This window comes from Salminus brasiliensis, chromosome 24, assembly GCF_030463535.1.
Source record: "Salminus brasiliensis chromosome 24, fSalBra1.hap2, whole genome shotgun sequence".
Lineage (NCBI taxonomy): Eukaryota > Metazoa > Chordata > Actinopteri > Characiformes > Bryconidae > Salminus > Salminus brasiliensis.
The window spans coordinates 1763084-1825170 of NC_132901.1; the positions used below are offsets into that span (position 1 = coordinate 1763084).

Below are 62087 nucleotides of genomic sequence, written 5' to 3' on the forward strand. Positions count from 1 at the left end.
GGAGAGTGTTCAGACAAGATAAAAAGCTCTAAGTGACTAAATTAAACAGAACATTTAGGTTCTAGATATTAACTAGAACTACAAAGTTCCACTTAACTTATTATATATGTCATTACCTAATGTAAAATGCCCAAAGGGTTCTAGATATTAACTGAAAAAGTGTGAGGTCCAAAGTACTAGGTCATTTATTTTTGGTAGAAATGATCTGATTCCAAGACAGTGTGACTAAATTACATCGAAATAACAACATACCACTGGTTCTAGGTATTAACTAGGGGACACGCAAGTATGAACTAGAAAGCTCTAGGTCTCTAAATTACACTGAACATTTAGGTTCTAGATATTAACTGGGTAAGTGAGCTGCAAACTACAGCATTCTAGATAATCATTATGGGTTCCAGTACAGCGGAACTAAATTACTTTGAAAAATCTAAAAGGTTCTAGATATTACCTGGGTAGGTGTGAGATACAAACTACAGTACTAGATAATTGTTATGGGTATTTTGGTGTTTTGAAATTCAGCAGGTTCTAGATATTCACTGGTTTGGTTAGGAATAACTTTGTGAGCTACGGAAGTATTAAGGGCGAGTTCCAGTTCCAGTGAAATACCCAACAGGTTCTAGATACTGATACTGCTGTGAGATTTGTGAGATGTTTCCAAAACATTATGAACGCATGTATCAGGAGGGTGTTGGTGCAGCTGTCCGGTCCAGGTGAGGCAGTAACGCAGGCCACTGACCTGATGTGTCTCTAATGAGGTGATGTCCACACTTCTCAAAGATCAGGCAGATACACCGGCAGATTATTAGGAACAGGAACGGCACTAGAACCACCCTGGTGATGACTGAGGTCAAGGGGAAATCTGGAACACAGAAACACAAGGGTTTCAGCCCTAAGCCTGTTTATCCATATGGGGGGACCAACGTCCAGTGAGGATCACTGGAATAAGGCTATAAGGGCATATCTACAAACTACACTGTTTGGACAAAAGTATTGGGACACCTGCTCATTCAGCGTTCCTTCTAAAGTAAAGGGGGTTAAAAAGAGCTGATCCTGCTTCTGTTGGAGTAACTGTCTCTACTGTCCAAGGAAGAAGGCTTTCTCCTAGATTTTGGAGCAGAGCATTGCTGTGAGGATTTGATTGCATTCAGTGAACATGAGCATCAGTGAGGTCTGGATGTTGGATGTTGATCATCACCCCCAACTCATCCTAAAAGTACTGGATGGAGCTCCACCTCCACCATCATTCCAGAGAGCACAGCTCTTCCACTGCTCCACAGCTCCTCAATGCTGGGGGGCTTCATACCCCTCCAGCCCACGCCTTTCATTAGAAGGGGTGTCCATAAGTATTTGGACATCTAGTGTACAGTTGTAATAGCAGATTACCTGCAACCATGATGGACAGAGGCTCACTCTCCGAGGAGGAGAAATTATAGACGAAAGGCCCGGGAGTCCATCCATCAAACCCCCTCGGATCGTAGTCTCGAAACCCCTCTGTCTGAAAGCTCGCTCGGTTCTCATAGACGCAGCTGTAGTTCCCCTGGTTGGAGTCATCTGCCGCGGGAAAGAAGAAGGAGGCTACGTGGTTGACAGCTGGCCGGGTGTGGCTTGCGTTGGTCCGGAGGTGCGTGAGGTGGAAGGAGCCTCCTGGGTACTGCGGCTGAGTTGAGCAGGTGATGGTGAAGCTCTGGCCCCTGTACACCCTTCTGGGAGTAGAGATGGTGGGCTTCACCAAGACCTCTGGGAAGATGCAGAAACAGAGGCAGAATAAAGATAAGATTTGCTAATAGTGTCAGAGAATCCCCTGAAACTGGGGTGGTGTTCTAAGTAACATCTGGCTCCGCCCCTTCATCATTGCTTGCACCTGATTCTAGTTGGGATCTGAATGTAGCAGTAGCTCGGCTAAGTTCTTAGTTCGAACCAAGAAGCTTTAAGGTTATCTGGGTACGGTGGGAGGCGCTCAGCGCTGGAAACGATGCCAGGGAGGGGTCGTGGCTTTTAAGGCATACTAACTGGGTTGGCGAAGAAATTGGGGCGAAAACGGGTAAACAAGGACACTTGGACAGGGGAGCTCTACGCTCACCATTCCAGTTCTGCCCTTGCCTGGGATATGTCCCGAATGAACAGACTGACAGTGGCACGATGTCTACGGCTTAAAGGAGAACGTCCGAAAAGGGGGACCATCATGGTCACCACCCTGGTTCTTCCCTTGCCCGCCAGTTTCTAGGTACATATGGGGTCTCGGTACACATGGATATGTCCCAAATGGACACGCCAACCGATGTAGCCAATTGCGTTCGTAAGGTGGAGCGCAAGGGGGGGAAGCGATGGTGCAACTTTTGAGCTTCAGACCCGACCACCCTCTACCACAAGGCTCCGCCGGTGGATTACCTGAACAGACCAGTTCTGCGTAATATTCGATTTGCCGAATTCTTTGAGGAAACCACTTTATCCTTATCCCCACGTCAAAGAAGAGCAACACGCCAACTTCTGCAACATCTCCACCAGACTTCGTCCTCATAGCTGCCAGAGCAGAGCCGCAGCCCAGCTGGGCGCACACCGCGTTCGCCATGCGCATCGACCATCTCTTTGCCCCCACTTTCCTCCACCGTCCGTTATGAAACATCTCCAGGGTCCCGGCGCAGCGACTGTTCCCGTCCAACAGCCTCGCCTCGGCAGGTTCTACAAAAAAACGGTCCAGACAGAGTAAAGAATGTCACACGCTTCTTTGATTTGAGATGTTGTGTAGTGCCTACCTGAACAGGTGAGTCCCACGGCACGGCGGCCAGGTGCGCAGCTCCGCCCTCGCCTGGCTGAGGCGCTGCAGGTAAGGAGGCTCTTCTCTGAGCCGTTACACTGGAACTCTTTAGTCCCGAATGGGTGCTGCCCTTCTCCAAAGAGCGCCCCCTGTAGAGTCAGTGGAGGTCCACAGCTCAGCTCCCTACAGACGACCTCTGCATCCTGCCGGTCAAAGTCGGCCTCGCACACCGTGGTCCAGGACTGACGGGACTTCACCTCCAGTCTTCCAGAGCAGAGTCCAGCTCCGTCCACAAGCCTCACCGAGTCTGAGAGGACACACACACACACACACACACACACACACTCAGTCAGGTCAGGGTCCGATAAACTGGGAGAACAGCTGGACAAGGTACACCACATGTCCGAAAGTTTGTGGACACTCCTTCTAATGAATGCATTCAGCTGCTTTAAGCTGCACCCATTGCTGCTGACACAGATGTGCAAATGCACACACACAGCTTGTCTAGTCCCTGTAGAGAAGAAGTACTGCCAATAGAATAGGACTATCCGGAGCTGATAAACCTAAAAGAACCTACTGGCACCATGCTGCCTAATGCCCCCCAGCATTGAGGAGCTTCATCCAGAACTTTGGGAACATCCTGACCTCACTTTCACTCTTGTGGCTGAATGCAATCAATTCCTCCCAGCAATGCCCTGCTCCAAATTCTAGTGGAAAGTCTTCTTCTCTGGACAGTAGAGACAGTTACTCCAACAAAAGCAGGATCAGCTCTTTTTAATACTCCTAACTTCAGAAGAAACATTGATTGAGCTTGTGTCCCAATACTTCTGTCCATACAGTGCTTAATATGTTCACTCAAAACCCAAATTTTTTTCTCTTAGAATACCTGAGCAGATGACTCCGACCAAGAATTGGACCTGCCCGCTGTACAGGACTGTGCACTCTCTGACTCTGGACTCTGATCCCACACAGGCGATGTGAAGACCCCAGCCGGCCTCGTCTCTGCTGGACACGGTCACTGTAGAGGCAACAGCAGAGCCACAGTCCAGCTGCCTGCACACCACCGCTGCTTCCCTCATGGACCATCGATCTGCATTCACTCTTCTCCACTGTCCACTATAAATCGTCACTGTCCCAGAACATCGACTTGCCCCAGCCACCAGCCTCAGATCATCAGGACCTGGAAGAAGATGGGACAGTCAGGGCATTTCCCATCACATTTAACTGTCTTGCAATGAAAAAGAAGGGAATTTAAGAATGGTCCAAAAATGCACTCGAAGGTAAGACTATAGCCTTACCTATTTTAGCAATTTTGGTGGAAAAGTTCAAAGTGATTTTTCTGTCTTGTTTTGATGGTAAATACTATAATGAACACCCCAGAGACATTTAATGATAAAAATGTGAATAAAATATGCCTACTTTTGGACAAAAAATTTTTGCTAGTGCTTTTGTTTGGCTGAATGAGTGAAAAGTTCTTTTCAAGACAAAAATGGAAAATACTGGATTCATTAAAGGCATTTTCCATTACATTTAACTGTCTTGCAATGAAAATTATGCGAATTTAAGAATGGTCCAAAAATGCACTCGAAGGTAAGACTATAGCCTTACCTATTTTAGCAATTTTGGTGGAAAAGTTCATGGTGACTTTTATGTCTTGTTTTGATGGTAAATACTATAATAAACACTCCTGATACATGTTATAATAAATATTTGAATAAAAAATGTCTACTTTTTGAGAAAAAAAATGTTGGTAGTGCTTGTTTGGGTGCACAAGGAAAAAAATCTTTTTAAGACAAAAATGGAAAATACTGGATTCATTAAAGGTATTTTCCATCACATTTAACTGTCTTGCAATGAAAAAGAAGGGAATTTAAGAATGGTCCAAAAATGCACTCGAAGGTAAGACTATAGCCTTACCTATTTTAGCAATTTTGGTGGAAAAGTTCAAGGTGTTTTTTATGTCTTGTTTTGATGGTAAATACTATAATAAACACTCCTGATACATGTTATAATAAATATTTGAATAAAAAATGTCTACTTTTTGAGAAAAAAAATGTTGGTAGTTTTTGGTTGTACTAGTGAAAACTTCTTTACAACACAAAAATGGAAAATACTGGATTTAAATCTTCTTTAAAGGCATTTTCCATCACATTTAACTGTCTTGCAATGAAAAAGAAGGGAATTTAAGAATGGTCCAAAAATGCACTCGAAGGTAAGACTATAGCCTTACCTATTTTAGCAATTTTGGTGGAAAAGTTCAAGGTGATTTTTATGTCTTGTTTTGATGGTAAATACTATAATGAACACCCCAGAGACATTTTATTAGAAATATTTGAATAAAAAATGTCTTCTTTTTGAGAAAAAATTTAAGTAGTGGTTGCTTTCGTGAACTAGTAAAAACTTTTTTTTAAAGACAAAAACAGAAAATACTGGATTTAAATCTTCATTAAAGGTATTTTCCTAAACATTTAACTGTCTTGCAATGAAAATTATGCGAATTTAAGAATGGTCCAAAAATGCACTCGAAGGTAAGACTATAGCCTTACCTATTTTAGCAATTTTGGTGGAAAAGTTCAAGGTGATTTTTCTGTCTTGTTTTGATGGTAAATACTATAATAAACACTCCTGAGATATTTTATTAGAAATATTTGAATAAAAAATGTCTACTTTTTGAGAAATAATTTAAGTAGTGGTTGCTTTCGTGAACTAGTAAAAACTTTTTTTTAAAGACAAAAACAGAAAATACTGGATTTAAATCTTCTTTAAAGGTATTTTCCTAAACATTTAACTGTCTTGCAATGAAAAAGAAGGGAATTTAAGAATGGTCCAAAAATGCACTCGAAGGTAAGACTATAGCCTTACCTATTTTAGCAATTTTGGTGGAAAAGTTCATGGTGATTTTTATGTCTTGTTTTGATGGTAAATACTATAATAAACACTCCTGATACATGTTATAATAAAAATGTGAATAATAAATGTCTACTTTTTGAGAAAAAAAATGTTGGTAGTGCTTGTTTGGGTGCACAAGGAAAAAAATCTTTTTAAGACAAAAATGGAAAATACTGGATTCATTAAAGGCATTTCCCATCACATTTAACTCTCTAGCAATGAAAATAAAGGGAATTTAAGAATGGTCCAAAAATGCACTCGAAGGTAAGACTATAGCCTTACCTATTTTAGCAATTTTGGTGGAAAAGTTCATGGTGATTTTTATGTCTTGTTTTGATGGTAAATACTATAATAAACACTCCTAATACATGTTATAATAAATATTTGAATAATAAATGTCCACTTTTTGAGAAAAAATGTCAGAAGTGGTTGCTTTCGTGTATTGGTAAAAACTTCTTTTTGAGAAAAAAACATAAAATACTGGATTTATATCTTCATTAAAAGCATTTCCATCACATTTAACTGTCTTGCAATGAAAATTATGCGAATTTAAGAATGGTCCAAAAATGCACTCGAAGGTAAGACTATAGCCTTACCTATTTTAGCAATTTTGGTGGAAAAGTTCAAGGTGATTTTTATGTCTTGTTTTGATGGTAAATACTATAATGAACATGCCTGAGACATTTAATGATAAAAATGTGAATAAAATATGCCTACTTTTTGATAAAAATTTTTGCTAGTGCTTTTGTTTGGCTGGATGAGTGAAAAGTTATTTTCAAGACAAAAAAGGAAAATACTGGATTCATTAAAGGCATTTTCCATGACATTTAACTGTCTTGCAATGAAAAAGAAGGGAATTTAAGAATGGTCCAAAAATGCACTCGAAGGTAAGACTATAGCCTTACCTATTTTAGCAATTTTGGTGGAAAAGTTCATGGTGATTTTTATGTCTTGTTTTGATGGTAAATACTATAATAAACACTCCTGATACATGTTATAATAAAAATGTGAATAATAAATTTCTACTTTTTGAGAAAAAAAATGTTGGTAGTGCTTGTTTGGGTGCACAAGGAAAAAAATCTTTTTAAGACAAAAATGGAAAATACTGGATTCATTAAAGGCATTTTCCATCACATTTAAATGTCTTGCAAAGAAAATAAAGGGAATTTAAGAATGGTCCAAAAATGCACTCGAAGGTAAGACTATAGCCTTACCTATTTTAGCAATTTTGGTGGAAAAGTTCAAGGTGATTTTTCTGTCTTGTTTTGATGGTAAATACTATAATAAACACTCCTGATACATGTTATAATAAATATTTGAATAATAAATGTCTACTTTTTGACAAAAAAAATGTTGGTAGTTTTTGGTTGTACTAGTGAAAACTTCTTTACAACAGAAAAATGGAAAATATTGGATTTAAATCTTCATTAAAGCCATTTTCCATCACATTTAACTGTCTTGCAATGAAAAAGAAGGGAATTTAAGAATGGTCCAAAAATGCACTCGAAGGTAAGACTATAGCCTTACCTATTTTAGCAATTTTGGTGGAAAAGTTCAAAGTGATTTTTATGTCTTGTTTTGATGGTAAATACTATAATGAACACCCCAGAGACATTTAATGATAAAAATGTGAATAAAATATGCCTACTTTTGGACAAAAAATTTTTGCTAGTGCTTTTGTTTGGCTGGATGAGTGAAAAGTTCTTTTCAAGACAAAAATGGAAAATACTGGATTCATTAAAGGCATTTTCCATCACATTTAACTGTCTTGCAATGAAAATAAAGGGAATTTAAGAATGGTCCAAAAATGCACTCGAAGGTAAGACTATAGCCTTACCTATTTTAGCAATTTTGGTGGAAACGTTCAAGGTGTTTTTACGTGTTGTTTTGATGGTAAATACTATACTAAAATCCCCTAAGACATTTTATTATAAATATGTGAATAATAAATGTCTACTTTTTGAGAAAGAATTTAAATAGTGGTTGCTTTCATGAAGTAGTAAAAACTTTTTTTTAAGACAAAAACAGAAAATACTGGATTTATATCTTCATTAAAGGTATTTTCCATCACATTTAACTGTCTTGCAATGAAAATTATGCGAATTTAAGAATGGTCCAAAAATGCACTCGAAGGTAAGACTATAGCCTTACCTATTTTAGCAATTTTGGTGGAAAAGTTCAAGGTGATTTTTATGTCTTGTTTTGATGGTAAATACTATAATAAACACTCCTAATACATGTTATAATAAATCTTTGAATAATAAATGTCTACTTTTTGACAAAAAAAATGTTGGTAGTGCTTGTTTGGGTGCACAAGGAAAAAAATCTTTTTAAGACAAAAATGGAAAATACTGGATTCATTAAAGGCATTTTCCATCACATTTAACTGTCTTGCAAAGAAAATAAAGGGAATTTAAGAATGGTCCAAAAATGCACTCGAAGGTAAGACTATAGCCTTACCTATTTTAGCAATTTTGGTGGAAAAGTTCAAGGTGATTTTTCTGTCTTGTTTTGATGGTAAATACTGTAATAAACACTCCTGATACATGTTATAATAAATATTTGAATAATAAATGTCTACTTTTTGACAAAAAAAATGTTGGTAGTTTTTGGTTGTACTAGTGAAAACTTCTTTACAACAGAAAAATGGAAAATATTGGATTTAAATCTTCATTAAAGCCATTTTCCATCACATTTAACTGTCTTGCAATGAAAAAGAAGGGAATTTAAGAATGGTCCAAAAATGCACTCGAAGGTAAGACTATAGCCTTACCTATTTTAGCAATTTTGGTGGAAAAGTTCAAAGTGATTTTTATGTCTTGTTTTGATGGTAAATACTATAATGAACACCCCAGAGACATTTAATGATAAAAATGTGAATAAAATATGCCTACTTTTGGACAAAAGATTTTTGCTAGTTCTTTTGTTTGGCTGGATGAGTGAAAAGTTCTTTTCAAGACAAAAATGGAAAATACTGGATTCATTAAAGGCATTTTCCATCACATTTAACTGTCTTGCAATGAAAATAAAGGGAATTTAAGAATGGTCCAAAAATGCACTCGAAGGTAAGACTATAGCCTTACCTATTTTAGCAATTTTGGTGGAAAAGTTCAAGGTGTTTTTTATGTCTTGTTTTGATGGTAAATACTGTAATAAACACTCCTGAGACATTTTATTAGAAATATTTGAATAAAAAATGTCTACTTTTTGAGAAAGAATTTAAGTAGTGGTTGCTTTCGTGAACTAGTAAAAACTTTTTTTTAAAGACAAAAACAGAAAATACTGGATTTAAATCTTCTTTAAAGGCATTTTCCATCACATTTAACTGTCTTGCAATGAAAAAGAAGGGAATTTAAGAATGGTCCAAAAATGCACTCGAAGGTAAGACTATAGCCTTACCTATTTTAGCAATTTTGGTGGAAAAGTTCAAGGTGATTTTTATGTCTTGTTTTGATGGTAAATACTATAATAAACACTCCTGATACATGTTATAATAAAAATGTGAATAATAAATGTCTACTTTTTGAGAAAAAAAATGTTGGTAGTGCTTGTTTGGGTGCACAAGGAAAAAAATCTTTTTAAGACAAAAATGGAAAATACTGGATTCATTAAAGGCATTTCCCATCACATTTAACTCTCTAGCAATGAAAATAAAGGGAATTTAAGAATGGTCCAAAAATGCACTCGAAGGTAAGACTATAGCCTTACCTATTTTAGCAATTTTGGTGGAAAAGTTCAAGGTGATTTTTCTGTCTTGTTTTGATGGTAAATACTATAATAAACACTCCTAATACATGTTATAATAAATATTTGAATAATAAATGTCTACTTTTTGACAAAAAAAATGTTGGTAGTTTTTGGTTGTACTAGTGAAAACTTCTTTACAACAGAAAAATGGAAAATATTGGATTTAAATCTTCATTAAAGCCATTTTCCATCACATTTAACTGTCTGGCAATGAAAAAGAAGGGAATTTAAGAATGGTCCAAAAATGCACTCGAAGGTAAGACTATAGCCTTACCTATTTTAGCAATTTTGGTGGAAAAGTTCAAGGTGATTTTTATGTCTTGTTTTGATGGTAAATACTATAATAAACACTCCTGATACATGTTATAATAAAAATGTGAATAATAAATGTCTACTTTTTGAGAAAAAAAATGTTGGTAGTGCTTGTTTGGGTGCACAAGGAAAAAAATCTTTTTAAGACAAAAATGGAAAATACTGGATTCATTAAAGGCATTTTCCATCACATTTAAATGTCTTGCAAAGAAAATAAAGGGAATTTAAGAATGGTCCAAAAATGCACTCGAAGGTAAGACTATAGCCTTACCTATTTTAGCAATTTTGGTGGAAAAGTTCAAGGTGATTTTTCTGTCTTGTTTTGATGGTAAATACTATAATAAACACTCCTGAGACATTTTATTAGAAATATTTGAATAAAAAATGTCTTCTTTTTGAGAAAAAATTTAAGTAGTGGTTGCTTTCGTGAACTAGTAAAAACTTTTTTTTAAAGACAAAAACAGAAAATACTGGATTTAAATCTTCATTAAAGGTATTTTCCATCACATTTAACTGTCTTGCAATGAAAAAGAAGGGAATTTAAGAATGGTCCAAAAATGCACTCGAAGGTAAGACTATAGCCTTACCTATTTTAGCAATTTTGGTGGAAAAGTTCATGGTGATTTTTATGTCTTGTTTTGATGGTAAATACTATAATAAACACTCCTAATACATGTTATAATAAATATTTGAATAATAAATGTCTACTTTTTGACAAAAAAAATGTTGGTAGTTTTTGGTTGTACTAGTGAAAACTTCTTTACAACAGAAAAATGGAAAATATTGGATTTAAATCTTCATTAAAGCCATTTTTCATCACATTTAACTGTCTTGCAATGAAAAAGAAGGGAATTTAAGAATGGTCCAAAAATGCACTCGAAGGTAAGACTATAGCCTTACCTATTTTAGCAATTTTGGTGGAAAAGTTCAAAGTGATTTTTATGTCTTGTTTTGATGGTAAATACTATAATGAACACCCCAGAGACATTTAATGATAAAAATGTGAATAAAATATGCCTACTTTTGGACAAAAAATTTTTGCTAGTGCTTTTGTTTGGCTGGATGAGTGAAAAGTTCTTTTCAAGACAAAAATGGAAAATACTGGATTCATTAAAGGCATTTTCCATCACATTTAACTGTCTTGCAATGAAAAAGAAGGGAATTTAAGAATGGTCCAAAAATGCACTCGAAGGTAAGACTATAGCCTTACCTATTTTAGCAATTTTGGTGGAAAAGTTCAAGGTGTTTTTTATGTCTTGTTTTGATGGTAAATACTGTAATAAACACTCCTGAGACATTTTATTAGAAATATTTGAATAAAAAATGTCTACTTTTTGAGAAAGAATTTAAGTAGTGGTTGCTTTCGTGAACTAGTAAAAACTTTTTTTTAAAGACAAAAACAGAAAATACTGGATTTAAATCTTCTTTAAAGGCATTTTCCATCACATTTAACTGTCTTGCAATGAAAAAGAAGGGAATTTAAGAATGGTCCAAAAATGCACTCGAAGGTAAGACTATAGCCTTACCTATTTTAGCAATTTTGGTGGAAAAGTTCAAGGTGATTTTTCTGTCTTGTTTTGATGGTAAATACTATAATAAACACTCCTGATACATGTTATAATAAAAATGTGAATAATAAATGTCTACTTTTTGAGAAAAAAAATGTTGGTAGTGCTTGTTTGGGTGCACAAGGAAAAAAATCTTTTTAAGACAAAAATGGAAAATACTGGATTCATTAAAGGCATTTCCCATCACATTTAACTCTCTAGCAATGAAAATAAAGGGAATTTAAGAATGGTCCAAAAATGCACTCGAAGGTAAGACTATAGCCTTACCTATTTTAGCAATTTTGGTGGAAAAGTTCAAGGTGATTTTTCTGTCTTGTTTTGATGGTAAATACTATAATAAACACTCCTAATACATGTTATAATAAATATTTGAATAATAAATGTCTACTTTTTGACAAAAAAAATGTTGGTAGTTTTTGGTTGTACTAGTGAAAACTTCTTTACAACAGAAAAATGGAAAATATTGGATTTAAATCTTCATTAAAGCCATTTTCCATCACATTTAACTGTCTTGCAATGAAAAAGAAGGGAATTTAAGAATGGTCCAAAAATGCACTCGAAGGTAAGACTATAGCCTTACCTATTTTAGCAATTTTGGTGGAAAAGTTCATGGTGATTTTTATGTCTTGTTTTGATGGTAAATACTATAATAAACACTCCTGATACATGTTATAATAAAAATGTGAATAATAAATGTCTACTTTTTGAGAAAAAAAATGTTGGTAGTGCTTGTTTGGGTGCACAAGGAAAAAAATCTTTTTAAGACAAAAATGGAAAATACTGGATTCATTAAAGGCATTTTCCATCACATTTAAATGTCTTGCAAAGAAAATAAAGGGAATTTAAGAATGGTCCAAAAATGCACTCGAAGGTAAGACTATAGCCTTACCTATTTTAGCAATTTTGGTGGAAAAGTTCAAGGTGATTTTTCTGTCTTGTTTTGATGGTAAATACTATAATAAACACTCCTGAGACATTTTATTAGAAATATTTGAATAAAAAATGTCTTCTTTTTGAGAAAAAATTTAAGTAGTGGTTGCTTTCGTGAACTAGTAAAAACTTTTTTTAAAGACAAAAACAGAAAATACTGGATTTAAATCTTCATTAAAGGTATTTTCCATCACATTTAACTGTCTTGCAATGAAAAAGAAGGGAATTTAAGAATGGTCCAAAAATGCACTCGAAGGTAAGACTATAGCCTTACCTATTTTAGCAATTTTGGTGGAAAAGTTCATGGTGATTTTTATGTCTTGTTTTGATGGTAAATACTATAACAAACACTCCTGATACATGTTATAATAAATATTTGAATAATAAATGTCTACTTTTTGACAAAAAAAATGTTGGTAGTTTTTGGTTGTACTAGTGAAAACTTCTTTACAACAGAAAAATGGAAAATATTGGATTTAAATCTTCATTAAAGCCATTTTTCATCACATTTAACTGTCTTGCAATGAAAAAGAAGGGAATTTAAGAATGGTCCAAAAATGCACTCGAAGGTAAGACTATAGCCTTACCTATTTTAGCAATTTTGGTGGAAAAGTTCAAAGTGATTTTTATGTCTTGTTTTGATGGTAAATACTATAATGAACACCCCAGAGACATTTAATGATAAAAATGTGAATAAAATATGCCTACTTTTGGACAAAAAATTTTTGCTAGTGCTTTTGTTTGGCTGGATGAGTGAAAAGTTCTTTTCAAGACAAAAATGGAAAATACTGGATTCATTAAAGGCATTTTCCATCACATTTAACTGTCTTGCAATGAAAAAGAAGGGAATTTAAGAATGGTCCAAAAATGCACTCGAAGGTAAGACTATAGCCTTACCTATTTTAGCAATTTTGGTGGAAAAGTTCAAGGTGTTTTTTATGTCTTGTTTTGATGGTAAATACTGTAATAAACACTCCTGAGACATTTTATTAGAAATATTTGAATAAAAAATGTCTACTTTTTGAGAAAGAATTTAAGTAGTGGTTGCTTTCGTGAACTAGTAAAAACTTTTTTTTAAAGACAAAAACAGAAAATACTGGATTTAAATCTTCTTTAAAGGCATTTTCCATCACATTTAACTGTCTTGCAATGAAAAAGAAGGGAATTTAAGAATGGTCCAAAAATGCACTCGAAGGTAAGACTATAGCCTTACCTATTTTAGCAATTTTGGTGGAAAAGTTCAAGGTGATTTTTATGTCTTGTTTTGATGGTAAATACTATAATAAACACTCCTGATACATGTTATAATAAAAATGTGAATAATAAATGTCTACTTTTTGAGAAAAAAAATGTTGGTAGTGCTTGTTTGGGTGCACAAGGAAAAAAATCTTTTTAAGACAAAAATGGAAAATACTGGATTCATTAAAGGCATTTCCCATCACATTTAACTCTCTAGCAATGAAAATAAAGGGAATTTAAGAATGGTCCAAAAATGCACTCGAAGGTAAGACTATAGCCTTACCTATTTTAGTAATTTTGGTGGAAAAGTTCAAGGTGATTTTTCTGTCTTGTTTTGATGGTAAATACTATAATAAACACTCCTGATACATGTTATAATAAATATTTGAATAATAAATGTCCAGTTTTTGAGAAAAAATGTCAGAAGTGGTTGCTTTCGTGTATTGGTAAAAACTTCTTTTTGAGAAAAAAACATAAAATACTGGATTTATATCTTCATTAAAAGCATTTCCATCACATTTAACTGTCTTGCAATGAAAATTATGCGAATTTAAGAATGGTCCAAAAATGCACTCGAAGGTAAGACTATAGCCTTACCTATTTTAGCAATTTTGGTGGAAACGTTCAAGGTGTTTTTACGTGTTGTTTTGATGGTAAATACTATACTAAAATCCCCTAAGACATTTTATTATAAATATGTGAATAATAAATGTCTACTTTTTGAGAAAGAATTTAAATAGTGGTTGCTTTCATGAAGTAGTAAAAACTTTTTTTTAAGACAAAAACAGAAAATACTGGATTTAAATCTTCATTAAAGGTATTTTCCATCACATTTAACTGTCTTGCAATGAAAATTATGCGAATTTAAGAATGGTCCAAAAATGCACTCGAAGGTAAGACTATAGCCTTACCTATTTTAGCAATTTTGGTGGAAAAGTTCAAGGTGATTTTTATGTCTTGTTTTGATGGTAAATACTATAATAAACACTCCTAATACATGTTATAATAAATCTTTGAATAATAAATGTCTACTTTTTGACAAAAAAAATGTTGGTAGTTTTTGGTTGTACTAGTGAAAACTTCTTTACAACACAAAAATGGAAAATACTGGATTTAAATCTTCTTTAAAGGCATTTTCCATCACATTTAACTGTCTTGCAATGAAAATAAAGGGAATTTAAGAATGGTCCAAAAATGCACTCGAAGGTAAGACTATAGCCTTACCTATTTTAGCAATTTTGGTGGAAAAGTTCAAGGTGATTTTTCTGTCTTGTTTTGATGGTAAATACTGTAATAAACACTCCTGAGACATTTTATTAGAAATATTTGAATAAAAAATGTCTACTTTTTGAGAAAGAATTTAAGTAGTGGTTGCTTTCATGAAGTAGTAAAAACTTTTTTTTAAGACAAAAACAGAAAATACTGGATTTATATCTTCATTAAAGGCATTTTCCATCACATTTAACTGTCTTGCAATGAAAATTATGCGAATTCAAGAATGGTCCAAAAATGCACTCGAAGGTAAGACTATAGCCTTACCTATTTTAGCAATTTTGGTGGAAAAGTTCAAAGTGATTTTTATGTCTTGTTTTGATGGTAAATACTATAATAAACACTCCTGATACATGTTATAATAAATATTTGAATAATAAATGTCTACTTTTTGACAAAACAAATGTTGGTAGTTTTTGGTTGTACTAGTGAAAACTTCTTTACAACAGAAAAATGGAAAATATTGGATTTAAATCTTCATTAAAGCCATTTTCCATCACATTTAACTGTCTTGCAATGAAAAAGAAGGGAATTTAAGAATGGTCCAAAAATGCACTCGAAGGTAAGACTATAGCCTTACCTATTTTAGCAATTTTGGTGGAAAAGTTCAAAGTGATTTTTATGTCTTGTTTTGATGGTAAATACTATAATGAACACCCCAGAGACATTTAATGATAAAAATGTGAATAAAATATGCCTACTTTTGGACAAAAAATTTTTGCTAGTGCTTTTGTTTGGCTGGATGAGTGAAAAGTTCTTTTCAAGACAAAAATGGAAAATACTGGATTCATTAAAGGCATTTTCCATCACATTTAACTGTCTTGCAATGAAAATAAAGGGAATTTAAGAATGGTCCAAAAATGCACTCGAAGGTAAGACTATAGCCTTACCTATTTTAGCAATTTTGGTGGAAAAGTTCAAGGTGATTTTTCTGTCTTGTTTTGATGGTAAATACTATAATAAACACTCCTGATACATGTTATAATAAAAATGTGAATAATAAATGTCTACTTTTTGAGAAAAAAAATGTTGGTAGTGCTTGTTTGGGTGCACAAGGAAAAAAATCTTTTTAAGACAAAAATGGAAAATACTGGATTCATTAAAGGCATTTTCCATCACATTTAACTCTCTAGCAATGAAAATAAAGGGAATTTAAGAATGGTCCAAAAATGCACTCGAAGGTAAGACTATAGCCTTACCTATTTTAGCAATTTTGGTGGAAAAGTTCAAGGTGTTTTTTATGTCTTGTTTTGATGGTAAATACTGTAATAAACACTCCTGAGACATTTTATTAGAAATATTTGAATAAAAAATGTCTACTTTTTGAGAAAGAATTTAAGTAGTGGTTGCTTTCGTGAACTAGTAAAAACTTTTTTTTAAAGACAAAAACAGAAAATACTGGATTTAAATCTTCTTTAAAGGCATTTTCCATCACATTTAACTGTCTTGCAATGAAAAAGAAGGGAATTTAAGAATGGTCCAAAAATGCACTCGAAGGTAAGACTATAGCCTTACCTATTTTAGCAATTTTGGTGGAAAAGTTCAAGGTGATTTTTATGTCTTGTTTTGATGGTAAATACTATAATAAATACTCCTGATACATGTTATAATAAAAATGTGAATAATAAATGTCTACTTTTTGAGAAAAAAAATGTTGGTAGTGCTTGTTTGGGTGCACAAGGAAAAAAATCTTTTTAAGACAAAAATGGAAAATACTGGATTCATTAAAGGCATTTCCCATCACATTTAACTCTCTAGCAATGAAAATAAAGGGAATTTAAGAATGGTCCAAAAATGCACTCGAAGGTAAGACTATAGCCTTACCTATTTTAGCAATTTTGGTGGAAAAGTTCAAGGTGATTTTTCTGTCTTGTTTTGATGGTAAATACTATAACAAACACTCCTGATACATGTTATAATAAATATTTGAATAATAAATGTCTACTTTTTGACAAAAAAAATGTTGGTAGTTTTTGGTTGTACTAGTGAAAACTTCTTTACAACAGAAAAATGGAAAATATTGGATTTAAATCTTCATTAAAGCCATTTTCCATCACATTTAACTGTCTTGCAATGAAAAAGAAGGGAATTTAAAAATGGTCCAAAAATGCACTCGAAGGTAAGACTATAGCCTTACCTATTTTAGCAATTTTGGTGGAAAAGTTCATGGTGATTTTTATGTCTTGTTTTGATGGTAAATACTATAATAAACACTCCTGATACATGTTATAATAAAAATGTGAATAATAAATGTCTACTTTTTGAGAAAAAAAATGTTGGTAGTGCTTGTTTGGGTGCACAAGGAAAAAAATCTTTTTAAGACAAAAATGGAAAATACTGGATTCATTAAAGGCATTTTCCATCACATTTAAATGTCTTGCAAAGAAAATAAAGGGAATTTAAGAATGGTCCAAAAATGCACTCGAAGGTAAGACTATAGCCTTACCTATTTTAGCAATTTTGGTGGAAAAGTTCAAAGTGATTTTTATGTCTTGTTTTGATGGTAAATACTATAATGAACACCCTAGAGACATTTAATGATAAAAATGTGAATAAAATATGCCTACTTTTGGACAAAAAATTTTTGCTAGTGCTTTTGTTTGGCTGGATGAGTGAAAAGTTCTTTTCAAGACAAAAATGGAAAATACTGGATTCATTAAAGGCATTTTCCATCACATTTAACTGTCTTGCAATGAAAATAAAGGGAATTTAAGAATGGTCCAAAAATGCACTCGAAGGTAAGACTATAGCCTTACCTATTTTAGCAATTTTGGTGGAAAAGTTCAAGGTGATTTTTCTGTCTTGTTTTGATGGTAAATACTGTAATAAACACTCCTGAGACATTTTATTAGAAATATTTGAATAAAAAATGTCTACTTTTTGAGAAAGAATTTAAGTAGTGGTTGCTTTCATGAAGTAGTAAAAACTTTTTTTTAAGACAAAAACAGAAAATACTGGATTTATATCTTCATTAAAGGCATTTTCCATCACATTTAACTGTCTTGCAATGAAAATTATGCGAATTCAAGAATGGTCCAAAAATGCACTCGAAGGTAAGACTATAGCCTTACCTATTTTAGCAATTTTGGTGGAAAAGTTCAAAGTGATTTTTATGTCTTGTTTTGATGGTAAATACTATAATAAACACTCCTGATACATGTTATAATAAATATTTGAATAATAAATGTCTACTTTTTGAGAAAAAAAATGTTGGTAGTGCTTGTTTGGGTGCACAAGGAAAAAAATATTTTTAAGACAAAAATGGAAAATACTGGATTCATTAAAGGCATTTTCCATCACATTTAACTGTCTTGCAAAGAAAATAAAGGGAATTTAAGAATGGTCCAAAAATGCACTCGAAGGTAAGACTATAGCCTTACCTATTTTAGCAATTTTGGTGGAAAAGTTCAAAGTGATTTTTATGTCTTGTTTTGATGGTAAATACTATAATAAACACTCCTGATACATGTTATAATAAATATTTGAATAATAAATGTCTACTTTTTGACAAAACAAATGTTGGTAGTTTTTGTTTGTACTAGTGAAAACTTCTTTACAACAGAAAAATGGAAAATATTGGATTTAAATCTTCATTAAAGCCATTTTCCATCACATTTAACTGTCTTGCAATGAAAAAGAAGGGAATTTAAGAATGGTCCAAAAATGCACTCGAAGGTAAGACTATAGCCTTACCTATTTTAGCAATTTTGGTGGAAAAGTTCAAAGTGATTTTTATGTCTTGTTTTGATGGTAAATACTATAATGAACACCCCAGAGACATTTAATGATAAAAATGTGAATAAAATATGCCTACTTTTGGACAAAAAATTTTTGCTAGTGCTTTTGTTTGGCTGGATGAGTGAAAAGTTCTTTTCAAGACAAAAATGGAAAATACTGGATTCATTAAAGGCATTTTCCATCACATTTAACTGTCTTGCAATGAAAATAAAGGGAATTTAAGAATGGTCCAAAAATGCACTCGAAGGTAAGACTATAGCCTTACCTATTTTAGCAATTTTGGTGGAAAAGTTCAAGGTGATTTTTCTGTCTTGTTTTGATGGTAAATACTATAATAAACACTCCTGATACATGTTATAATAAAAATGTGAATAATAAATGTCTACTTTTTGAGAAAAAAAATGTTGGTAGTGCTTGTTTGGGTGCACAAGGAAAAAAATCTTTTTAAGACAAAAATGGAAAATACTGGATTCATTAAAGGCATTTTCCATCACATTTAACTCTCTAGCAATGAAAATAAAGGGAATTTAAGAATGGTCCAAAAATGCACTCGAAGGTAAGACTATAGCCTTACCTATTTTAGCAATTTTGGTGGAAAAGTTCAAGGTGTTTTTTATGTCTTGTTTTGATGGTAAATACTGTAATAAACACTCCTGAGACATTTTATTAGAAATATTTGAATAAAAAATGTCTACTTTTTGAGAAAGAATTTAAGTAGTGGTTGCTTTCGTGAACTAGTAAAAACTTTTTTTTAAAGACAAAAACAGAAAATACTGGATTTAAATCTTCTTTAAAGGCATTTTCCATCACATTTAACTGTCTTGCAATGAAAAAGAAGGGAATTTAAGAATGGTCCAAAAATGCACTCGAAGGTAAGACTATAGCCTTACCTATTTTAGCAATTTTGGTGGAAAAGTTCAAGGTGATTTTTATGTCTTGTTTTGATGGTAAATACTATAATAAACACTCCTGATACATGTTATAATAAAAATGTGAATAATAAATGTCTACTTTTTGAGAAAAAAAATGTTGGTAGTGCTTGTTTGGGTGCACAAGGAAAAAAATCTTTTTAAGACAAAAATGGAAAATACTGGATTCATTAAAGGCATTTCCCATCACATTTAACTCTCTAGCAATGAAAATAAAGGGAATTTAAGAATGGTCCAAAAATGCACTCGAAGGTAAGACTATAGCCTTACCTATTTTAGCAATTTTGGTGGAAAAGTTCAAGGTGATTTTTATGTCTTGTTTTGATGGTAAATACTATAACAAACACTCCTGATACATGTTATAATAAATATTTGAATAATAAATGTCTACTTTTTGACAAAAAAAATGTTGGTAGTTTTTGGTTGTACTAGTGAAAACTTCTTTACAACAGAAAAATGGAAAATATTGGATTTAAATCTTCATTAAAGCCATTTTCCATCACATTTAACTGTCTTGCAATGAAAAAGAAGGGAATTTAAAAATGGTCCAAAAATGCACTCGAAGGTAAGACTATAGCCTTACCTATTTTAGCAATTTTGGTGGAAAAGTTCATGGTGATTTTTATGTCTTGTTTTGATGGTAAATACTATAATAAACACTCCTGATACATGTTATAATAAAAATGTGAATAATAAATGTCTACTTTTTGAGAAAAAAAATGTTGGTAGTGCTTGTTTGGGTGCACAAGGAAAAAAATCTTTTTAAGACAAAAATGGAAAATACTGGATTCATTAAAGGCATTTTCCATCACATTTAAATGTCTTGCAAAGAAAATAAAGGGAATTTAAGAATGGTCCAAAAATGCACTCGAAGGTAAGACTATAGCCTTACCTATTTTAGCAATTTTGGTGGAAAAGTTCAAAGTGATTTTTATGTCTTGTTTTGATGGTAAATACTATAATAAACACTCCTGAGACATTTTATTAGAAATATTTGAATAAAAAATGTCTTCTTTTTGAGAAAAAATTTAAGTAGTGGTTGCTTTCGTGAACTAGTAAAAACTTTTTTTTAAAGACAAAAACAGAAAATACTGGATTTAAATCTTCATTAAAGGTATTTTCCTAAACATTTAACTGTCTTGCAATGAAAAGGAAGGGAATTTAAGAATGGTCCAAAAATGCACTCGAAGGTAAGACTATAGCCTTACCTATTTTAGCAATTTTGGTGGAAAAGTTCAAGGTGATTTTTCTGTCTTGTTTTGATGGTAAATACTATAATAAACACTCCTAATACATGTTATAATAAATATTTGAATAATAAATGTCCAGTTTTTGAGAAAAAATGTCAGAAGTGGTTGCTTTCGTGTATTGGAAAAAACTTCTTTTTGAGAAAAAAACATAAAATACTGGATTTATATCTTCATTAAAAGCATTTCCATCACATTTAACTGTCTTGCAATGAAAATTATGCGAATTTAAGAATGGTCCAAAAATGCACTCGAAGGTAAGACTATAGCCTTACCTATTTTAGCAATTTTGGTGGAAAAGTTCAAGGTGATTTTTATGTCTTGTTTTGATGGTAAATACTGTAATAAACACTCCTGAGACATTTTATTAGAAATATTTGAATAAAAAATGTCTACTTTTTGAGAAAGAATTTAAGTAGTGGTTGCTTTCATGAAGTAGTAAAAACTTTTTTTTAAGACAAAAACAGAAAATACTGGATTTATATCTTCATTAAAAGCATTTCCATCACATTTAACTGTCTTGCAATGAAAATTATGCGAATTTAAGAATGGTCCAAAAATGCACTCGAAGGTAAGCCTTACCTATTTTAGCAATTTTGGTGGAAAAGTTCAAGGTGATTTTTATGTCTTGTTTTGATGGTAAATACTATAATGAACACGCCTGAGACATTTAATGATAAAAATGTGAATAATAAATGTCTACTTTTTGAGAAAAAAAATGTTGGTAGTGCTTGTTTGGGTGCACAAGGAAAAAAATCTTTTTAAGACAAAAATGGAAAATACTGGATTCATTAAAGGCATTTTCCATCACATTTAACTCTCTAGCAATGAAAATAAAGGGAATTTAAGAATGGTCCAAAAATGCACTCGAAGGTAAGACTATAGCCTTACCTATTTTAGCAATTTTGGTGGAAAAGTTCAAGGTGATTTTTATGTCTTGTTTTGATGGTAAATACTATAATGAACACGCCTGAGACATTTAATGATAAAAATGTGAATAAAATATGCCTACTCTTTGATAAAAAATTTTTGCTAGTGCTTTTGTTTGGCTGGATGAGTGAAAAGTTCTTTTCAAGACAAAAATGGAAAATACTGGATTCATTAAAGGCATTTTCCATCACATTTAACTGTCTTGCAATGAAAATAAAGGGAATTTAAGAATGGTCCAAAAATGCACTCGAAGGTAAGACTATAGCCTTACCTATTTTAGCAATTTTGGTGGAAAAGTTCATGGTGATTTTTATGTCTTGTTTTGATGGTAAATACTATAATAAACACTCCTGATACATGTTATAATAAAAATGTGAATAATAAATTTCTACTTTTTGAGAAAAAAAATGTTGGTAGTGCTTGTTTGGGTGCACAAGGAAAAAAATCTTTTTAAGACAAAAATGGAAAATACTGGATTCATTAAAGGCATTTTCCATCACATTTAACTGTCTTGCAATGAAAATAAAGGGAATTTAAGAATGGTCCAAAAATGCACTCGAAGGTAAGACTATAGCCTTACCTATTTTAGCAATTTTGGTGGAAAAGTTCATGGTGATTTTTATGTCTTGTTTTGATGGTAAATACTATAATGAACACCCCTGAGACATTTAATGATAAAAATGTGAATAAAATATGCCTACTTTTTGATATAAAATTTTTGCTAGTGCTTTTGTTTGGCTGTATGAGTGAAAAGTTGTTTTCAAGACAACAATAGAAAATACTGGATTCATTAAAGGCATTTTCCATCACATTTAACTGTCTTGCAATGAAAATAAAGGGAATTTAAGAATGGTCCAAAAATGCACTCGAAGGTAAGACTATAGCCTTACCTATTTTAGCAATTTTGGTGGAAAAGTTCAAGGTGATTTTTCTGTCTTGTTTTGATGGTAAATACTATAATAAACACTCCTGAGACATTTTATTAGAAATATTTGAATAAAAAATGTCTTCTTTTTGAGAAAAAATTTAAGTAGTGGTTGCTTTCGTGAACTAGTAAAAACTTTTTTTTAAAGACAAAAACAGAAAATACTGGATTTAAATCTTCATTAAAGGTATTTTCCTAAACATTTAACTGTCTTGCAATGAAAAGGAAGGGAATTTAAGAATGGTCCAAAAATGCACTCGAAGGTAAGACTATAGCCTTACCTATTTTAGCAATTTTGGTGGAAAAGTTCAAGGTGATTTTTATGTCTTGTTTTGATGGTAAATACTATAATAAACACTCCTGAGACATTTTATTATAAATATGTGAATAATAAATGTCTACTTTTTGAGAAAGAATTTAAGTAGTGGTTGCTTTCATGAACTAGTAAAAACTTTTTTTAAGACAAAAACAGAAAATACTGGATTTATATCTTCATTAAAGGCATTTTTTAACACATTTAACTGTCTATCAATGAAAAAGAAGGGAATTTAAGAATGGTCCAAAAATGCACTCGAAGGTAAGACTATAGCCTTACCTATTTTAGCAATTTTGGTGGAAAAGTTCAAATCGATTTTTATGTCTTGTTTTGATGGTAAATACTATACTAAAATCCCCTGAAACATTTTATAATAAATATGTGAATAATAAATGTCTACTTTTTGACAAAAAATCAACTTGAGGATAGATCAGTTCTTACCTGAACAGGTGATTTCTACTGCATTACCCAGTGAGCTGTTCTGCTCCTTACGGGCTAAGGTGCTACAGGTATGGAGATGCGCCTTCTGTAGAGTCAGTGGAGGTCCACAGCCCAGCTCCCTACAGATGACCTCCGCGCCCTGCCAGTCAAAGTCGGCCTCGCACACCGTGGTCCAGGACTGATTGAGCTTCACCTCCAGTCTTCCAGAGCAGACTCCAGCTCCGTCCACAAGCCTCGCGGAGGCTGAGAAGACGCACATGTAGCATGTTCTAAACAATCACGATCAAACTGGAACAGCATTCGAAATGTAGCAAAGCGAAGCCCTCACCTGAGCAGACGACAGCCACGCTGACGTTGAGATGATCAGGATGACAGGATGTGGTCAGGTTCTTACACTTTGAAAGGCTTGACTCTTTGCCCTCGCATTCCACGTTAAACAGGCGAACGTCCTCAAGCCGTTCTCTAAAATCACTTCCAAACGTAGCACTGACCACATCCCCACAGTCCAGCTCTCGGCACAGCAACTCAACTGTTCTGTAGTCAAAGAAGTAGTTGTTCAGTTTCTTCCACTGTCCACCATCAAAAACTTCAGGCATCCCAGAGCAGCGGCCATCACCCTCCACCATTCTGACCACGGTCGCCTCTAACCAGACAGGAGGAAACACTGGATGACTTTTTACCAAAAGGAGACAGCCGTCCATCCTGATGACCAGAAAGAGCCTAGTGTGCCAATTACCTACAAAGTTATGTACTTTTACATTTACGGAATTTAGCTGATGCTCTTCTCCAGAGCGACTTCCAAGGTTACTCGTATTACAGTGGTTGAGGGCCAATGTAGTGTTAGGAGTCTGGCCCAAGGACTCTTAATGGTGTAGCACAGCATAGCCACCCAGACCGGGAATCGAACCGCAGTCTCCCACATGAGACTGGGGTAGCTTACTGACATACTGACAGGTAGTGGTGCTACCCGTTGCGCCACACCAACCACTGTGCGGTGTCACTGCAATGTAATATGATAATATTTATCATTTTATTTTTTAAACAAATTACACGGATCTACCTTAACATTAGCACCACTGACAGGTCAAGTGAAAAAATTCAGTCCTTCATCTCCAGTGTTTCTTTTATTATTGTTATTTATTTCAGATTTTTTACCCATTTTCTCACCAATTTAGTATGTAAAGTGAGGGCGAGACCAACACACGCCCCCGACACGCCTCAGACGGCCAGCGCCGCACTAGAGTGATATGGGGGAGAGAGAGCGCCATCTACCCACCCTAGAGAGAGCGAGGCCGATTGCCATTGTGCTCTCTCGGGGCCCCGGCTGCCGATGGCTAGCAGCGTGATCGGGATACGAACCAGCGACCCTCTGATCACAGTGCTTTTCCCGCCGTTACCATAGCAAAGACACGCCCACACGCCCCTAAATCAAGCTGCACGGTGCACGGCTTGCCTGAAGGTTGCTAAAATAGGGCCCTGAACCCAACCCTCACAAATTAGTATTGCTAAGGTCCTTAGGCCTCTGTGAAGCCCCGACAGCCACCACGTCCTAACCGTAGTGTGTCCCTGGTCTCCTACTGAATGTGACGGTACCCAAGTTTCAGATGTCCCTTCGAGACTTGAAACCACTCGTCTAAATTCCACCCAGCCCCCCCAGCCCTGAGGCCTACCTGCAGTGGAAGAGATGATAATCAGTATAACGAGGGTAAGCATGGCTGTCCACTGTCCAGCGTCGCCCAAGGTCTTCAATTCGACCGGTCTGTCCGTGTCCTGCCGTGTTGAGGACGCAGAGTTCCGGTGCTTTGGTGTTTTTCAAAAAGGCCATTATCTGATCTCTCTTGCGCAACAGGAGAGCGTCACTGGAGAGTCACGAAGAGATCCTGTACATGCCTCACTTTCACTCACAGCCATTATAAACTGATTAAACCAGGCTGACCGGCTCACACTTTCAGACTTGGGCCAAAGCTTGGACCTCACAGCAAGGCCTCTCCTGCATTGCTGCTTAAACCCAAGACAATCTGAATTGGTTAGACTGGTTTAGAATGAAACCCACACCGGTTGAACCCCATTTCTAATGGCTACATGTCTTTAAAAACCATCAGGATATCTTGGCTGTATCTGTCAACTGAGATTTGCTGCTCAGATAGGAAGTTGCAAACACATTTCCTGTGTCATTGCGCAACCGAAGAAGCCTCCAGCACCTTCCCAAACCAAGGTGCTTAGCATGTGTGCAAACCTGATCAAGGCCATCATGAAGCCTGTTGAGAAAACAGACCCTTCTACCCACAAAGCAGACGAATCCAGGCCAAACATGGCCCACTGAAGGAACCTACGGGTCGGTTATACCAGCGGCAGCCACATTTAGGGTTTCTCGCCGCAGTTGAGCTTGGATTCTCCACAGAAGGTGGGAGGTTCAGATCAGCAGATCAGCAGAACATGGGCAGGTTTTGTTTGAAATTGAGAGGAAAATGTGCTTTGGAAGGTGGACAAAATTTGGGCTAGTTTATTTTATTCATTTAATCATTCTTTCCACTCTTAAATTAGCATCTCTACGTGTCTGGCAGACATTTTATTTCAGGTATTTCATCAAACAGAGCTGAGTTAGCTAAATTTGCAGACCATGAATGACAAAGTTCCAACAGCAATATTAATCATTTGAATTAATTAATGACATTAATGATTTCTTTGCATTATTTGAGCAGCTGTTTTTGAGCAGGTTGTATTTCTGCAAATAAATAAATGCTCCAAAAATGTATATTTTTATTTCCATGATTTATGAAACATACTGCATATACCTAGTGAGCTGTATATATATATATATATATATATATATATATATATATATATATATATACACATACACTTTTAACGTAGCTGAAATTTAAATACGGCAATAATTTAATTCAGTAAATTTAGCTAAAAAAATATATATATATAAATTAATTAAATGTACTCTTGTCCAAATTAGATGTTAGAAATATGCCAAACATTTCCTTGAATGTTAGGAGATTATTATAAAACAATCATGAAAAATTAATTACATGCTCTTGTAGCCCTGAGGAATGTAAAATGCTATGTTCCTCTGATCTCTGGGGAATTTATGGAATTTCTGATCGAGATCTACGTGAAAATTAATAAACAAACAATCAGTGCCGGCCCATGATGTTTCTTTGCTCTGCAACCAAAGCATATTTAACACACAACATTAGAAATACATTCTCAATCATGAGTCCAAAGAGCTGAACTTGAGCAAAAGTGCTTATTAAATTGACTGTGATTCAGTTTCAGTAAGCAAATCACCAAAACTTCCACCAAGACCATTTTGCATCCATCAAAAATGAAACAATTAGAAAAATAAAACAATCAATTTTAAGTGGGATTTTGCTGCTTCTTGAAGAACATAAACCTCGTTTAAACACACAGTATTAGCACCACAATCAGACGCCACGTTCTGCAAGTAGTTTTCAAATACTTTATTTCAAATCATCACATTTATTTTAGGTAAATGAGCCAGTCCACATGGACGACACACTGAAAATCAGCAGCACTTTCAGTAAATATCCACTAGGTGGAGCACTGCGAGGCTTAAACATAAGCATTTCACCACCCTGTTACTTTATTTATGGTTTTATTATTATAGAACAGCAACATTCAGGCCAGTCAACAACAAACAATATCCTTTATGCAAGAGCACTTTGGGAATGGCGTACATTCATGCACCGCGGTACTGTAATGATAACGGCACTGGAGGATCTGAAGGTGTGATCAGCACTGGTCAGATATTTAGATTTAGAGTCGATTGATATTTCAACCCAGAATCTGTTGATGTTGAGAATTAAGGCTAATTAAGGCTAAGCACCCAATCCTCGTTTACGCGAACTCCGTCTAACATTAGCCATCAACAGTGGTCACTCTTCTCCAACTGCCGCTGATGCAGCATCGCTAGGTAGCCAAGACACGGCTTCCCAGTTGTGCTCACTCTGACTCCGGCTGCTGATGGCAAGCAGCGTGACCCGGGATGCCAACCCGTGGTCCAGTCAGAGCCCCGGTGTGCTGCTCTTGTAGCCCTGAGGAATGTAAAATGCTATGATCTCTGAGGAATTTACGGAATTTCTGATCGAAATCTATGTGAAAATTAATAAACAAACAATCAGTGTCGGCCCATGATGTTTTGCTCCTTTGCTCTGTGGCTAACCAATGCAACCAAAGCATATTTAACACACAACATTAGAAAGACATTCTCAATCATGAGTCCAGTGAATGTTCAGAATCACAAGTAAAAAAATAAAAATAAACAAACAAAAGATAAAAAAAAAAAGCTGAACTTTAGCAAAAGTGCTTAATAAATTGTAAGCAAATCACCAAAACTTCCACCAAGATCCATTAAAATCCATTAAAAATGAAACAATTAGACAAATCAAACAATAACCAGAGGGAGACATTTAGCATTTTTAGATTAAAAATAACATTAAAACGCAAAATCTTATTTAATATCGTGTTTAATGAGGCTCGGTTTAATCCAGCTAACTTTATTTACCTTGGTCAGTTTACGACATTTACGATATCGTCAATTTGACAGATACACAGCGTTAGTGTCACATCCAATAATATACACATCGTTGCTGTCCAGTAAAACGAAAATTTTAGATTTTTTAATAGAAGGCAAAAATGCTCTTAACTTTGATTGGAAGTCAATGTAAAATAAGAGTTTACACAACGTCATTTCGAGCGTTCCTATTGGTCTGTTCATCCACGATCATCTACGTAGTGTACAAATGAGGCCACAGGGTTGGAAAAATGGGCGGGTTTTCACTGGACAGCAGCGATATGCTGTACGTATTTTAAACGAATGCTCGAACGCTCACGTCGGTTCAGAGGAATGAGCTCGTAGTCCTAAATCAGCACTAATTAGCCATAATAAGGCAACGGGATTCCAGCATCCGGCTACCAGGGCATGCAGGGGTTGGGACAGTCGCGAATGAACGACTCCAGCTTCCCCTTGGAGACCTCCATAAGCGTAGTGTACGTGGTCAGCTGCGTTAAGGAGAGAAAAATAAAAATAAGGTAACTTAAATTGATCGTGAGATACATCAAAACAATAATAATAATAATAATAATAATAATAATAAAAATAGTACCCACTTTATTCAAGACTGGTTTGGTGGAAAGAACGTCGTAGACAGTCTTCAAGGAGATGCTCTGCAAGAGGAGGATAAGCGGTCAGCCGCGGTTACAGTAAGCCGAGTTTCTAATGGGTCACTTAGACATTCCTAATGCGTCTATGATCAAAGCAAACCAAACGCAGAGGACATGAATGTAATCAGACACCACTGCGGTTACTGCGGTTACTACAGACTCCAGGCCTGCACCCCCCCCCCCAAACCCTCCACAATGCTCTGCAGATATCTGCGGTTTCCCAGCGCCGACCCCTGACCCAGCTCTTAAGGCGCTGATTAGCTGCGGTCAGCCGCCGGGTCTGATAAGAGGAATGTAAACATTTGCAGAGCGAGAGTCCACAGGTCTGAGGCGGGGGGACCACAGCCCGGGAGTTACAGCAGTGGGTCCATGCTCTGGCTTTCTGCCCAATTTGCGATACAGGCGATATCAGAGGACAGCCCAGCCGAGTTGGGTCAGACGGGTCCGGTTCAATCAATATTGACGACATCAGAGATTTTTATTCAAAAAAAAAGAGAGAGACTCACTTCCAGGCAGTTGCTAGGCTGTTGCTATGGTATAACCAGATATACCAGTTGCTTGGAGATTGCTAGGTATGTGCTGTGGTGTTCATAGATACCTGCCATGGTGTTTCTGGGTGGTTGCTAGGTAATAGCTGGGTGGTTGCTATGGTATACCAGATATACCAGTTGCTTGGGGATTGCTAGGTATGTGCTGTGGTGTTCATAGATACCTGCCATGGTGTTTCTGGGTGGTTGCTAGGGTATCCCAGGTGGTTGCTAGGTAGTATCTAGGTGGTTGCTATGGTATACTAGATATACCAGTTGCTTGGGGATTGCTAGATATGTGCTGTGGTGTTCACAGCACATATACTTGCCATGCTGTTTCTGGGTGGTTGCTAGGGTATCCCAGGTGGTTGCTATTAGGTTGCTAGGTAGTAGCTGGGTGGTTGCTGTAGTGTTGCTAAGATGCTATGATGCTGCTAGGTGTATCGGTGGCTGCTAAAGAGCTGCTTAGTGGTTCTAAGGGTGTTGCTAGGTGATTGAATGCAGTTGTTATGGTCACTGGAACAATGTAGGGACAAAATAATTAAGTTCCATAAATGCTGATGGTGATGCTAGGTAAATGTTAAATGGGTTTTGTAGTGTTGCTCAGTAGTTGCTATGGTGCTATGGCTAGATGACTACTCTAGTATTTCTAGGTGGTCGCCATGGTTTCACTACGTTTTGTTGCCATTATGTTGCTTATCTGGCATTTTCAGATGATTACTTGGTGGTTGCCTGGCAGTCGTCATGGTTGCAACATTGTCTAAGGTGGTTGTTGTGGTTCCCCCAGTGTGACTGGTTGGGCTTTCATTCCTATGGGAAAATTCAGCACACTGCTATGCTTGACATCTTGACCGTCACACCAGAGAGTCATGGTAGACCTGATGAAGAGCAGTGTAAACGCTGAAGAGGAAGAGGAGGAGGAAGAGGAGGAGGAGGAGGAGAAGGGGGCACTCACAGCCTGTGTGGTCTGGTTCATGCACTTCATGGCTGGAGTTCTCCGGTCGTCCAGGAACAGAGGCTCCTTCCAGTGGTCATAGTTGGTCTCCAGGACGTACCATCTGCCCTGCTTCAGGTCAAGTCTGGAGGAACACAACCGTCTCACAGATACAGTGTAGACACACCCTCCTTCTATCAACGTGTGTGTGTGTGTGTGTGTGTGTGTGTGTCTGTGTGTGTGTGTACTCACTCTAAGGGTCTGATGCTGTGTGTTCTGGATCTGGTGATGATGCAGGCCTCCCCGGTCTGGTTCCCTCCCAGAATGAAGTAGGCAGGAGCCAAAAGCTTAGTGTCCGACAGCAGCTTCTTAGCTTCTGCATAACTGCACACAACACAAGCCTTCATCACCATCATCATCATCATCATCATCAGCTTCTTAGCTTCACACAACACAAGCCTTCCTCATCATCATCATTATCATCAAGCTTTTTCACTTCTGCATGGCTACAAACAAAAGTCAAGCCTTCATCATCATCATCATCATCATCAGTTTTTTTTTATCTTCGGCATAGCTTTATTTAACAGATTAGCATTCTTCATCATCATCATCATCATCATCTTCATCCAGCAGCTTCTTCTCTTTTCACTGGCTACACAAAAGTCAAAGCCTTTATCATCTTCATCCTCCTCCTCCTCCTCACTGAGCAGCTTCTAAAGTTCTGCATAGCTACACAAGACAAGCCTTCACCATCACTACCTCATCTAGCAGCTTCCTTTGTTCTGCTTAGCTACTATAAACACAAGCCCTCCTCCTCATCATCTTCAAACCCGGGTTCCGAGCCCCGTGCCCTCGGCTTCGCTCTTACCTGGTGGCGTTCTCCAGGACCGAGCGGGTCAGGAAGCTCATCCACATGCCGTCTCTCTTCCCCAAGATCCACTCCAGAATACCTGCAAAGCATCAGCAGGAGGAACCTGAGCCGCTGCGGCCGTCACGACAACAGACCACCACACTGAGCACTCTCGCATCCTGAGGAACCCTGGTCACATGACCTACTAATGCTCCACAAAAACGACAATCCAGGAGAACTGCGGACGTCCAGACAAGATCTGGATAAGAGAAGAACTCTTGGAGAGAACTTCTCATATGCTGGTAAGACAGGCAAAGCAAAACCCTCATATGACTGCCAGGTTTTCAAGTTCAGCCAGGTCAAGAAGGGTGCTGCCCTAAAAACCCTTAGCTGGGACCTCTAGGAGCCCGAAGAGCTACAGTGCAGGTGGGCATTTTTGGCTAAAGAGTTGAGGTAGACGTAATTATGGATATACAAACAGAAACAGTATTCAGGCCATATGTACATAACATTCCCAGATCTGCCATAACATTAGAACCTCTGCCCCGCCAAGACACGACCCCCACAAGACCTCTGAAGGTGTCCCGTTAATGTTAGCAGCAGATTCTTTAAAGCCCTCAGTGAGAGCCTTGGGCGTCCGCGACCCTTCTCAACACTTTCGGTAGGTGCTGACCGCGGCACACCCTGGGAACAACCCAGCAGGACCCGGCGCCTGATGATTTTGGAGATGTTCTGACCCAGTCGTCTAGAACATCACAGCTTGGTTCACTTGCTGACCGATATGCAGATCCCAGCCCTTGATCATGAGTGGTTCTAATGTTGTGGCTGATCTGTGGAGTTAAAAAGAGTATCATGCAAGCTTCCTCCAATCAGGGAGGAGGAGGAGGAGGAGGGGGGAGGTTCGTACTCACCAATGTAGCCTCCGTCCAGACTGAACCGCTCGTTCATCGTGAGGGTGAACACATGCTTCAGTGAGTAGGAGGAAGTGAGCGAGAGAGAGAGAGAGAGAGAGAGAGAGAGAGAGAGAGAGAGAGAGAGAGAGTCACATGTCTTATAATGCAATCTTCTGACAACATAACGTGATTGCAGTACAGCAGCTCTGTGGCTCAGATTCCTCTTTTTTTAGAACAAACTGCAGAAGTGGAAAAAGACAAAAGTTTGTGGACACCCCTTCTAATGAAAGCATTCAGCCCATACAATCAGCAGTTCGTCTAATCCCTGCAGGGAGAAGAAGAAGAAGAAGAAGAAGAAGAAGTACTGCTGGTAAATTAGGACTATCTCTCTGAAGCAGATCAACATCACGAACGTGTTCGTCGGGTGAACGGGTGGCGCTCCATCCGACACCCTGCTCGCTAACGCAGCTCTTGTGGCTGAATGCAGTCAAATCCTCACAGCAAACGCTCTGCTCCAAAAATCTAGTAGAAAGCCTTCTTCTTTTCCCTGGACGGTAGAGACGGCTACTCTAACAAAAGCAGGAGAAACTCTTTGGAAATGTTCAGAAGAAACAAATGTACAAACAGGTGTCCCAATACTTTTGTCTAAATAGCGCATCTACTAAAGGAGCTTTAGATGCTTTAAATGTTAAATGTTGTGAGATCGTTCAGCACACAGTTAAAGATCCAACATCAAGCCTTGTGATTACCAGTGGTGATGCTCTCCAGAGATATTCTCCACTCCATTTTACAGGTCACATAAGAATTCAGCCTAACCCCCACAGGCTGGGAAAGCGGCCATACTTACAGGCCTGATGCCGGTCAGCATGCCCACATATCCGGCGAAGTTGGTGGACTTGAAGACGGTGTGGTTGTTCCGTGTAAAGTCGATGTTCACCACCAGAGGCTTCAGCTTCTCTGTGATCACCCAGGAATGGTTCTTCAGGTCCCAGCTGAAAGACCAGACCAGACCAGACCAGACCAGAGTTAAAAAGACAGGGATCTTTCCTGATCATAGAGCCTCGAGACTGAGAAGCTGGAATTACCCCATGAAAAGGCCGAAGTCCAGGTTCCTGGCGTGGATGAGGTTTCCTGTAACGCACAGTTCATGTCTCAGAGAAGAGCGTAAACCACAACCCACCCCAAACTCTACTCTAGCTGAAAGAGGAGTGCCGGAGAGCATCCGCCTACCGTCAGGGTCTTCTGCGACTAGCGAGGTGCACACTGTGAAGATCTCGTAGAAGATGTTGAAGAGCACAACCTCGCCTTCACAAACCGGGAGAGAAAGACACAAGAGAGAAAACACAATTCAGTCCCTGTAGAGAAGAAGGAATGTCCAATAGACACACCCCTCTCTAGCCCACACCTGGCCTGGCATTGGGCAGCATGGTGCCAATAGCTTCATGATGTTGATTCATCTGCTCCAGAGAGAGAGTACACCTCAGTTAAATGGACTGTCCCAATACTTCTGTCCATTTAACTGCCAATGGCAGTATGCCTTTCTCTACAGGGAACTAGACAAGCACCTGACGTGCACTGTCCCAATACTTCTGTCCATTTAACTGAGGTGTACTGAAACTTAGCTTAAGTGACGTCCTACCTAAAGGAACCCCTGAAGCCGCTGCGATTCCTTTCATCTCCTCGCCGAAAGGATACGGGAGCGTGCCGACCATCAGGGGCTGCAGACCAAACGTACACGTAAGATCCAGTGCTAACACACACTTTTGCACACACACACACACACACACACACTCACCAAATCCCGGTCCACAAGCTCCACGAGCCGCCCGCTGGGGACGAAGGCATCTGCTAGGTCCTTGATGGCCTGCATCATACTGACCAACTACACAAGAAGAAAGGGGTTAAATAGTTACTGGTACACTCCAGGACAAAAGTATTGGGACACCCGCTCATTCCCTGTTTCTTCTCTCTTGCTTGTGTTGGGGTAGCTGGTCTCCACTGCCCAGGGAGGGAGGTCGGATGACCTCAGCATGGCGCCAGTAGGTTTTTTTTTTAATACGTTGCATCTTCATCTAGTCCTACACAAGCATCCGTGACAGCAATGGCTGCACTGTCCCAATACTTTTGTCCATTTCAGGTCAGGAGGTGTACTGAAATTTGCTTACACAGAGACGTCCCGGGCCTACTCAGGACCTCCCGCCCAGGTTCTCCACAGCTGACCTGAACTGACCTCAACCGGAGCGCATGATGACGGTCATGTGATGCAGCACTGTCACATGACGGCAAAGCAGCCACAGTACAGAACAGACGCTGTACACTTACTTCGGCCTTTTTGTCCGTGATGACACCCTTCCACCTCTCTCCGGGGGCCAGGTCCAGGTCTACGGTGTACCAGGTGACGGCCCCTTTGAACCTGCAGCGACAGGAGCAGAGCTCAGCGTTAACTTTCACTTACCTCCGAAACCTCCAGAGGCTCAAAGCCACGAGGAGGGCGAAGATTACAAAACTGGAAGAGCAGGCTGTTACAAAACAGGACACCCAGCCTGTAGAACCTCAGGACCCTCAGGACCCTCAGGAATACATACGTGGGTCCACTTGGTGGGTACATGCCCGCCCGGCAGTCCTCAGTGAACTGTGGATGAGAGAGAGAGTCTGGTCAGCTACTGGCCACAGCTGTAGTGTCTGCTGCCCGCCCTGACCTTTAGGACCTGCTGCCTAACCGCCCCAACGTCACACGGACGTTTCCCCTCATTTCCACCGCAAACACACGTCTGCTCGACCCGAAACCCACCCGACCCGCTGGCGGGGACTCACCGGCGGCACGTACTGCCCTGACACCAGGGTGAGGGCGAGGAGGAGGGACGAGAGAGCGCCGTTCTGCGCCATCGCTGCGGGCCGGACTGGAGCCCCGCCGTCTTCCTCCGCCGACATAAACAAGGAAGCTTCACTTACCGCCCGTATTCCGCAGCGCCCCGCCTCCTCCGCGCTCGGGTTGGTTAGTGCGAAACGCTAAACCAATCACAGCGCGGGAGGGTAGGGGCTGGCAGCCAGTCACAGCGCGGGAGGGGCGGAGTTAGCTAGCTGTGAGAGCTCGCGGGATCAAAACACTTCAAAATGGAGGGAGAGGAGCGAACAAACAAATAAACAAATAAATAAATTCGTGTTTTTTTATTTATAAAGGACAAGTACAAACAATCATTAAATATAACATTTAAAAATACGATCTTTTATTAACCGAAAAAAGGACCGTGTATACGCTATGGAGCGACTCACTGCAACGTCATTTGTGTTTCCATAGAAACAGTAGCCAGCTAATTGCTAATAATACAATTATTTTTATAAATTATTTTAAAGCTTTTCAAAATCAAACACAGACACACACACACCAAAAATATAGATACAGAAAAAGTTATATATTTATATTTATTATATATATTTAAATATATATATATATGTAAATTATGTTAAAGCTTTTCAAAATCATACACAGACACACACACCAAAAATATCTATACAGCAAAAAAAAAAAAAAAAAAAAAAAAAAATATATATATATATATTTATATTTATTATATATATATTTTAAATATATTTTATATATATATTTGCAAATTATTTTAAAGCTTTTCAGAATCAAACACAGACACACACCAATTATATATATACACCAAAAAATATATATATACAGCAAAATTAAAAATATATAAAATTGTGGAAAAGTTTATGGAAGCTTTCTGGAATGGAGCATTGTACAGTAAACTGGTCTGAATGACTTTGTTTACATCATAAAAATAAAATAAATAAATAATTACAAAGACATATTTAATACATCCTTTGCACTTACCATGCTCAAACCTCTTCCGCCATCCTGTGGCCATGTTGGGAAAAGCAGCAGATGTGTCAATAAAATGTTTTAATGGTTTCATTTTTAACTGCACAAACAGGTTGGCTCAACCTAAGCCTCATAAATCTCATGTTTTCAAACCCAGCTGAAGAACTGTGGTAAAGGCAAAGTGAGCCAGAGGGTTCAAAGTCTATATACCAACACCCAGGCCTGCAGTACGCGGGTTTTAGTTCCTGCTGCCTTTCATTATCAGTAAATCCTATGTTGACCCATACAACATGTTCCTCAGTGTTGCTCTATGATATAAACGTGTATATAAATGTTCTAAACATCCATATCTGATATTCCACACTGATGAGATGCTGCTGGATCTATATACACTGAATGTCCAAATGTTTGTGGACACCCCTTCTAACGAATGCATTCAGCTACTTTAAGTTGCACCCACTGCTGAAAGTGATGTCGTCTAGAACCTGTAGAGAAGAAGTACTGCCAATAGAATAAGACTCTCGTGGGCTAGAGGGGTATAAGGCCCTGCACCCTGAGCTTCTATAATGTAGATAAAGGAGCTCTGTGCTGTAATCAGACATAATTAGTACTGTGATGTTGTTGTTTTATTTAACGCTCATACCCTGTTATATTTTAAATATGTTAAAACGAGTGACTTCTCCAATAAATTTGACCATTTCATGCTGAGAAATTCCACTTGTGCTGTTCCTAACCTGGATATTGCGCCCCCTAGTGGTTGCAAATTCCAGCTTTTATTATTATTTAAATTATTATATATATTTTTTTGCTTATTTTATTATTGTTGGAGTTGGGGAAAGAGTGCCTCAAAGACTGGGCACCGTGCTACCCAAAGACCGGTGGTGGTACTGTGGTCCTACAGTGGTCATCCTGCAATGGGAAGGCCATCTGATGCCGTAACTACGTCATAAATAAGAAATGACGGACATGACTGAGGACTGCCTGAGTCACGATGTGGAGGTTTCCTCATGTGAGCTCACTACTAGGCCGTAAACCTGCGTATCAGTGTCTTATCAGAGTCTCATTCCTTACCTGAGTGGACTACAGCAGGACACCAGCAGAATCACACCTGTCTCTACTCACAGCGACAGGTAAGAGCGTTCCTACATAAAAACAACAACAACAATCTTTCGTTTGATCATGAACAGCGTCTAATTTCAGTAAACAACCGCAAAATTCGTCAGAAGTATCAAATATCTATAAACATCACAGTGTCGCTGTACTGAGATCAGCTCCAGTCTGGTCAATGATTGTCATCTTAGACGGCCGATATTCTTCTCATTATTTTATCTCATGTTTGTAAAACATTAAAAAGGATTTATTATTGATATTTAAGCTTTGAAGTCCAGTGACAGTGAAGGTTGTGAGGCCACGTGTGAGGTCAAAGTCCCCTGGTGGTGAGAATAGTAGCATGGCCACTGCCATGGCGTGCTAGGCCAGACCAAGATGGGACGACCACTCAAAGCAAGCAGATTTATTAGCAAAAAACAAGGATAAACAACAAGGCAAAACAAGGCAAACGATGCAGCAGCTAAGTGGGAACAAACACCAACACAACACAAACGTGATAAACAAGAGGGCGGACCAAAAACGAACCAGGGACTGGGGGTTGAGCTGGCGAGAGCGGCTAGCGCTAGGGGGAAAACCAAAAGGGGGAACAGAGCGAAATCCTACAGACGGAGCCTGGGCTAATCAGGGGTTAACGTAAAGTGCGCTCCAACGACGCTATAACGACAAAGGGGAGGGAGCTTCTGGCCATGTGGGTAGCCACTGAATCCAGGGTGACTTGCTCCTGAATGAGGACAGCAAGCAGAAGCTGGCCTCAACACACCTCTACAGTACGGGGAACCTCTCGTGAAACCTCGAGCTCCCAAACGATACAATTCTCGGAGTCGAATGGTAGTGTAGAGGCTTCTTAAATACCCCCAGTCCCAGGTGAAACTCAAACCAAACAAAGAATACGAACAACCAAACCAAAACACACGTGAACGTAAACGAACTGAACCAAGTCACTGAGTCACTGAGTTGACACTCGTAACGTAACGTAAATTAACTGGAAGTCCTTATTTGGGCCTGTGGGCAGCGGCGGGGGAGGGCGCGATAACAAGGGCCTGACAGCCACGACCACTCAGAGTTCACTTATATTAATAAAACAAATAATGTTCTTTATCCAATTTCCAATTTTTTTATCCGATTTCTAAAATGTGGATTACAATATAAATATAAACACTAAAAAACTAAAATGTTTAATTTCTGTTTTTTTTATTTTCTCATGTCATATTAATTTAATAATCTAATATATTTTATATGATAAAGTTTAATGATGTTAATCACAGCAATATTTTGATTCATTTGGATTAATCATGAGTTTAAAAGCTAGCTAGCATGTCATTGAATTTTTGGGCGGGAGGACAAATAAATTCCTAAGAAATTCTGGTATTTTTTCTTGTTTAGAGACTTTTAGCCTGGAACACGACGAAGCTCGAGAGCGAGAATGAGAGTTAGTTATGAGATTATATCCATATTTCTGCGTAAATAAAATGTAATCAACCCTCTGAAAAATCACAGAGGCGAAGCTACAGACGTGGCGTAACTGAATGTGTAACCACTAGGGGGCGCAATAGCCAGGTTAGGAACAGAACAGTGGAATGAGGATGATTTTTTTTTGCTAAAAAAAGCTTAACGTGCTAAAGGTATAGATTGCGTTAATTTGTTAACAGTGACATCACTAATATATATATATATATATATATATATATATATATATATATAGCTGCTGAATGAAAAACATGTATCTCCCAAATGGCGATTTTACAGTAGAAGGCTGAAAAATGCTGACAAATCTGAATGGAAGTCAATGTAAAATAAAAGCTTATTATTATTATTATTATTATTATTACAGGTAATTTGGAGCATTTCTATTGGTCCATTCATCCAGAATGATCTACACAGTGTACAGAAGCAGCTACAGGGTTCAAACCAAGGCGGAAACTAAAAACGGACAATATATATATATATATATACACACACACACATAGGATTATATATATACAGTATTCCACTGCAGAAATATTTGTATAATAAATATTTTTATGTTTTATGATCTGCAGCTATGCTATGGGTATACCTTATCTCAACTCTCGTTTGCTCTGCAGCAGGTAACTACAAATCCACACTCTCATATATATAAATATATATATAGATAGGTATAGCTTTTGCATATATATGTATATGTATATATGTATCATTTAAATATTATTAATAATAACTCAAACATGCATTAGTACTGTATGCCTCTCCGTTCTCCCCCACCCTCAGCGTTCTCCGTATCTGTCCCTAACGGTTTCGTGTCCGAGAGACTGGGGTCATCGGCCATCCTCCCCTGTGCTCTTTCTCCCCCTTCAAATGCCGAAAGCTTTGAGGTTCTGTGGTACGAGACTAAACACAACAACCAGGTTCTGCTGTACAGAGATCTAAGGGTCCAGGAGGACTCTGAAGACCCCCGCTACAGGGGCCGAGCGTCTCTGGTCGGGGATCTGCAGAAGGGGAACGTCTCTCTGAAGCTGGGGAACCTCGTGGTAGCGGACGGAGGGGAGTACGTGTGCCGCGTCCAGAGTGACACTTGGTACGACAAGGCCAGCGTTAATCTCACGGTCAAAGGTGAGGCCTTCACTGAGCTCGAGCATAGCTGTGGCCAAATGTTTGTGGACACCCCTTCTAATGAATGCATTCAGCTCCTTTAAGCTGCACTCATTGCTGCTGACACAGATGTGCAAATGCACACACACAGCTTGTCTAGTCCCTGTAGAGAACCTATTGGCACCATGCTGCCTAATGCCAGGCGTGGGCTAGAGAGGCGGGGTATTGTGGGGTGGTGATCAATCATCTAACATCCTGACTAACGCAGCTCTCGTCGCTGAATGCCATCAAATCCGCGCAGCCATGCTCTGCTCCAAAATCTAGTAGAAAGCCTCCTTCTTCCCTGGACAACAAAAGATTTCAGAAGACACAATGAATTAGCAGGTGTCCCAATACTTTTGTCAGCATACCTGCTTAACAAACTGTCTGTCTGCTCTCCATAGCTCTGGGCTCTCCTCCTCTCTTCTCACTGGCTGATGCTGGGGACCAGGTGTATGTTACCTGTGCATCAGAGGGGTGGTTCCCGAAGCCCACCCTCACCTGGAGAGACGCCGGAGGACGAGAGCTTCCACACAGCCGTATTCAGTACAGTACTGGTACTAGACTTCAGTCCAGAGAACCTCACAGGGCTACTTTTTGTGGAAGTCACCTACTTTAAACATCTTCTACCTCTGTCTCTCAGACTCGGAAGGCTTGGTGGGCGTGAGCTCCTGGCTGTTAGTCCCTCCCTCCGGGTCAGAGTGGATCTCCTGTTCTGTGGGTTTATCCAATCAGGAGATGATCGACGGCAGAGTTCTACCAATCAGAGGCAAGACCATTCTCCTCCCCTACATCTAAACCTGAGACCTTCTGAAATCAAGGGGATTAAAAAGGGTTTCTCCTAGATTTTGGAGCAGAGCATTGCTGTGAGGATTTGATTGCAATCAGCGACCAGAGTACTGGATGGAGCTCCACCACCTCCATCATTCCAGAGAACACAGTTCCTCCACTGCTCCAGAGCTCCTCAATGCTGGGGGGCTTCATACCCCTTTACTAGCCCACGCCTGGCCTGGCATTAGGCAGCATGGAGCCAATAGGGTTAGCCGTCCAGTCAACCAGGCTTGGCTCCCTAATGCTGCCTAATGGCCTGTTCTCTGGAATGATGGTGGAGATGGCTAATCCCCTTGATTTCTGAAGAACCAATGAATGAGGAGGATACAGTAAAATGCTCAGAAATATCAAACATGGAGGAAATTCACTCCGGATATTCTCCAGACTTTAACCCCTGTTCGTGTTTCTGTAGGAATCTGGAAGGAGGCGTTCGTTTTAGCTTTAGCACTTTCGCTAATCGTCACCATCACCCTCACTGTTCTTCTTCTTTTAAGACGAGGTACTGATGAAAACATAAAAACACATATTTCTGCAAAAGTTTTGGATATTAATCCACTTTTGATACATTTTTTTTATCTTTTTAACTAGGTTTACTACCACAGTGTGCATCTCAGAAAAACGCAAAAGCAGCAGGTATCACTTATTATATATAGAATATTATATAATATACCTGTATAATAGTTGGATTTCCCTTATAATCCCAACTAACATTGGAATTAGTATGTTGGTAATTAGCAATTACTAAGGAATTAAGTATACTATCCTTATGTATGTATGTATGTCAACTTTTTTTCATCCCTAATTTATTATTTATTAGGGAAAAAAATTAATTATTTATTTATTTTTTAAATATTTAATATTTATTTATTATCATATTTATTTAACAGCATTTGTGATATAAACTTTCCGTTTTTTTTGCAGTCGGTTCTTATGAATCAGAAACTAATCCTCTAACAGGTAATCCTTTTGTTTCTGCAGATGATTTTTACAGTTAGTTTGGTGTAGAACGTTTAGATGGTTTAGATTTTTTGACTGACTGGATTTCGAAGATTACAAATTTAAGATTTTTGGCTTAAAAACTTGTTAGCGAATCATTTAACCAGGGTTTCATGAGCACTGATGAACTCCTAAGACTGCTAGCACATAATAATGATCATAATCTAACAGAACTAACAGTACTCTTTGTGTACATGGTGAAGTTTCAGACCATAGAAAAGAATGCAGAGTTGTATCCCACAGGGCTCGGTTTTAGGGCCCTTTCTGTTCTCCTTTACTGACGGCCTCTAGTACACTGGTATCACTTTTGTGATGATGTTACGTGTGCCAGCACAGCCAGATTTATTTATATGGTTAAAAGTAATGGAAAAGTGTTGCTGACATAGATAATAATAATAATAATCATAAATAATAAATGATACTTTATGTAAATTATTTGGCAGACAACCCTCATGAATCCAACTCACAGACAACATATTCCTTAACAGGTAACAGTTTTTTTTTTCAATTAAATAGAAGTATGCTTTTAGTATTTTGGAGTAAAACAAATTTGATATGAGATAAAAATACGAGGTTATTTTTTTCGGAAATATTTAATGTGTATATTTATTATACCTATTAATTATACCTATTATTCCAGAGAAAACAACAGTAGATGACGTTTCAGGTAAGTTGACCCCCTCTGATTTTCTGGAAGGTGGGAAAAAGCATAACAACAACTATAGCCATAACTATAAATTCATACAGGTGTGAATTCCGAGTCATCTGTACCTCCAGCTCCAGTGTCTGCTGAAGAACGTCTACAAATGTGGAGGAAATTAAAATATAATAAAGGTATAAAACATTAAATATTAGTCATATTTTTATCCCTTTGCTGAATCTCTGTCATACAAGCTGACCTGTCGAATTTCTCTCACAGAGAAGCTCACGCTAGATCCAGATCCACGTCCACCATCTCTGACCATCACGCAAGAGAAGACTAGTGTGTACTGTGGACAGCTGAACATCTCCAGCACTGAAGACCCGTTTCCTCAGGTTCTGAGCAGAGAGGACTTCTCCTCAGGACGGAAATACTGGGAGGTTCTGGTGGATCAAAAGGAGAGGTGTAAAAAGTCCTGGTGTGTGGGGGTGACTCAAAAGCCCCCCACTAAAGAGACCCTCAGAGCTCTCTGTTATGATGAACAGTCTGGTATTTACATCAGTACTGAGCCTAACACTCGAATACCTGTAGAAGATCACTTCACCACCCTGGGGCTGCTTTTAGACTTCCCCCAGAACACCCTGAGCTTCTATATTGTAGATAAAGGAGCTCATCTTCATACTTTTAGCATCAGAGATATGAGTAAACATAAATACTGTGCTGTGATCAGTCCTGGGGTAAAAGATCAATACCCTGTAAAGTTTTCATAATTAGTACTGAATGTGTATCGTACTCTCCCATACCACACTGACCAACCTACAAACTACTAACACGTCTAACAGCGACGTGTAGGCGGCCATAATTGTTATTGACCCTATTTTTTTTATATAAATTTTTTTTCTTAAAGTCTTTATTCTTATGTGGAATATTTCATTTATGTTTTTAATGGTGATACAAAGCTATACTTTGCAACTCATGACTTTTTTTAATATAATTTGCATTTTATATATATATATATATATATATATAATATTTCTTTCCATTTTATTATTATTTTGTAAAGGTTTTTTTTTTCTTAAAGTCTTTATTCTTATGTAAGACTTAGACTGCAGTCTAAACTGAATAATGTAAATAATATTTTATATCAAAATAATATATTTTTTAATTAAATTAAATTTTGTTATCATTATTTTTATTATTTTGTAAAGTTTTTTTATCTTAAAGTCTTTATTCTTAAGTGGAATATTTCATTTTTTATATTTACATTTTTTAATTTATGGTTTTAATAGTCTTTATTTGCATTATTATATATATATATATATTTTAAATATTATTATTATTTAATTTATTATCGTTATTTTTATTATTTAGTTTAGACTGCAGTCTAAACTGAATAATACATATATAATATTTTATATCAAAATAATATACTTTTAATTTAATCTCATTTTATTATCATTATTTTTATTCTTTTGTAAAGGTTATCATCACCCAAAGCAGCCGTAGAATGTAAACGTTTAGAGTTGTGTAAAGGCAAATATATATATTTTAATAAAGTTACTTATGAGTGTGTTTTATATGAAGTCTTTATCTACAATAAACAAATATAATTGGTCTAATATAGTAAAAGAAACACCACCAGTTTACTAAACTACACCAGTTGGCCTATGCGACTGTTTCTCTTTACTTTCTGTCTTTTATCATCAATAAAATAAACAGTCAACATTATTTCTTAACCGGACGCAGCCTTTTGTTTACGTTTGAAAACATGTATATATGAGTTTCTCTCTGTAACTGCATATCTAGAACTGCTTATCAGGAGCTGCTCGTTCCTTATGACTTACCTGGACACCCTTCCTGTGAGCAGAGTCCAGTACAGCACAAAGGGCAAAAGGGCAAAAAGACAACGCGACGAATCTCAAATGGTTTTCTGTTCACAGAAGCAGGTAAGAACCTGAACTATTCGAGTAAAGAGCAGCAGAAAGCTGTACGCTGTTTATTTACTGTATGTAAAAGCTACGGTAAAGCAGTGAGGCTTAAACTGAGAAGCTAATCAGTAGCGATCGATCATCTTAACGATGGATGTCCTTCACGTTCGCTTCCTTATCATTGTAGTTAATGTTGGATAAAACTTACAGCTGTAAAATACATTTCTAATGTTTATTTATTTATTTATTTAAATGATATTACTATTATTATTAGCTGCTTTGAGTTTATTACACTGTATGGAAAGTAGCAAAGCGCTTCCAGACTTACAGTTGCGACAGTCATGCCTTAGATATGGATTCAAGTTTATTAACAGCACTGTATTGAAAGCTGAGGATGCTGAGAACTGTTATATATACATAAATAAAAAACATGCATATGTTGTTTTTCAAAACAGAGGACACTGGGGACACACTAGAATGGTGTGGACACTTGACTCCACCCAGACAAAACCACAGGATTTTTAAAACTAGGTGTGGCAGTGGGAAGGCGGAGCTTCAGGACGCTTGGTCTAGTATAAAAGCTGTTTTCGAGTCTGGAAGTGGTCCAGAAATGGATGGTCTGGGTTATGCTTAAAGCAGCATCTGATTGGTTCATTTTGTCACGTGACTGCTCACGTGAAATCTCCGTACTTCGCAGCTTGAGTTTTTGTATCCGAAGAAAATAATAATAAGCAATAAATCAGTGTTTATAAACGTACGTCCACCGAAGCAAACCAACGATAACGATCCCTCCAAACTGGCCCAGAATCGGCCCGCGGTACAGACTTGTGGCGACCGTAGAAGCAAACGCTAACGACATCCCAATGCAAAATCTTTTAGATCCCTAAAATTACGCTAATATATGTGAAACTGCTTTTCCTACATCAGTTGTACGATATAGCTATCTGGTAGCTAAAGCTATGCTTGCAAGCTACAGTTGCTGAACGTGAGCTTAGCATGAGGAGATAATGGTTAACATGCTAAGCTGGCTAGCTCAGACTAGCATAAATGTTACCACAAGTGTAGCTAGCTGTATATAAGCGAAGGGCATAAAATGCTATATACTTTATACATTTCTTTCCTTTAGGAATTTAAATATCACACGGCCGCTAGTGACACAGCTTCACGTTAGCCAGCTCAGCTCAGTTCAGTTAAATTCGCGTCTTCTTGAGAAATAAACACAGCCATTTTCACTCTAATAATCCACCAGTGAATCGACATGTGTCCACGGCTGTATGAGGAATGTAGATGATGGTAAAATGGTGGGAAATCGTAAATCTCGTAAATCAAAAATGTGCCAATATTGTAATGGTGAGTAATGTGTTATTCTTTTATTGGCAGCTATGCTACTGATTTGCTTGGCCGCTGTTGTCGCCGGCTCTGCCGCAGGTAAACAGAATAATCACGTATTGTTTTTTAAGAAAACCTCACCTGAAAATTCAACACTTGGATTTTTATGAAGCCTTTTTAAATTAAATTTAATGAGGAGCTTCCACTTCCACTGCTATCTGTAATTCACTTCATACAAAAAGGTTCATCTACATTGACCAGTTCAGCGTGCCAAAACATTTTTGAGACCTCAAAATTAAAATTTTAAAATAAGTGCAAGTTAATTGAAAACTGTCTAAGCTATAATTGCAAAGTGTTGTATTAGACAATTAGTTATAAATGTGGCTTTAGTTAAATTATTTAGTGTACAATATTTTTTATATTTATTTACAATAGTTTTGTGGCATATTCTATCAAATACAAATTTATAAAGAAGGTTAAGGGAATGAACTGAATTTTACAGATTTATTTTTTTCATTTATTAGTGTAGGTTTCAGTAACAGTGTGGCAAAAATTATGCATATTATTAAATAAAATAAAAAAATTTTTTAGTTATTAATTATTTTCTTTTTAGAATTCACTTTTAGATGGTTTTCGAACCCTCTTTCCAAATCTCTTAAATAGTCTGTTTCTGATAGACTGCCTTTAAGACGTTACTTTCATAGGCCTTAAAATAGGACCTTGTGGGACTCCACAGAATCTGGTAAACTAAAGGCTACGTCACAATAGTTTCCTCTTTAGTATTAATAACCTTAATAAATAATTCTTTAACCAAGGGTTTAAAATGTTATGAAAGTTATGAAATTAGCCTTTTTTATTTATTCATTCTTAAATTAAATACAATAATATTACACAATATTACCTTACTATAAAAAGAGCCCGTGTGTACCACAGGCCTTACTGTACTGTACGAAGTATTATAGAACGAACCTTCTGTCTCTTCTGTCTCTCCACCATCAGATTTCTCTGTATTCGTTCCGAATGGTTCAGTGTCAGAGCCTCGGGGGTCGTCGGCCGTCCTGCCTTGTGGTCTTACTCCCATATTAAATGCCGAAACATTTGAGATTCGATGGTACAGGCATGACTACAACCACCCGGTTCTGCTGTACGAAGATCAAAAGGTCCAGGAGAACGTTGGAGATCCTCAGTACGGAGGCAGAGCGTCTCTGATTGGACATTTGCAGGAAGGCAATGTGTCTCTGAAACTGGAGGACCTCGTGGTTGGAGACAGTGGAGAATATGTGTGCCATGTTAAGAGCACCACGTGGTACGAAAAGGCGGGCGTAAATCTCACGGTGATAGGTAAGACCTCCCCTGAGCACCTGTGTTCTGCCCTTTTAATGAAAGAAAATACTTAAAAAAGTATTTTAAAGCATTTCTATTGGTCTATTCGTCGTGAAATTCTGATACAATGTAAAAAATTGTCAAATTCTTAAAAAAATAAATAAAACAGCAAAAGTTTGAGGCAGAGCTCTCCCTCCATCCTTCATAGCACTGGGCTCTTCGCCTCTCGTCTCCTTGACTGAGGTTGGAGATCAGGTGAATGTTACCTGTGCATCAGATGGATGGTCACTAAAGCCCACCGTCACCTGGAGAGACAAAGAAGCGAGGGAACTCCCTCACAGCCGCACTCGTTACAAAACTGGTACCCGATCTCACTCTCTTTATAGGTATACGCGCTACATGATGAAAAGTATGTGGACACTCCTATTGTAGTGTTAGTGGGCTTCGCACTATATACCATCACTACCATTATATATACCATTCATTGCTAACAAGTGCAAAACATCAAGTATACAGTCAAACACTGGCTGTAGAACAGGCTACCGCCCTGCCACACAATGCAACCTTTCCAGAAAATGGTAACCCTGCTAGAGCTGCCCCAGTCAACTGTCAGTGCTGTTACTGTGAAGTGGGTCTCAAACTTGGATAAACGTTGGAAACAGCTAGCTTCCCGTGTCCACATACTTTTGAGGATGTAACATGTGTTCAACTCAAGATAATGATCTTTCTCTCTGTGTTCATCAGACTCTGAGGGGTTGGTGAGCGTGAGCTCTTGGCTGCTAGTCTCTCCATCAGAGTCAGACTGGATCTCCTGTTCTGTGGGTTTATCTGATCAGGAGATGAAAGAGGCAAGAGTTCAACCAAATAAAGGCAAGAACGTGTCCTGAATCACTCCTGTGATTTTTTTTTTTTATCCAACGCTGACGTTAACCTCAACTTCTGAACCATCTTTATGTTTCTTTAGGAATCTGGAGGGAGGCGTTCATCTCGACTCTAGTGCTTTCATTAATTGTCATTGTTACCCTCACTGTTCTTCTTCTTTTAGTCAGACAAGGTAACGTTTAAATGGTTGTCTTTTGAATGTAACCCAACACATAATCCTAACCCTAACCCCAAACTTAACTCTAACCCTCACCTTACCCTTGAATCTACCCTAAATCCCAACCCTAACTCTAACCTTACCCTTAATCTTGAACTCTAAATCCTAACCCTCGGATTTGATTTATCAGGGCTTCTACAGTGGACCATCCAAGTAAAGTGCTACCTTTTGTTTTTATAGATTTGCTACCACACTGCTCATCCCACAAAAACGCTAAAGCAGCAGGTACCATTTATCATATGATGACTTTCTGTCAGCAATAATAATAATAATAATAATAATAATTCTTTAAATATGTGAGATCATTGTTGTGCTGCAGGGCTAAGTTTTAGTTTTTAGTAGATCTGAAGCAGGTTGTCTTGCCTGTATTCTGCACCATCTATCCATCCTTCAGTTTTACCAAGAAGTCCAGTCCCCACATAATGCTGCCACCACCCAGCTCCACTTTTGAGATGGTATTTGTTGAGTCAAGGGCAGTTTGAGTTATAAATGTTGGTCAAAAAGCTCAATTTCTGCAGGTTATATTGTAATTGTTGGGGTTTTTTATTCAGTTAATTTTTATATATTTTGAGTAAGACAACAATTTGATCATTTAAACTGATATTGAATGATGAGTGTATGATACGTATTTTCCATTTTTGTCAAATAGTTGATTCTCGTGAGTCAATTCCAGCAGAATCACATCCCCTTACAGGTAACCCTTTTTTATATCAATAGCTGCATATTTTACAGTGTAGATGAAAATATTACATTCAATTCAAATTCATTTATGTAGCGCTTTTAACAACGGATGTTGTAACAACAAGAAGCTCTGGGTTCGAGCCTCTTTTGAACAAGCCAGTGGCGACTGCCAAGCCAGAAGTCCCTCAGATCGAGAGGACGAAACCTTGAGAGGAACCTAGACACTTTTTATGTTCTGTATGTGTGTATATACTGTACAACCGGACCAACTTTCCTACCAGCAGTAGAAAACAGCTTACGAGGCAATAAAAAAAGATTATTGATTATTATGGACTGTTCACCCGCTGACCACTAGATCAAAACGTCTGCTGAACCTGAACTGCTGAACCTACCCCCAAAAAAAACCCAAAACCCCAAAAACACTAGTATTTTACTGCTTAATGTAGCCACGCTAATTTCTCTTGATAATTCCAGGGAATTCTACAGAGAAGACCGTAGTAGAAGATTCCGGTGAGTTGGCTTCCTGAACATCTCTGGCTGGTGAGAAAAGCTTGGGTGAGGCTCCAGCTTAACATCACCCATGTTTCATGTATACAGGTATCAGTGCACAGTCCCCTGTACCTCCAGTGTCCGCTGAAAAACCATTAAAAATGTGGAAGAAGCTGAAAGACCAAAAAGGTAGAGGAGAGCTTCTTCATCTCCAACAATCAACCACCCTCATCATCATTATCCCTCTCATCACTGCTCTTTTCTCCCACAGAGAAGCTCACTCTAGATCCAGCTTCACGTCCATCGTCTCTGACCATCCAACAAGGTGGAGTTGGTGTGTACTGTGGACAACACAGCATATCCGCCCTTTTGAACCCAGACCCGTTTCCTCAGGTTCTGAGCAGAGAGGACTTCTCCTCGGGACGGAAATACTGGGAGGTTCTGGTGGATCAAAAGGAGAGGTGTAAAAAGTCCTGGTGTGTGGGGGTGACTCAAAAGCCCCCCACTAAAGAGACCCTCAGAGCTCTCTGTTATGATGAACAGTCTGGTATTTACACCAGTACTGAGCCTCACACTCGAATACCTGTAGAAGATCACTTCACCACCCTGGGGCTGCTTTTAGACTTCCCCCAGAACACCCTGAGCTTCTATAATGTAGATAAAAGAGCTCATCTTCATACTTTTAGCATCAGAGATATGAGTAAACATAAATACTTTGCTGTAATCAGTCCTGGGGTAAAAGATCAAAACACTGTAAAGTTTTTATAAAAACATTTAGACTTTTACAATAAAATACTCTGAGCTCTTATAAAGTAGATAAAGGAGCTCATTCTCATATTTTTAGCATCAGAAATATGAGTAAACATAAATACTGTGCTGTAATCAGATCAAAACACTGTAAAGTTTTTATAAAAACGTTTAGACTTTTACAATAAAATACTCTGAGCTTCTATAAAGTAGATAAAGGAGCTCATTCTCATATTTTCGTGTCAATAATATGACCAATATTAACTAATTTCACTCTAATCAGCCCAGATACACAATAAATCTTGTTTTAAAATCTTATTTTACAGCTATGTTCAGATACATCCACACAAAATATGTAGTATTGTGCAGAAATTATTGTCACATTTAATTCACATTTAATACATTTTCAATTTAATTTCAGATTAGTTTTTAATTATTATTGTTAGAAGTATAAATTTATGTAATTTCACTGGAAATCTAATACTGTCTAATACTGGAAAACTAATAACAATGTTTACTGTTTAAATGTCTTTTTAACTGTAAATAGTCTGTAAATAGTAAAATGTTCTTACACTGATAAAGGGATAATCAGATTTTTTTGGGGGGGGGTAAAAAAACGTAAACATTTAATCGCTCAAGTTTTTCGTACGCTGTACATGCAAAACTTTAAAGCTTTAGCTTTACACTGAATAAAAATGTTCTTTAGAGAGGCCTTTCCCTCCATTTTCCTATAATATTCAACACTAGCAACTTTAATAATGTGTAAAAACCTGTTAAGTTTGCTTTTATGCTTAAAAAACATGTTTATTCACAACAACTCACATCTTATTTCTTCTGTCCTTTGACTGGTTTTGGAATAGTAATTTTATAATATAAAAAATACCAAAATAAAAGTACATAACATAGCAATAAAGGCTGTACGATCTATTTAATGTGTGTCCTAATGTTCTGTTAAAACTGTACATTCTGATGAATTACCTATGACAGTAAATGTAGTCCATGATTTAGGGAACATGTTTACGTAAGCTTTAGATGTTTGGTCTACTTTTTAATCTGAATCTTCATTCTGAAATATGAACAGGGTGGGTGGAGTCTTTTGCAGAAGAAGGATAAATACACTGTAGCTTTTAGTGGCTTTTAGTTTATAGTGTTAGGTGTCACTGGCAACACTGGAGAAATGAAGTAGCACATACACTCTTCAGTTCACCTCAACTGTAATATTTGACAGAAATTTGCTCTTGATTTAGGCTTCCTATTTAATAACTTTAGTAGCAGTAGTTTCAGTAGTTTTTGCTTGCTCGTGGGATTTACAGCCTAGAGCTTTTAGCAATTTATTGGAGCCATTAGCAGAAATTCAGTCAGTATGAAACTTGACAGGCAGCCAACCTGGGAATAAACTATATAACACCAGGTTTAAGTGATCTAGACACCACAGGACAACCAACGTCACAAAAATCCAATCTAGACATTAACATAAACGCATGTACTAAAAAAAACAATTGTATATTTTTTTGCATATTTTAAGTGATAAAATGTGTTGTTTATATGAGAAATAATTACCAAGCTTGACCAGGTAACTTTTGGTTTCACTAAACAACCATTAAGCTCTAGAGGAAAGTTGGAAAGTTGGACTTTGAACTTAGTATCAGTAAAAAATATCAGACTGTTAAACCTGTTCATTTACTGATTCTGAAATCAAGGGTATTAAAAAACGTTGACCCTGCTGTTGTTGGACTGTCCAAAGAAGAAGAAGTTGGGCTTTCTACTAGATTTTGGAGTGAGCACTGCTGTGAGGATTTGATGGCATCAGTGACAAAGAGCTCCGTTAGTGAGGTCAGGATGTTGTCCCCAACTCATCCCATCCAGAAGTACTGGATGGAGCTCCTCCCCCATCATTCCAGAGAACACAGTTCCTCCACAGCTCCTCAATGCTAGAGGGCTTTATATATACCCCTCTAGTCCATGCCTGGCATTATTAGGCAGCATGGCGCCAGATAGTCCTATTCTATTGGGACTAGACAAGCTCAAAGTAGCTATCTTCAGAAGCAGTGTCCACAAACATTCGGTGCTGCTAAGCTTTCTTAGATCAGATCCAGCCACAAGGGGCTACCAGACGTTGACTTTACCATTGATTTTGTTGACCAGTCTTACAGTGTCAGGTGTTTTATTGCTGCGGTATAGCCACTCCTTTTCCAGGAAACGTGGCCATCCAGATCGCAGACATTAATGTTTAACAGCAGTCAGAGGAACTTTTGTTTTCTGCAGGATTCTCAAGAGGTTTACAGAAGTTTACGCCTTTAGAAAGCTGTAGATTTGAAAGAGGTTTAATAAGATTATTAACTCTTGCTCACCTGCTGTGCTCCGAACTGAGGACTATGGCTCAGGGGATGATCCACTCAGGTCAGTTCCAAAGTACATGGCATTATCACAGACAGTTAAACAAGCACATTCGTGTATGCAAGAAAACCCTATGCTAAACAGAGTCAACAGTGATGGCAACAAACTCAAACATCTGATCATAGAATGTTGTCAGTGCCCCAAGAAAACAGTGTTCAATCTAATGTGTAACAGGGAAAGTTTTAAAAAATAAAATAATAAATCACAAAGTCAACAATGCCAGTCAATTTAAGCAGCAGTCCTCAAATCAGTAGCTGGATGCTTAGCGACCTTTTTTTTAGCACTTCAAGAAAAATAGGTGGTTGAGATGTGGTTTAAAGTGTTTCAGAAGGGTTTGGTGCGAGATGCTTGATTGTAGACACACTATGTGATGTGAAACTATGTAACTATGATAGTAAAATAATGCTAAACGTGACAAAACACTATTTTAATGCTATTCGGAGACGCGAATTAGCAACTAAGCTAAGAAAACCTTAATGACCATACATTTCCATACTACTTACTAGAAAACAAACCTCTGTTTACCTTGGCAAGTTGACCAGATGGTAGTATAAAGAGCTAACTGTGATTCATGACCTGCTAAATAACACTAGCCAACACTGAGTACTTTCATTTCATTTACAAGAGTGTTGTCTTGTATCTAATGGTTGAATGTACACAATATAGACAAAAATATTGGGACACTCGCTTATTCACTGTTCTGAAATCAAGGCTGAGGGACTGTCTCTACTGTCCAGGGAAGAATGGCTTTACATCAGATTTTGCTTTGAAGATATGATTGCATCCAGAGACAACAGCATTAGTGAGGTCAGGGTGTTGGATGATTGATCACCACCCCACCTCATCCTCAACTAATCGCATCCAAAAGTATTGGATGGAGCACTGATCTATTATTCAATGCTGGGGGTTGTATACCCCACGCTGTGTTTGTGCCTTTGCACATCTCTGTCAGCAATGGGTGCAACTTAAAGTAGCTGAATGATGGGGATGTCTGACCAATATCACAGTGGGTTCCTGAAAAGGCCCTTCAGAAAAGCTCCACAGATCAGGGTGGCAACATGGTTTGGGTTTGCTCACTTCTGACATGGAAAGCATGATTTCTGGAGGCGGTAAAGCCTCTCCAGCTCACCAAAACAAAATGAGGCACTCCAGCTTACAACCTTGTCACAGTCAGCATGGTGGGAGGGTTGTAAGAGTACATCTGGATGCTTTCCAAAGTTATTTGTAAGGCTTTTTTTCTTAGAACTGATGTTGTCGTAAAGAAACTTTGGGAGGAAGCAAAGAGGAGCCAGAAGGTAACACAGACATGGGAGCACCCTGAAACACTGGCATCCAAATGCTCCACTGTCCACAAACCTGAGTGTTAGTTAGCCATGTCCCTACACTGTACAAGGGGACAATGTCACAAGCTAGAAAATGCTAGAATTAGTAAATAAAGGAGGTGAACCCCTAAAGCTTTTTAAGGGCAGTGATGAATAGGCTGGGGTTAAACATTAATAGTGCGATGTGTTCCTGTAAAGCTAAACAGCTAAACACATTACCTATAAGAGCATGAACAAAAACGGCAGATATTAAACGCAGAGTGTGTTTTATATTGCTATAATATCTGTAATAAATTATGCAACTAATAAATCTTTACCATTAACAGCTGTCCTCAGTCTGTGGGTATTGGCCAACCTGAACAGCTGCTCAGCTGAAGGTATTATTTATGTATATAAGTATCTATACATAAATACATAAATATACATATCTATACAATGTCAAAAAAAATGTCATTCTCCCATTTAGGTACCTTCTCTCTGTTGGTTCCTCATGGATTCATCTCAGCTCACATTGGATCCACAGTTCTCCTGCCATGTGGAGTTTCCTCTTCGTTGGACGTCACAAACTATGAAGTACGCTGGTACCGACCTCATAGCTATGACACCCCAATCCTGCTGTACAGAGATCTACAGGTCCAGGAGAACCCTAGACATCCTCAGTACCAAGGCAGAACGTCTCTGGTTGGGGATCTGCAGAAAGGCAACGTCACTCTGCAGCTGGAGAACCTCATCTTAGCAGACCGAGGAGAATACGTCTGCTTCGTTAAGAGTATCGAGTGGTATGACAGGGCGAGTGTGATCCTGAATATTACAGGTGAGAAATGAACGTCTATTGAATTCATAATTACTGTAAAGATCTGAAGAAGACTGGGAAATTAAAGAGATCATGGTCACAGAAAAAAGCCGGTGGCAGCTGTGTTAACTGCCACCATCCAAAACATCTAAAACTGGTTCACACGGTCACTAAGGTTCAGGTTAATCCAACAAGTCAATTTGTAAAGCATGTGGATTGTCTTCATCTAAAAGGCAGAAGAAAAGATGGATGATCTGATGTTAGCTTGAGGCTTTTTTTATCTTACTGCAAACCATCATTCTCTAGAATATAGTACTAGAGCCTCTCCAAACTCCAAATGAAATATTCTAATCGTTTGAGATTCTGGACTTCTATGCTTTAAATGCAGTAGTAATTTGTGCACTAGTAATCTGTAAAAGTCAAAATTCACTATTCGTCAAAAACAAACGTTTAAGAATAGCTCATTTTGATGCAATGGCTTTTTTTAAATATATATATATATATATTTTGAGGCTCTTTAGGTTGGGGGTTTCAAACAGTGCCACAGATTTGCTTCCGAACTGAGCTCTGGACTTTGGCTTTGCCATTGTAAAACATTAACCTTTGCTCTTCAACCACTCCTGCGTTGTTTGGGATCACTGAGCTTTGGTTTTTAGCAGACTGAAACGGGTTGTCTTGCAGTACCTTCCTGGATTTTGATGAAATGCTTAAAGCTTCTTCTTGTATCTAATGGTTGAATGTACACAATTCAGATAAAAGTATTGGGACACTCGCTTATTCACTGTTTCTTCTGAAATCAAGGGTATTAAAAATAGTACATTTTAGATATGATTGCATCCAGAAACAACAACGATTGGGATGATCGATCACCACCCCACCTCATCCTCAAGTAATCACATCCAAAAGTATTGGATGGAGCACCATCTATTATTCAAATGCCCTCCTAGCTCACTCTTCTACAGGGTCTAGACAAGCTGTGTTTGTGCCTTTGCACATCGGTGTCAGCAATGGGTGCAACTTAAAGTAGCTGAATGATGGGGAAGTCTGGAAATCCTGGATTTTTTTATCCTTAAATTTGAATATGATGCTTCCACCCCATTTTTATCATCTGACCACAGAACATTATCCCACATTTGATCTGGTAGCTTTGGTGCATTTATACGTTTTTAGTATATATGTCAGTAATGGGTTCCCATACAGGCCATTTGTATGCAAGGGTATTGATATTGCTGACGGATGCACCTTTGCTCCAGTCTCAGCCACTGTTTCTGAAACCTTCAGAGCGATTGTTGGCCTACAGCTTCTATTGACTCACGGTTGGTCACCGCTGGCTTTCAGAGATTCCTTAATATTAATAAACCTGTGGTTGCTCTCTAATTGCCAGGACAAGAATACCCCATGTCAGATTACAGTCCCTATTTGAATATTTGCCTATATTTTGATTAACCTACCACTGTGTTCCTTATTCCAGTGGTCGGATCTCCTCCTCTTCTGTCAACGGCTGAAGTTGGAGAACAGGTGAATGTGACCTGTGCATCAGATGGATGGTCACCAAAGCCCATCCTCACCTGGCGAGACAAAAGAGGAACACAGCTGAAGAACACTGTTGAGCACCACAACACAGGTTCCTAACGTCGTCTTTGACTGTCCCTGAGGACGTTCTTAACAGAGTATTGCAGTTTTTGGGAAACTCACTTTCACTTTCACTTTCACATCTCTCTGTGTTTATCAGACTCTGAAGGGTTGGTGAGTGTGAGCTCTTGGCTGATGTTCTCTCCCTCCGAGTCAGAGTGGATCTCCTGTTCTGTGGGTTTATCCAATCAGGAGATGAGAGAGGGAAGAGTGCTGCCTCTCAAACCTTCGGTCTTTAAAGTCGATTTTGTTGATGATGCAACGTTAGAACCAGGTACGTCTTGCACCTTTCACCGTGACCCAGTGTATAATTTTGGTCGTCAGGTTTACTAAGAAAAACATCTGTTCGATCAGGAGTTTCTCCAGGATGGAGAGCCTTCATCATCTTACTGGTTTTCAGTCTGTTGATTTTCAGTGTAACAGCCCTGCTCCTCATCCCCAAGATCAGAGGTAAGACCATCCGTGAATCTTAAGAAATCTCATGTTGCCATGAAAAAGTCTAATTCGTGAAATTTTCTGGAATATAGATCGAATTTTCCAGAAAGATTCCGAGCCTGCTTTAGTGGGTAAGTAAGGTTCAGTCTTCTAAATCTTACATTAACATGCGTTTTGTATCCGGACAGTATCTGGATCTACTCATCTACTCTGATTGGATTCTGCTTACACTGGTCATTAAAATACACCTCATTTCCGTTTTACTTTCTGTAAACGACGGTTTCTCATCAGAACTGTCCTGCTCTGTGAACAGTTCAGAGGAATGGTCGGAGTCCTATAAGTACGGATGGTTTTCGCATTTCCGTAGAGGCTCTATTAGAAAATGCAAACGACTATTTAAACCATAAGCGAACAAACTCTGAAATACTGCTCTCATTTACCAGATCTATTCAGTTCTGTTTACACGTCTATTAAATTTGGAGGACAGTTATTAAATCAGTCTCTGATCCCCTGAATGTAGTAGCAAAAAAACGCTGTAAATATCAGGTGTAAACAGGCTCTTTGTTGCAATTATATCTAAATGGGGCTGAGAGGTGCAACTGTCTAAGCGCTCGCCCTACTGTTTGGAAAACATAGGCTTGGTTCAAGAGAGCAGAGAGTGGGTAGGATGGCCCTCCCTCTGGACACTAACATTAAATTAGGAAATATTATATTAACATTATTATTGGGGTAGTTTTAGTGATAAGATAGTATAAGCTATAATTGAACTGCTATGGATGTTTTTCTTCTTCTTTGAGGTCATTTAGAAGAGCAAGGTAATTCAGAAGAGCAAAAAAATCTTGTCGGTGAGTAGACCTGACTCTCATCTATCCTACTTTTTTCATATTCAGACACTTTCAGTAAGAAATGATTCACTGAACAGTATTTTTCTTTTCTCATTAAATTTAAAGTGTGCACTTCCAAATCTCGGGCCATCGGGTATTTCTTGGTCAGTGTGTGGCTGGTACGGTCATTTACCGGTATATGCCCCAAGATATTATTACTTTAACTACATGGATATTTATTTTTAAATATTAATACTTGACTATCTAAAAAAATAATAATAATAATAATAAAAAAAAATTAAATAAAACCAATCTGTTAGGCATCTTTTTTATATTTATATGTATATATATATTAATTTATAGGCGGAATATACGTATAGAAACATATATAGATATATCTATATCATATTACACAAAGATATCATATAGATTATTTATATATGAAAACAGGTCTCGAATCCTCACTTGCACTGAGCACTTTCTAAGCTGGGGCATGTTTTGAGTTTTCAACTATAATTCTAGATGAGGTGGGAGAGCAACTGTAAAGCTATCGGAGATCATTTCTCCAGACAGAATCTCTCAGATTTTATCATCCTCACTTGTAAAATCTCCTTTGATCTGCAGAAATATTAAAATAAAATGATCGTAATCTAAATTCAGTTAGGAAGTACTACATGTCGACAGTTGACTCTGTCTATGTGTGAGCAAGCAAGTTGCTTCAAAGCTATTCTCTCAAATGAACCAAAGTTAACCAAGTTAACAACTACATTAAAACCAGGGGTCCACAAGCAAACTGTTTGTAATGTAAAATGCCAGTTTGAGCAGTTGAAGGGTAAATAATATTGACTTTGGCCAACCTATATTCAGTGTAACTGGTGGTGTCTGTATTTTTACTGAAATATTTTGACTTTATAGGAGAAGTCACTCCTCCAGAATGCCAAGTTTATGCTCTGAAAGAAGAAATAAACGCTGCTGATGCGTTCACTCAAACCTCAGGTAACACTGTAACACAGTTGGTGATTTAAACCTCACACCACCTTTTTAGGAGTATAGAAGGAGACATCTCAACACCTCACTCCACTATAAGTGTATAATTAATTAATGGTGTATAACTATAAATATTAAAGTAATATTAAGTAATGCAATTATCACAAGCAACACATTAACATTAGTCAGATAGAAGTACACCATCATTAAAGAGTACACCATTAATAAAAGTAAATTAATTAATACTGTATTTACTCACTATTCGGTGAGGGAAGGTGTGTTTTAGGAGACTGTGAGTTGCATCCAAGCTTGAGAGATGCATATGTATAAAAATACACAATATTATATATATATATATATATATATATATATATATATATATATATATACATACACACAGTATGTCCTCATTTGTCCTCATATATATACACACACGCATACAAAATATTGTTGATATAGTGCATATTTAAATTACAGCTGAATAGATGAAAGGAAGAAATCATCATAGAAATATAATTCTGTTATTAAGTTCATCTATCGTTAAGTTAATCTATCAATGGATTCTACAGTAAATCAACAAAGAAGTTTTATATTATTATTGTAAATAAATATTATAAATGTATATTATTAAATATTGTAAATTTGATTGAGTGTATTTTATTTTTATTTTCAATTTCCTGTTTCTTCAACTACATAGTTTAGTCTAAACAGCATTACAATAACTCTCAGTCAGGAGTAAAGCAGCATGACTGACTCTGATTTTCTCAAACTGAATGTTTTTATGTATTTATTTAAACTTGACTTGAAATCGCCATTTCAGATTCTCTGAATTTGTCAGTAAAAGATCATTTGAACTTTTTTTTAATTTCAGAAAAATATGTTTTAGCAGAAAAACTAGAAATTCCAGGTAAATGTTTCATGTTCATGCCAGCCAATCCTTCAATAAAAATAAATATACGAAAAATACAAATCCATGCTTTTTCAATATTTAATATTTCTGTTATTCTTTCACAGACTGGGAAAAGATGTTTACATGCAAAGGTAAAAAACAGCTCAGGTTCAACACAATGAATATGTATTAAACACTAATAAACTCTATGTTGAATGTAAATAATTGTCTACTGAATGTAACCTTAACCCTAGCCTTTAGTTTTAGGGTTTATGGTTTAGGTTGTTTAAGTGCAGGGTTACATTTACCTTCCTAGAGTTCAACTGCAATTAATACATATTCTGTTGAATGCTAGTTGAGCATATTGTAAATATTGTCAGTATTTGCAAAACATATTTTCACAATCATCAATATGTATGCTATATTAATAATGACCACATTTATTTAAGGACTGTGATCTGTTCATTTAAACTGATGTCAGTTTGGTGGTGTTTTTTTGCAGTTGCTATCAGACCAAATGCTTCAACATCTTTCCTGGAGGTCGGAAAGAAAAAGTCAAGAGTGACGTGTAAATCAGACGTCCGTGAGAAGACAGGGTTTGTTCATGTCCTGTGTGAAGAGAGAATCCGCTCAGGACAGTATTACTGGGAGATAACTGCACTTACAGAACCGTATAATACTAAAAAGCCAGGAGATAAATATGAATGTCCATCATCCTGGTACGTTGGGGTGACCAGTAAAGCAGCTGAGAAGAAGAGCAGAGTTCCTCTAAATCCACAATACGGCTACTGGGTTCTTCACTACGATAAAGAGAGAGGGTACTACGTTAATGATCCCTCTTCTGAAAACCTGACTCCGGTTCTAGTGAGAGATCGGTTCTCTAAGCTGGGAGTGTTTCTAGACTGTGAGAAGAACAAGCTCTCTTTTTACGACTGTGATAAAAAGTCCCATCTCTACACCTTCTATAACGTAGACTCTACAGAACCACTGATTCCAGTTTTAAGTCCTGGAGAGAAACTTCAACACACACTCGGAATATGTCAAGAAAAGTGTGTGAACTGTGATGAACTTTACTCGTGAAGAAGTTTGAGCCAAAACTAAAGATAAAAATTCAGTGAAGAAGAAACAGAACTACACTCATTTACTACGGGGATGTGATTCTACTCTACTGACCGACTGAAACAGGCACATGGACTGAGAACACTACAATACTGTGGCTGCTTCTAGACATGAGCTATTTTACAGATTTAACATCTTCATCATATATATATATATATATGTATAAATAAATAAATAACCTTCTGTTGTTGGTCTTCTGTGTCAGGTTTAAGATGTGACACATTATATCAGTAATGACGAAAGTAAATATTAAAAAAATTATCCAGTGAATCATTTGTGTTCGGATTTTAACTAAGAGAATATAAGGACTTCTGGAAAAACATGATTTTTGACTTTAAGTAAATTTGATTAATTAACTTGACATTTACGGAAAATATAGGAATGGCTGGAATAAAATTAAACAATTAATACAGTTTAAACAACAAACAGACTAAAAACAAATAAACTAAATGAAATTTAAACTAAAAACTAATAAAGACTAAAAACAACACAAAAACAAACAACCATCTTAAATACTTCTGGAAAAACAAGATTTTTTGACTTTAAAATTTGATAGATGACGTTTACAGAAAATACAGGAATGGCTTTTCTATGCAGTGTATTTGTTTATGAAGACGTTGTTTTAACTGAATAAGGAGGATTGTGAAAATCCATTAAATACTTTTGTACATTAAATTGATTTGACCACTGTTTTTATTGTTATTCAAATATAATTAAAAATACAGAACACGTTTTCCACTTTCATGATGTAAACCATGTTCCTGATGGAGCCACAATGTTGCATTTTACTTAATAAAATATATTTATATAAACAAAATGCATATAAACTATATTTTACAGTTATTTTTGTAACTACTCACCAGACTGGAGTCTGTATGGGTAGAATTTTCTTGCTTTTACTGAATAATGTAATCTGTACTGCTCATCCTTCTCAAAATCAGAGACAAGCCCATCGCCGATTCCGAAATAAAAGCCCTTAACATTTCTTCTGAATGATCCCAAGTCTGCTTCCGACGGTAAGATTCAGTCTTCTGTTGTGAGGAAGTTAAGATTAGTGTATATTAATGAATCAGTCTTCATTTATTTTCTTTGTAAACTGAAAAAAAAACACATTACTGAGACACTAAAAATAATTTCTGGGCCTTTTTGGAATATAAGCCAAGTCTTCCTGAATGATTGTCTAGTCCCTGTAGAGAAGAAGTACTGCCAATAGAATAGGACTCTCTGGAGCAGATTAATCAACATCATAAACCTATTGGCACCATACTGCCTAATGCCAGGCCAGGCGTGGGCTAGAGGAGTATAAAGCCCCCCAGCATTGAGGAGCTGTGGAGCAGTGGAGGGACTGCTGTGTTCTCTGGAATGATGGTGGTGGTGGTGGAGCTCCATCCAGTACTTCTGGAATGAGATGGGGTGGCAATCATCAAACATCCTGATCTCACTAACACAGCTCTTGTTGGTAAACGCAATCAAATATCCTGTCCAGGGAAGAAGGCTTTTGGATTAGCACTGCTGTGAGGATTTGATTTTGGATGATGATGATGACCACCACCACACCCAGTTCAATGCTGGGAGGCTTTATACCCCTCTAGCCCACACCTGGCCTGGCATTAGGCAGCATGGAGCCCATAGGTTCATGTTGATTCATGAGTCCTATTCTATTGGCAGTACTTCTTCTCTACTCGGACTAGACAAACCCTCTGTGTGGGTGCAACTTAAAGTAAAGTTGAATGCATAACTAGACATCACTAGAAGAGGTGTCCATAAGTATTTGGAGACACGGCTAAGACAAGCTGTTAGCATGATGCTAATTGGTGGGGTGTAAGCTAAATGACTTTTTAACATCAGTTCAGAAGAAAAACTGCAGGGCCTGGAAACATCAACACCAACTGCTGCACATTCTCAGGCTTTACAGCCAAACCAGTCCTTCAGCATTCTGCTGTTTTCTTAGCCCACCTGATCACTGGCGGCTTGATTTTCAGTCTCGGCCTGAGACAGCTAGGAGTGGCCGAGATACGAGCTGCAGGAGCAGTTGGTGTGTGGAAGAGTTGAACAGTGATCTAACATGGTCCTATAGAGGGTGTGCCCACTGGGACACGCCCCCTTTGGTCAGGCCGAGTGGCAGAGCATTCGACGGCAGCATGGCTGCGGTATTTATTAGGGAAAGCGGCCAAACCGGGACTGAAACCAGCGACTATCTGCTCAAGCTCAGGGCAGCTGGACTCGACAAGCGATCTGTCCAAATTTTCAAAGAACCAACAGCTACCTGAGGCTCAGATCAGACCTCATATCTGAGAGCACGGGTCGAGTGAACATCCTTGGGAGGGTTTTCCACTGTTTCCAGGCTCATTTAGTAGACTGGCTCATCCAGGTTTGCTTGCTTTCCCACATACTCGAACGTAGCATGTTGCTAAATTCGCAGCTATAGTGGGCCTA

At 37.6% G+C, this 62087-nt stretch overlaps 5 protein-coding genes across 5 annotated transcripts in view; 2 read left to right on the top strand and 3 right to left on the bottom strand.

Moving 5' to 3' along the window:
- LOC140547135 (uncharacterized) overlaps nucleotides 1–2626 on the bottom strand; it is a 4874-nt gene extending 2248 nt beyond the window's left edge. Inside the window, exons 1-3 of the mRNA XM_072670702.1 lie at nucleotides 2392–2626; nucleotides 1387–1740; nucleotides 740–862 (exon numbers count right to left, since the gene is read on the bottom strand). Coding sequence (XP_072526803.1) covers nucleotides 740–862; nucleotides 1387–1740; nucleotides 2392–2626 — 712 coding nt within the window. The remainder of the gene's footprint in view (nucleotides 1–739; nucleotides 863–1386; nucleotides 1741–2391) is intronic.
- Nucleotides 2627–2682: 56 nt separating this feature from the next.
- LOC140547206 (scavenger receptor cysteine-rich type 1 protein M130-like) lies at nucleotides 2683–23500 on the bottom strand. Its single transcript, XM_072670795.1, has 3 exons — nucleotides 23242–23500; nucleotides 3645–3938; nucleotides 2683–3065 (listed from the first exon to the last, which is right to left on the bottom strand). The coding sequence occupies exons 1-3, from the start codon at nucleotides 23498–23500 to the stop codon at nucleotides 2683–2685; spliced, it is 936 nt and encodes a 311-aa protein (XP_072526896.1).
- A 3199-nt stretch (nucleotides 23501–26699) lies between these two features.
- asah1b (N-acylsphingosine amidohydrolase (acid ceramidase) 1b) lies at nucleotides 26700–34589 on the bottom strand. The gene is made up of 14 exons (XM_072670180.1): nucleotides 34456–34589; nucleotides 34227–34273; nucleotides 33964–34054; nucleotides 33437–33523; nucleotides 33281–33359; nucleotides 32872–32946; nucleotides 32727–32772; nucleotides 32489–32633; nucleotides 31660–31714; nucleotides 30767–30848; nucleotides 30151–30282; nucleotides 29920–30043; nucleotides 28384–28440; nucleotides 26700–28275 (listed from the first exon to the last, which is right to left on the bottom strand). Exons 1-14 carry the CDS (start codon nucleotides 34570–34572, stop codon nucleotides 28186–28188), a joined length of 1227 nt encoding a protein of 408 aa, XP_072526281.1. The 5' UTR covers nucleotides 34573–34589; the 3' UTR covers nucleotides 26700–28185.
- Nucleotides 34590–38624: 4035 nt separating this feature from the next.
- Nucleotides 38625–42427, top strand: LOC140547207 (butyrophilin subfamily 1 member A1-like). Its single transcript, XM_072670796.1, has 8 exons — nucleotides 38625–38670; nucleotides 38831–39172; nucleotides 39595–39747; nucleotides 39834–39959; nucleotides 40434–40520; nucleotides 40610–40654; nucleotides 41762–41851; nucleotides 41937–42427. Exons 1-8 carry the CDS (start codon nucleotides 38625–38627, stop codon nucleotides 42425–42427), a joined length of 1380 nt encoding a protein of 459 aa, XP_072526897.1.
- Nucleotides 42428–44967: 2540 nt separating this feature from the next.
- Nucleotides 44968–60225, top strand: LOC140547208 (uncharacterized). The gene is given in 21 exon segments (XM_072670797.1): nucleotides 44968–45013; nucleotides 45914–46255; nucleotides 46446–46598; nucleotides 46982–47107; nucleotides 47202–47291; nucleotides 47517–47561; nucleotides 47986–48030; nucleotides 48522–48695; nucleotides 48778–49259; nucleotides 51491–51653; nucleotides 53299–53349; nucleotides 53439–53786; nucleotides 55237–55389; nucleotides 55498–55671; nucleotides 55752–55859; nucleotides 55910–55963; nucleotides 56630–56677; nucleotides 57572–57652; nucleotides 58515–58550; nucleotides 58658–58684; nucleotides 59035–60225. Coding segments are annotated over 21 exon segments (3324 nt in total). The 3' UTR covers nucleotides 59613–60225.
- The last annotated feature ends 1862 nt before the right edge of the window (nucleotides 60226–62087 follow it).

Excerpts from the sequence above, each read along its gene's own strand:
- LOC140547206 (XM_072670795.1), bottom strand. The coding sequence starts at position 23,500 with ATGTGCGTCTTCTCAGCCTCCGCGAGGCTTGTGGACGGAGCTGGAGTC. Across the intron at positions 3,939-23,241 it reads AGTAGAAATCACCTGTTCAG|GTCCTGATGATCTGAGGCTG; the intron begins GTAAGAACTGAT and ends ATCTTCTTCCAG. Across the intron at positions 3,066-3,644 it reads GGTCGGAGTCATCTGCTCAG|ACTCGGTGAGGCTTGTGGAC; the intron begins GTATTCTAAGAG and ends GTGTCCTCTCAG.
- LOC140547207 (XM_072670796.1), top strand. The coding sequence starts at position 38,625 with ATGCTATGGGTATACCTTATCTCAACTCTCGTTTGCTCTGCAGCAG. Across the intron at positions 39,960-40,433 it reads CAGAGTTCTACCAATCAGAG|GAATCTGGAAGGAGGCGTTC; the intron begins GCAAGACCATTC and ends GTGTTTCTGTAG. Across the intron at positions 40,521-40,609 it reads TCTTCTTCTTTTAAGACGAG|GTTTACTACCACAGTGTGCA; the intron begins GTACTGATGAAA and ends CTTTTTAACTAG.
- asah1b (XM_072670180.1), bottom strand. The coding sequence starts at position 34,572 with ATGTCGGCGGAGGAAGACGGCGGGGCTCCAGTCCGGCCCGCAGCGATG. Across the intron at positions 31,715-32,488 it reads TGCTGACCGGCATCAGGCCT|CATGTGTTCACCCTCACGAT; the intron begins GTAAGTATGGCC and ends TACTCACTGAAG. Across the intron at positions 30,849-31,659 it reads TCTGGACGGAGGCTACATTG|GTATTCTGGAGTGGATCTTG; the intron begins GTGAGTACGAAC and ends GATGCTTTGCAG.